This window comes from Nycticebus coucang, chromosome 9 (genome assembly GCF_027406575.1).
Source record: "Nycticebus coucang isolate mNycCou1 chromosome 9, mNycCou1.pri, whole genome shotgun sequence".
NCBI classification, from domain to species: Eukaryota; Metazoa; Chordata; class Mammalia; order Primates; family Lorisidae; genus Nycticebus; species Nycticebus coucang.
This window is the reverse complement of record NC_069788.1, coordinates 76,945,910-77,017,848: the sequence shown is the minus strand read 5'-3', so window position 1 is coordinate 77,017,848 and position 71,939 is coordinate 76,945,910. Positions and strand designations below refer to the sequence as shown.

The 71,939-nt window shown below is 43.8% G+C and overlaps 1 protein-coding gene and 4 pseudogenes across 1 annotated transcript; 1 reads left to right on the top strand and 4 right to left on the bottom strand.

The window, feature by feature from the left end:
- Window positions 1-37,781: 37,781 nt before the first annotated feature.
- Window positions 37,782-46,356, bottom strand: SERPINB1 (serpin family B member 1). Its single transcript, XM_053602682.1, has 7 exons — window positions 46,204-46,356; window positions 44,561-44,736; window positions 42,864-43,001; window positions 41,943-42,060; window positions 40,643-40,785; window positions 40,389-40,556; window positions 37,782-38,299 (listed from the first exon to the last, which is right to left on the bottom strand). The coding sequence occupies exons 2-7, from the start codon at window positions 44,726-44,728 to the stop codon at window positions 37,895-37,897; spliced, it is 1,140 nt and encodes a 379-aa protein (XP_053458657.1). The 5' UTR covers window positions 44,729-44,736; window positions 46,204-46,356; the 3' UTR covers window positions 37,782-37,894.
- Window positions 46,357-52,427: 6,071 nt separating this feature from the next.
- On the bottom strand, window positions 52,428-52,903 carry LOC128594619 (U1 small nuclear ribonucleoprotein C-like; annotated as a pseudogene).
- Window positions 52,904-53,021: 118 nt separating this feature from the next.
- On the bottom strand, window positions 53,022-53,638 carry LOC128594869 (ubiquitin-like protein 5; annotated as a pseudogene).
- A 1,421-nt stretch (window positions 53,639-55,059) lies between these two features.
- LOC128594751 (nuclear envelope phosphatase-regulatory subunit 1-like) lies at window positions 55,060-55,664 on the top strand (annotated as a pseudogene).
- A 9,628-nt stretch (window positions 55,665-65,292) lies between these two features.
- LOC128594608 (mRNA export factor-like) lies at window positions 65,293-70,589 on the bottom strand (annotated as a pseudogene).
- Between the last annotated feature and the right edge of the window lie 1,350 nt (window positions 70,590-71,939).

The following is a 71,939-nucleotide window of genomic DNA, read 5'->3' as shown; positions in this document are numbered from 1 at the left end:
GCCCAAGAGTTTGAGGTTGCTATGAGCTATGATGCCATGGCTCTCTACCCAGGGTGACATAGTAAGACTCTGTCTCAAAAAAGAAAAAAAAAAAAAAATACAAGCCATTTTCCCAAACAGGCTCTGTCTCAAATTTATTTTTATGTTTCTATCATGCTTGGCATATATAATGTGATCAGTACATATTTGTTGAATGACAAAATGAGTGGATAAATAAACTTTCCCTGAAATTTTTATGTAGATACCTTAAAATAGAAATCTGTCCCTTAATGTTTCTGCCACCAGGAGTCAGGCTTCAGCCAGGGTAGAATGAGCCAATATTTAAACTTTCTCTCCAGGACTTCCATCTGGGACAGGTGACCAAACTCAGGCCAAGATTGAGGTTCAGTGTTTGTCCTTAGCCTGACGCACCAGTAAATAGTTTTTAAATAGAGCTTATGTATTTGTCTGATTACAAAAGTAATATGTGAGTACTCTAGTTTCTTTTCAGATGGTATAAATCTTTCACCTTTTACAAAAGTAATATGGGACCATTGCAAAAAGGTACAGAAAGGGATGCAAAAAAAAAAAAAACCTACAAAGAAAAATATAATAAAAGTCAACTTTAATATTTCCTCTCAGGGATAACTACTATAAACATTTTAGTATACACCCTTTGGTGTTTTTCCAGTGAGAGAGAGAATGTGATAAAATTGGAAGCCTACATCACCTGTTCTGTAGCTAACGTTTTCTCACCTCCCCATGTGACTTCTTTCCATATCTGAATTAGCTCTTAGCATGAGCCTTTTCATTGCTTTGTGTGGAGCCACCAGAGGGCAGCACAGCTCATGTGCCGCATACTACCAGCCTACCATACTCCCAGGTTCGGATCCAGAGACACTTAAGAAATGGATTTTTGAAGAGAAATGGGAAGTCTCAACCCCTTCTCCCTGCCCTCCAACCCCCTTCCCCTGGGCTCTTTCAGCTCTTGGCCCAGGATTCTGCTGGGCTTCAAATCCTCTTTGTGCCACTTGTCCACTGCATGGCTTTGATCAGGTTTATTACCATCTTTGTTTTTCACTTTCCTCATCTCTAAAATGAGCACCAAAATACTACTTAATTGAAATGGAGATTACACAATTTAAAATATGGAATTTCTTAGACTAACGCCTGGCACATACTCGTGTCTCTCAGAGTTAGTTATTCCTATCAGACGTTCTTCCCATATCAGCTCAAGCATCATTTTCTTGGGGAAGCCTTCCCTGACCCCCAGGCTAGATCAGCTCCTACCCCAGCTGTGGACAGCCCCAGCCACTGTTGCTCACAGTTCAGTGAGCACTCAGAGAGGCATTCCAGGACCCCAGGAGGTTATTGAATAGACACGGTTCTCTCCCTCCAGACTCCCTCAGAGGCCAGCCTGCATCCTCATTCATGTCCTTCTCTGAGAGGGCAGGCTGGACTGAGAGTCTAGGCTGGGGACAGCGGAGACTTGTAGTCTTCCGTGCACATTTGATACTTCATGGTAGTTGGCATCAATAATTGCAAATATGTATACACTTCCTGCCATATGCTAGGAACCATGCAAAATGTTTTCCCTATGTGTTCTCAATATCCAGATGACTGTATCAGCCAATGCTGTTGTTATATCCATCATATATATAAGAGGAGCTCGTGACTTAGAATGGTTAAGTGACTTCCTAAGAGTCACACAGGTAAGACTGAGACCCACAAAGACTGATCTGCCCAGCCACCTTGCCAGTGGTTCTTAGATTCTTGTGGGCATCAGAGTCACCTAGAAGGCTTGTTAAAAATCCTTGAATGTCTGGGCGGCGCCTGTGGCTCAAGGAGTAGGGCGCCGGTCCCATATGCCAGAGGTGGCGGGTTCAAACCCAGCCCTGGCCAAAAAAAAAAAAAAACAAAAAAAAAAAAAAAAATCCTTGAATGTCTAATTCAGCCCATCTTTGATGTGGCCTAAGAATTTATGTTTCTATAATAATATAAATTCCCAAATGATACTGGTGTTGCTGGACCATGGGGATTTCACATTGAGAACTACTGCACTGTGCTGTGACACCTGCCATCAATACCCTGGAAAGAAACTTTTAGTGGCAAACAAGATTTTTTTTTTCAGACAGAGTCTCACTTTGTTGCCCTTAGTAGAGTGCTATGGCATCACAGCTCACAGCAACCTCAAACTTTTCATCTCAAGCAATTTTCTTGCCTCAGCCTCCTGAGTAGCTGGGACTACAGGTGCCCTCCACAACACCCAGTTACTTTTTTAGAGGTGTGGTCTCACTCTTGGTCAGGCCGGTCTGGAACTCCTGAGCTCAGGTGATCCACCCGCCTCAGCCTCCCAGAGTGCTAAGATTCCAGGTGTGAGCCACCGTACCTGGCTACAAACAAGATGTTTTCAGGCCCAGGGTAAAATTGCAAAAATTATCTCCCCGCTTCTTACTTCCTGCCTCCTACTAGTGTCTGTCACTTAGCTTTTCTTCCTTACTGGAAACACATTTGGTGACTTATGAAGACTTGAGACCTGTCCAAAAACCCCGGGCCACCTGGCCCTGCCTCCCTTCTCTCCCTTCCCAACCAGTCCCTTTTGCATGGCAGCTACAGCTTTTGTCCAGGTGCTTAAGTCACCCACAGGTGGAATTGCCTCATGAGTGGGCCAGGTAGTGCCCAGAGTGCCCTGGTGAGCAGGTGGAAACCCAGAGGCCAGGGCTTCTCTTTCTAAGTCTCACAAAGACTCCACATGGGCTAGCTGGTCTCTGAGGGAAGAGGGTTTTGAGCAAGTCAGTTTGTGCTTCTTGCCTAATTTGATTAACTTTAAGCTTCTGGTGAAAACACATCTTCTCACTCACTTGGCTCCTTACTGAGGAACAAAATACATGGACCTCATTCTGCAGCCTGCAGATTCCCTACCTGCCTTGCTGCTTCCTCACTGTTACAGTGGTTGAGACAAGTAGGGGAAACAAAGCCTATTCTTGGGCCAGAGAGCACAGGGAAGCTAGAACCAAACTGTGAATGCTGGAAGCTTGAGTCACAAGTGCACGCATGGGGGGGGTGTCTCGTCACCTGTCCTGGGTATGCTGTCGTTAAAGCCAGCTCTGAGGAAGCCAGAGTGCATGTGGCCATCTGCTTGAGCAACCTGCAAAGGCCTGGGTCTAGTATTTCTTTACTTTGCGTGGGAGTTACACAACTGGCATCTTTACAACTACTCAACTTTTTTCTGAAGCAGAAAATATTTGAGTTGGAATCACCTATCTCTTCCACTCTCCATTTCTTTTTTTTTTTTTTTTTTGAGACAGCCTCAAGCTGTTGCCCTGGGTAGAGTGCTGTGGCATCACAGCTCACAGCAACCTCCAACTCCTGGGCTCAGGTGATTCTCCTGTCTCTGCCTCCCAAGTAGCTGGGACTACAGGTGCCTGTCACAATGCCTGGCTATTTTTTGGTTGCAGCCGTCACCGTTGTTTGGTGGGCCTGGGCTGGATTCGAACCCGCCAGCTCAGGTGTATATGGCTGGCACCTTAGCCACTTGAGCCACAGGCGCCAAGCCCAACTCTTCATTTTTTTAAATCCTGCTCCAAGATCTATCAAAAATGTAAAGTCTTCACGTCACCATTCAGACAGAATAAGCTGCTCCTTCCTCTGCTCACATGACGCCTGGTGGCTAATGTTGCATAGGTTCTGCCTTTTTAGCTGGGGATTATAACCCTGCTGAGTTATAGTAGTAGTATCATAGTAGTAGTAGTCACGTATCATAGTAGTAGTAGTCACGTTTGGCTCCTAGATGGTTTTCAGGAAGCTTTTTCTTACCTGATTTTCCTTGTTAGAGATGATGGTGATCTTCAAGAACAGACATCGCCCTGTCTCAGAGAGTGCAGGTGCGAACTTTCCCTGCCTTGGGCCCTGGGTTAGTCTTGTCCTGAGCTCATCTTCTGGGCTCTGGCTTGCAGAGTGGACTGCCAGGTATATTTTAAGATATGATATGCATTTTCTACTTTTGCACTAAAAACAGGATCCACATCCTTTCTGCAATGTCATTGTTTAAGTAATAAAAATACAATTAACATGTTTAAGATCATAAATCATAAAACTGTTTTGGACAACTTTGGAATCATAACACATTATCCTCTCTAAGCCTCAGTTTCTTTATGTCTCTTTTTTTTGTGTGAGAGTCTCTCTATGTCACCCTCAGTAGAGTGCTGTGGCATCACAGCTCACAGCAACCTTAAACTCTTGGGCTTAAGCGATTCTTTTGCCTTAGCCTCCAAAGTAGCTGGGACTACAGGCACCTGCCACAATGCCTGGCTTTTTTTTTTGTTGCAGTTGTCATTGTTTAGCTGGCCCAGGCTGGGTTCGAACCTGCCAGGCTTGGTGTATGTGGCTGGCACCATAACCACTGTGTTCCAGGCACCGAGCCAGTTTCCTTATCTCTTAAAGGATTGACTACAGTTATTTCTGAAAACTCATATGCTTTAAAGATATATAGCTGTTATCATATGAACCACTTAAAGGAAATCCCTCAATTTGGTGATGACTCATTAAATTAAAATATCCATATTTTACATCCTTCCAGCAACCTTCAATGTTGAAGAAACTAGAGTTTGAGACAAGGCCCAACTTCTGGCAAGTCACTTAACTTCATTTAGGCCTCAGTTTTCCCAGCTTTAAAGTGGGGATAACAATGGCTGCTAGGTCCACTTTGTGGGGGAGAACCACTTTCATATTGTGAAAATCAATTAAGATGGGTGGAATTAAATTCTTATGAAAATCAAGTAAGATGGGTGGAATTAACTGTTAAGTGCTATACAAAAGTCAGGCACTGCCATTTTTTGACTACTTATGAAGGCTAAGAAATATGAGCAACTTGCAGAGGCCTGATGCTATAAAAGTCAGAATTTTTTCATTAGCTTGCTTGATATTAAAAGAGGAATGGAATGATGCCTGTGGCTCAGTGAGTAGGGTGCCATCCCCATATTCCCAGGGTGGCAGGTTCAAACCTGGTCCCGGCCAAACTGCAACAAAAAATAGCCGGGCGTTGTGGTGGGCGCCTGTAGTCCCAGCTACTTGGAAGGCTGAGGCAGGAGATTCACCTAAGCCCAAGAGCTGGAGGTTGCTGTGAGCTGTGTGACGCCACAGCACTCTGCTGAGGGCGACAAAATGAGACTGTCTCTAAAAATACAAAAACAGATGGCTCGGCACCTGTAGCTCAAGCAGCTAAGGCGCCAGCCACATACACCTGAGCTAGCGGAGCTGGCTGGTTCGAATCCAGCCTGGGCCCGCCTAACAACAATGACGGCTGCAACCAAAAAATAGCTGGGCGTTGTGGCAGGCGCCTGTAGTCCCAGCTACTTGGGAGGCAGAGGCAAGAGAATCAGTTGAGCCCAGAAGTTGGAGGTTGCTGTGAGCTGTGATGCCATGGCACTCTACCCAGGGCGACAGCTTGAGGCTCTGTCTCAAAAAAAAAAAAAAAAAAACATGAATGGAATGAATTCCAGTGGAAAGATGAAACATATTTCCTCTCCCACTTCTCTATCTCCTCTCTCCCTCCAACGTTGGCTCTTTCCTCCCTGGGCGGAGCAGCCCTGCGTGGCTGTGTCTGCGGGTGGACTTTCTGCTGTCTGTTATGGGAGCGGCTGTTGTGGGCTTCGGGAGACTTGGCACGATCCTTATTGCCAGTCTGCCTACTCTGCCTGCCCATTCCTGCGGTAGGAAGCAGGCTTGATAGAAAAGCTAAATTTAGGGATTTAGGGTCTTCCAAGAGCACTTCAGAACCCAGTGATGTGGGTAGCAGAGGAGATGAGCCTCAGGTCAGTTCCTATCAAGAACCTCTTTCCTCATTTCCTCAGACGTGTGGGTTGCTCACCAGGACACAGAAACAGGAAGAGAATAGAGGACATATCACAACATCCAGACTTATGAAATCTTTGTGAAAGTTTTCCCAAGTCGGACTTGAACCGGGAGTATTGTCTGACCACAGGCAGACAACACATCTACAATTCTGCGAGAAAACTGGCTCTGTCTTCTTGGCTGGTGCTGCTCAAGGAGTGGTTCCCAGAACAGCAGCGCCAGCAGCACGGGGGGCTCATGAGGAATGCAGAGCGTGAGGCCCACGCTCAGCCCAAAGTCAGAAATTCAATCAGAATATCTAAGGAAGCTGTGTGAACAAAAGCCTCAAGAGATTTTCGTGCCCCCTGAATTTTAAGAAACAATCTTCTAAGTTATTCTAAGACACTTCGGTGTCATGATGTCAGGGAAATGGATCTCGTAGTTCAGTAACAGATAATTATCAAACTAGCAGACCGTGCTCCCTAAATTCTTCTCTTTCTTCTCAGGTGCCTCACTGGAACTTTCCTTCTCTTGTATCTAGAAGCCAGAGACTTCTGGCTCCTCTTCCCACAGGTCCAGGAAGTTTGCAAGAAGGGGTGGAAGCAGGCTGCCTGCTTCCTCTGCCTGCCTCGTGCCCACTTCCACCTGCCAGCCCAAACTCTGCTCTCTAGAGAGTAAACCCAGTACCTCTCATCTCACCCCTATTCTTCAACTTTGAATTCTCTCCCTTAAGGAAATGTCCAGGGCACTTTGGGGCCGGTGTCCCTACACTGAAAAGATTCTTACTAAACAGAGTTGTCTATGTTCAAAGCCCACTGTGCTACTTACCTTCGGCCCACCCACTCCTGGATTTGGGGCCATATGTTAAGAAGAACCTGGTGGGAAAGCCCCACATGGTGGAGCCTGTGGGGGAGGGGGGTTGCTGTATCTGCAGGACCTAGGATTCAGGGGAACCCTGCTGGGAACCTGAGACCTCAGTAGAGAGGGAAGGCAGTGAGAGGAAGCTGGCTGTATGTTATCTAGGCTAGATGGCCAGAAAGCTCAACGCAGCCATTCCTGCAGCTTCCCAGACCTTCCACAACCCCTTCCATCCAGGACTTTAAATTCTGATTGGAAGAAGCCGCAAGACAAGCCCCACAGTGGTTTGGGAAGCCCAGGTGAGCACCGAGCATGAACGTGTCCTCAGCAGGCCTCTACAGCTGCCTGTCCCTCCCCTCTCCCGGGACAGGTGCAGGGCACACAAGCAGCCCTCTGTGGCACAGTTTCCAACACACAAAGCCCCTCAAGACAGCCAATTAGCAAGCCAGGGATCAGGAAGTCCCAGGAATTAACTCACATGAATTTATACTAACAGAGAAGTTGCCCATTTGAACACCAAGGTGCCTGATTTCACCTAAGGTGACATGTCTCCTTGTTCGAGTCCTCCAGGCTGCTTTGGGTGGCTTCAGAGAGGAGGAGAGAGCTGTTTTCGTCATTTTAAAATCAGACTCTACTGTGACTTTAAGCTTTCTCCAAATGAATTCCTCCTCACCGTCCAAATTTGTTTAAATGTCATAGTTTCTACTCTTTCTTTTTAGCATCAAAAAGATACTTTTAAATAAATAGTTGTTAAGATTGAAAAATATGCTTGTGATTATAACTTCAAAATAAAGAATATATTAAACATGAAATTCACATAAAGCCCCCCATAGGGTTTTGGTCCTTGCTTGTAACCTGTTGCCATAGGGATCACCACTGCTAAATCTCCATGTGACCCCGCTCTCTGGTAGTGGATGGAAATGCATTTGCAGAGATCCCCCTAGATAGCCACGGTGGGCACTAAGACCACGTGACAACAGCCCCTTTTCTTGGGGACATTCTGCTCCCTGTGCTCTTGGTGTGTGAAGTGAGGGCAGTTGTGTACTGCTTGAGAGTTAATCTGCCCAGCCCGGCCTGGGGAAGGTTGCTCCTCCCTTTGAAGCCCCTTCCATAGGCCTAGTCACTTGCAGTAAAAACAGGCTCTTGGCCCAAGCTCTTCCCTGGGACCACAGAGGGCAATCCTGATTCTTCTTCAGTCATGATGCTCCGGGATGTGGAAACATGTTTCCCACTATGTGAAGAAGTCTGTATGACAAGACAGGGCTGGCCCAGGGGAAAGAAAACAGCTAAGAGGAGGAGGCAGCCAGGCATATTTAAGGCCTTAGCAACAGATGTTCCTGGCACCAACCACACCCCTGCCTTTTATGTGGTAGCTTAAAGCTTCCAAAAAATCCTCCCTTTATTTCCTTTTAATCCAGTTGCAATCCAAGGTTCTGACTCATTTATAGCAAGGGCTGGAGTGAGAGAGGAGCCTAGGGAAGGTGGGACCCTGCCAGATAGGCGTGGTGACCCACTTCTGCCAGGAGTCAGCAGCTATTGCCAGTTGCGGGTAAAGGGGAGGGTGGAGGGGGGCTGGAGAAACTTCACACCTTTCAGGGCACCTCTGTGTATCAGAAACTGGGGAATTTGGGTTTCTATTTTTCAAAAAATGCTCCAAATTGGCCGGGCGCAGTAGCTCATGCCTATAATCCTAGCACTCTGAGAGGCCGAGGCGGGTGGATTGCCTGAGCTCATGGGTTCAAGGCCAGCCTGAGCCAGAGCGAGGCCTTGTCTCTAAAAGTAGCCGAGTGTTGTGGCAGGCACTTGTAGTTCCACTTACTCAGGAGGCTGAAGCAAGAGAATCATTTGAGCCCAAGATTTTGAGGTAGCTGTAAGGAGACAGCAAAGGAGACAAAGTGAGACTGTCTCAAAAAAAAAAAGAAAAAAAAACGCTCCAAATTTATTTTGAAGTGGGGGTAAGCAGAGGATTTGGGTCTATTAAGAATATGAAAGTCTGGCGGAGTGTCTTTCTGCTCTGTGCTTCTTCTGAGATCGCTGGCTGCTCTGCCCTACATCTGTCCCTCTCTTCCAGACCATCTGGGCATCCCTGCTCCGTCCACTGATGCCATACAACTTACCATGAGGGGTGGAGGCTGTGGAGAGAGCAGGGGCTTTGCACTCAAGCCTGTTTCCAATGGGGGCTCATTTTCATCCTTATTTGGAATCTCTATCTCTTCTTTTATAAAACTGAGAGAAGTCAAAATCATGATAATGCCTGGCACAGAGAATATGTTTTGTTACAGATCTTGGGATCACCCTGTGTAATAACACTTTCTAGTCAAAGTAAAGACTTTTCTCTCTGCTCCTGGGGATTTTAGGAGTGGTAGGCATCATTTTTTTGTGCTGGGACTTGGCCAGATGCAGTGGTTCTGTCAGCCTGAAAAGCCAGGTGTATCAAACATTCATTCTGGGAGGGTTGCTCCTGGGGGCCCTTTGCTTTGTGTTGTTAAAACATAATAAATAAATGGAGCAGGGTGGCAATCTTTGTTTCAGCCCTAAGACTAGATCATTTATAGATAATCAGTGTCACCTTGTATAACATAACTGAACTGGAAAGGAACTTCTGAGTCATTTAATCCAATGTCTACAGTAATTATGTGCTATCCACTGACAATGTGACAGAAACCCATGACTAGTGGGAAAAGAAAAGATCAAAATCACAGTTATTTTGAAAGATGTTTGATCATAACTTTTTCCATAAATGTAGCGAATAAATACCAACCCCTAATCTAATCAACTTGATCATATTTCTGCAATAGTTCCATAAAAACACAGTAACGGTAGGTTACACATAATTTAACTCGAGAGCCAACTCCTTTCAGGAAGGATGTGAGAAATAAACCAAGTTGTTATAACTTGTCTACTGGCTCTATGCACTTAATCAGCTCCCACAGTGTTCATCTCCTCAGAGTTTCTGTGGATATGCCAGGCTCTCTGGAGAAAGGTCTAGAAGGGTTTTGTGAAGTTTACCAACTAGTTTGAGTCTGGTGAGGCAGGACACACTCTTATCTGGTAAGTTCCATGAGAGGGTTTAATACTGGCAGATAGGCAGCGAGGGACAACTGAAGTCTAGGGACTGTGAGCTGATACCCTAAGGCTTAGGAAAGCTGCCCAGGTTGGGGGAGCCCCATCAGTGCCTTCTCCACTTGAAATGAGGTTGAGAGACCGGGGAAAGCCGCCTGCCCTGGCTGTTATACCCAGGGGCCCTGGACACACTGGGCCTCAGTGCTGAAGGATAGCATGTTTCTGGGGGCACTGGAGCAGAGCCAGGCTGTTCTAGACAGTCCCTTCCTATCTCAGGACGCACATTCCCAGCACATTCTATGGTTATTCTTGAGAACTAGAAGTGGGAAAGGGGGAAGAACTGGGTTGGCCTAAGGCCGCCGGGAGAACTGTCCTGCAGTGCACCCCTGGCCCAGGCATCCCCTTAGCAAACTTAGCCCATTTCTCAGGCCCTCTAACCTCCCCAGATCTGGAAGGCAGAAGTTTGTCTCCCCAGATCAAGGTACAGGTAGTTATCAAAGTTTGAGATACACAAAAATCAAGAAACATAAACGCCAGGCCTGGTGGCTCATACCTGTAATCCTAGCACTCTGGGAAGCCCAGGCAGGTGGATCGTCTGAGCTCATGAGTACGAGACCAGCCTGAGCTAGAGTGAGACCTTGTCTCTAAAAATAGCTGGGGGCTGTGGCCAGTGTCTGTAGTCCCAGCTATTCAGGAGGCCGAGGCAAGAGAATCACTTGAGCCTGAGGTTGCTGTGAGCTGTGATGCCACAGCACTCTACCAAGGACTCTGTCTAAAAAAAAAAAAAAAAAAATCAAGAAACATAAAATCCGCACGGATAGAAACAAATAAAGCCCTCCCAGCAACACGATTTGCTGAGTAAGTTGAAACTTGCACAGGTCAATCAGAAAGGCCGCTGTCAACTGTTTTTCTTAGATGTGAAATAATGGGCCATAATATTGTCTCAAAACTTTCATCGTGACCCACATAGCACCTTGACTGACACTGCTTCAGCACAACATGGTTGAGCAGAAGCCACACATGCTTCTCCCATTTGGGTACAAAAAAGTCTAAAGAGCAATTCTGTTGTCTAAAATAGGCTTCCAGGGTGAGACAAGGGGTGGGATATGGTTTGGATGTTCAGCCCCTCCAAATCTCATGTTGAAATCTGATCCCCATGGTTGGAGGTGGGTCCTGGTAGGAGGTGTTTGGGGAATGGGGGCAGAAGTCTCATGAGTGGCTAGGTGCCCTTTCTGACTTTCTGAGATAATGAATCCTCACTTTATTAGTTCACCAGAGCTGGTTGTTTAAAGAAGCCTGGGGCCACCTCCTCCCTGTCTCCCTCTTTCTCTAGCCATGTAACGCACCTGCTCCCCTTTGTCTTCAGCCTTGCTTGGAAGCTCCCTGAAGCCCTGCTTGCAGAATAAACTTCAGCCCTGGAGCTGAATAAACTTTTCTTTATTATCCTGCCCCAGGTATTCCTTTATAGCAACTCTAAATGGACTGAGACAAATGCTTTTATGTAGCTTTAGTGGGGTTTTGTGAGAGACTGAAATTATGATGTATGTACTCATTCAGCCATTTTAACTTGGAAGTTCTCCCATTAATGTTTGCTTCCCCAACACTTACACATCAAATCTTTGGTAAATGCGTGAGGGAGGAAATTAAGTAATTATGTTCTATGATGAAATAGGAATTTAGATTGGGATGTTGTGCTTTGATACTCTGGAATGACATGCTGACTCCCCACTTCTTTTTCCACACCCCAATAGAAACCTGCAGGATGGCTCTCCAGGTGGACTGGGACTGACGCGGTTCTCCCTCTTTCTCACTTGTAGTTCTCAAGATAACCACAGCATGTGCTGAGAATGCAGCATCCTGAGACAGAAAAGGAGGAATCGGAACAGCCCGGGCTGCTTCAGTCTTCCTCCCCAGCCCCTGGAAACAGGTGTAGCCCAGTGAGTCCTACGACTCCAGGGGATAAAACCCAGACACCTGCTTTTCAGGTGTCTCAGTGGCAAAGAAGTGGGGCAGGTACAGATGCCCCACTTCCAGGCAGCTGTCCTGAGCCTTGGGACACTAGCTCACCATGACCCCAGGCTTCTGTTGTTCCTTGCTGCCTATCTACAAGTGATAAACCCACTTTATGAGACTTGTCACGTGTGACTGTGACCTATCTCACCAGACCCAGAGAACTTGTCCCGGGAAAGTGCTTCACAGAATTGGCACAGTGAGGAGGTCTGCTCTGACCCCGCCCCCCCGCAAAGGGGGAGGGGTGGTGCCCCTGATACCTGGCCTGGGGTTGCCAGGGCTGGACATGGAGCTGGACATTGTATAGGGGAGGAAGGGTGGTAAGTGGGAGAGAAATCAGCCTGCAGATGTGAGTGAGCATGGACTGAGGTGGAGCGTGGGAGCGGAACGTGGCCTGCCATCCCCTGGTTGTTGGGCACCCATGTGAGCACTTACTCTTGGGCCGGAGAGCTCAGGAGTGGGTGCTCAGACGGCCCTGAGGCACCTGAGAGGGAGCCCACACCTGAAAGGCAGTCTTCACAAGGAGGGAGACATTATGTTTGGGACAGACATGGACGGGAAAGGACTTGTACTCTTGGCTCTCTGGGACAGTTGATGAGAGAGGACAGAAAGTTTTGCTGTCCCGCCCAAAATGGCTCAATAATGAGTGGAGCCAAGTTCTCCAGGCCCCCCACCCCAGAGGCCCATTGCCTTGTACTCCTGTGACGACAAAAGGGGGAAGGGGAAGAAAAATTAAACTGATGACGTCAGGAGGTTTGGGAACTGATATGGTGACCCATATTGCGCCTCTGCTATGGGTGGGACCCTTTAGGCCATTTCTGGCTCAGTGGCCCAGATTCCCACCTCTGAGGGCATTACAAGCATTGACATTTTAGCTGTTATGGCACAGAATGTAATCACCACCTGGGGGTGTGGCTGTCACAGCTGAGCACTGCAGCTGTGACGGTGGGCGTTTCACTCCTGTCTGTCGCCCAAGCTCCTCAAGTCCCATGACCTTGTTCAGCAAAAGCAGGACTGCATGCTAAATGGAGAACAGCATGTGATGTTAATTCAAATAAAAATGTCACAGACCACCCCTATTACATTGCGACAGCTGCTCAAAGAGACCTTCTGGGCATGGAGATTAACATGCCCAGACTATAACGGGCTGAATGCCAAGGAAATACCCAGCTACCATCAAGCACAAATTGTTGGCCCTAGAGGCATCTGCTAATAAAAAGAAGGCCCAGTGCCCAGTAGGCCTCTGTGGGTACTAGAGGCAGCAGGTACCCCCACCTTGTGTTCCAAGGGCTCAGCTTTGAACTGAACTCTTTGCCACGGCTGGCCCAGTGTGTCCTGGGCACTGCCTTTAAAACCTCCACAGCCTGGTCGCCCAATGGCACTATAGGTACCCACAATCCCCACACATGCTGATTGGAGTCTCTGGCAACAGGGATCTGCCACTGGGGTGCACCAGCCTTTTGGATTTTGGACCTGTAAGTTTCCTGAGACAGCTCAGGCTGATGAATGGTAGTTCCTTGCTTGCTGTTGGGCACAGGTAGAAACTGGGTGTCTTAGGTCTGTATTGCCACGTATGATGCTGTGACCTGAGCTGCCCATTCTCACTTGGGTGCTGACAAACCCCACCAGTAAAACTGACAGGGTCAACAGAGCTCAGCTGCTAAATGGAAAAGGTACGTTTAAGATTGGACCCAGCAAGGACCCCAGGAACATCAGTGGGTATGTCCCCTTCATGGCACTTTGTCCCTTCAGGTAAGTTAGCCAGATGGGTCCGCTGGGCTATGGCTGCAATCCAGCCAGTCGATTGCCATCTTCTGACTGAGACTGGACACAGACATTCCACTCAATGTGCTGGATGATATGACGGCGTCCATGCAGGCCACCCCTGCTACTGTGTCTTGTTATAGTCATGGGCCATGGCCAACAGCCCAGCCATCCATCCAGGAGAATAGGAACTGAGTGATTGGATTGTGAAAAGATCCTGTGTGGGGACAAGGACTACGAAGGGACACATGGATATCCACTCATGTGGATGCAGGGACCACCATGGCCACTCTTGAGGAGAACTTCTGTCATGTTTTTGGATCCCCAATGAGACTTCACTCTGCCCAAGCAGCAGGACAGTGGGTGCTCTCCCAGAACAGGGCAGGCTTTCTGTGCATGCCGGCATCTGCAGGCCCAGGGGGTACTGAATGACTGATGGAAAGCTACCCTGCAGCCTGCTAGTGGATGGCACTCCCCTCTGACTAGGGCAGTGTGGACACTCAGCACTGCACTCCAGTACGAGGGAAACCCAGCTCTGAGCTTATGAGTCTGCCCCTGGGAAGTCCCAGCGCCAGCCTTCCCAACCATTCTTCCTTTTTCCCTTTGGAGTGCTCATCCTGAAGGTGTCTGTGGCTCAAATCACCATGGTGCCCTAATGGGCCCCCTGACTCTAAGCTGGATGCAGTGCTTTCCCTGGGGGCTCCCCTCTATGGGATACAACAGATGTGGTGGTCGAGACCAAGGAATAAGTGCCCTTGGGAACATCTGACCCTTCCATCTGGGTGGGTGGCATCATCAGACATGTGAGAATGTTCATAGGTGACTATGGAACGCAATATGAAGGTTCCTCCAAAGCAGTATGAAGCATGAATTGACATAAAGCAAACCCATTTATATATTCAAAGGATATGAAATCAGGATCTTGAAGAGAGAAATCCCCATTTCATGAACACCCTGTATTCATTACAGCACCACTCACAATAGCCAAGGTACTGAAACAACCTAAGGGTCCACTGACAGATGAATGGATAGAACAATGTGGTGTGCATACAGCATGCTGCTCAGTTAAATAGTTAAATATTAATACAAAATTATACTATAGCCAAAGAAGGTAAGTGAAAATCAACTCCCTACAGATTTTGTTCAATTGAGCTTCCACTCATGAGCATGACTTTCCCTTCAAACCCGACTCCCATAAAAATCCCCCTTCCCCTATTCAGAGCTCTGTCTGTACCCAGGACTATTGGAAGACAAGCTGTCCAAGGCAATGTGTTTGTGGAGGACAACTTGGCCCAAGTTATGTCCACTCCTCTGTCTGGTCCCTGCCCCCCTTCTCACTGCACCCACCCCTCGCCAGTTTCTCGCCAGCACTCAGTCTCTCATCTTTCACCCCAGCCCAGTCTTACCGAGGGTTTGCAATCAGAAAGACCTGCTCCTCAACAGCCCTCCAAATCTTTCCATCTCACAGCTGCAGATAGTAACAACGGCAATACGGTCAAGCAGTGTCTCAAGTCTTTGGTTTTGTTTCCCTGTAATCCAGGAGACCCCTGGGAGAGAAAGCAGAAGAACTACCTGGTGCGAAGGGAGTGTATTAGTATTTGGAGTTATATATAATTGTCCCATAGTGCCTTGTAGGTAAAGGAGAGTCACAGAAGCTTTATGGTCAAAAAAGCAACCTGCTCAGATTAGAATTCTGCGCTGTGAACGGTGGCTGCAGTGTGCTACCCAGGGCTGGGCCAGAGAAGATGAGATGTCTCATGATGGGGGGTGGTGAGGACAGGGGAGAGGGGCATTGAGAGAACCTGTGGGCCTGCTGAATGTAGTAGTGAAGGGTGATGCAGGTGCCCAGCCTGGGGGAACAGGTGCTATTTACAAAAGAGTAATTGGAAAAGACGGAGGTGTGGTCAGGAAATTTCTGACCAAGGGTGTGGACGTGTCAATTCCTTTCCTTTAGTTTTTGCTAAGACAATCACAAAAGAGTTTGGAGGGTTTTTTTGAAAACAGGAGGACTCCCAAGAAGTATAGTGAGGATAATTCTGGGAAATGTAAGAACTCAAGGCCACAGTTGTATAAACTGACTCTCCTGCATGTTAGCTTTCCTTAACCTATGAAAAGGTGTCCCACTCAGATATGCAGAGACTATCTCACCATCATCATCATGATTTCTTTTTTTTTTTTACTGAATAGTTTTCCATTTTATGAATGTATCACATCATTTTATGAATGTATTTTTTTATTCATTTACCTAATGATTAACATTTTGGTTTTTTCCATTTTGAGGCTCATACAAATAAAAATGTTATGAACTTTTGCAGACAAATCTTTATATGGGAACATGCTTTCTAGTAAATACCTAGAAATGGAATGACTTAGTCATGTCTCAGGTATGTATTTAATTGTTTTTTTTTTTTTTTTTTTGGAAGCAGAGTGTCACTCTATGACCCTAGATAGAGTGCAGTGGTGCCATACAGGGGTCCTCAAACAGCCCGTGGGCCACATGCGGCGGTGTGATTGTATTTGTTCCCGTTTTGTTTTTCTGCTTCAAAATAAGATGTGCAGTATGCATAGGAATTTTGCGTATAGTTTTTTTAAACTATAGTTCGGCCCTCCACCGGTCTGAGGGATAGTGAACTGGCCTCCTATTTAAAAAGTTTGAGGACCCCTGACACTTGGGCTCAGGCAATCCTCTTGCCTCAACCTCTCCAGTAGCTGGGACTACAGGGCCTGGCCACCACGCCCAGCTGGTTAAAGTAATATACTAGTTTCCATTTCCACCAGCATCATGCATTTAGTGTGGTCAATCTTTTTAATTTTAACCATTCTAGTGGGCACTGTGGTTTCAATTTGCCTTTCTCTAATGACAACTACTGTTGAGTATCTTTTCATCTGTTTGTTTGCCATCTATATGTCTTCTTTGATGTAGTGTCTGTTCAAATCTTTTGCCAATTTTTTTTTTTATGAGACAGAGTCTCGGTATTACTATTTCACCCTCAGTAGAGTGCCATAGTGTCACAGCTCACAGCAACCTCAAACTCCTGGGCTTAAGCGATTCTCTTACCTTAGCCTCTCAAGTAGCTGAGAGTACAGGTGCCTGCCACAACACCCGGCTATTTTTTAGTTGTAGTTGTCATTGTTATTTGGCAGGCCCAGGCTGGGTTCGAACCTGCCAGCTCCAGTGTATGTGGCTGCGCCCTAGCCCTGAGCTCCTGGCGCAGAGCCTCTTTTGCCAATTTTAAAAAATTAGTCTGTTTGAATTCTTACCATGTAGTATGTTTCATGTAATCTAGATAAATGTTCTTTGTTAAATATTTTTCTTGCGAATGTTTTGTCCTGGTCTATGGCTTGGTCTAGAAGAGCAAAGAGATTTTTTAATATAAAAGCCAGTGCGTTAGGGCGGTGCCTGTGGCTCAAAGGAGTAGAGCACCAGCTCCATGTACCGGAGGTGGCGAGTTCAAACCCTGCCCCAGCCAAAAACTGCAAAAAAAAAAAAAAGGAAAGATAATTAAATTATGGGCGGCGCCTGTGGCTCAGTGAGCGGGGCGCCGGCCCCATATACCGAGGGTGGTGGGTTCAAACCCAGCCCGGGCCAAACTGCAACAACAACAACAAAAAAATAGCTGGGCGTTGTGGCGGGCACCTGTAGTCCCAGCTACTCGGGAGGCTGAGGCAGGAGAATCGCCTAAGCCCAGGAGTTGGAGGTTGCTGTGAGCTGTGTGACACCATGGCACTCTACTGAGGGCAATAAAGTGAAACTCTGTCTCTACAAAAAAAAAAAAAAGCCAGTGCATTGTTTTTTCCTTTATAGTTTGATCTTTTTATGCCATATTGAAGATATCTTTTTTTTCTGTCATAGGCATTTGATATTATTAATTTCCCTCCAAGCACTATTTTGGCTGCATTACTACAAATATTTGTTTTTACTTTTTAAAAATTTTCAGATTAAGCTCAGTGCCTGTAGCTCAGCAGCTAGGGCACCAGCCACATACAACGGAGCTGGGAGGTTCGGACCCAGCCTGGGCCTGCCAAACAACAGTGGCAACACAACCAAAAAATAGCTGGCCATTGTGGTGGGTGCCTATAGTCCCAGCAATTTGGGAGGCTGAGGTAAGAGAATTGCTTAAGTCCAAGAGCTTGAAGTTGCTGTGAGCTATGACGCCATGGCACTCTACCCAGGGTGACATAGTGAGACTCTGTCTCAAAAAAAAAAGGCGGGGAGGCATAAGACTCCAGGCATCTCTGGCTGGTGGGATCTGCCTATAGTCATCCCTTTGAGGATACAGGGAGTCAGCAAGGGACTTCTGGACCCCAAGAGGAGGACAAAAATAATGGAAAACTGGCAAGTGGTTGCGTGTGTTCGATTGACCTAATCCCGCTGGCAACCGTAAGTACAAGCAGCAGTGAGATTGCAAACCAGAAAGGCCTTACCTGTGAACTGTTTTGGTGTTTTTGAACTTGGCATTCAGTTGAATTGCCTTGAGGAGAGCTTGAGCAGGAGTACAGAGAACTTTGGGCATTGTCTAGGGCCCCAGACTGAGCCGCTGAGCCGGACGGAGCTAATAGTATTCGGCTGTAGGCCACAGGGAGCCATTGTGAGAGAACTGCCCCAGCAAGCTCCACCCTCAGGGTCGCAGAGCAAGGATCGGACAGGAGCTAGTAATCTAGTGGCTGAGCAGCCTAAAGGCGGGGACTGAGCTGCCTTACAGCCTTAACACTTAGAGGCAGAGTGAGACCAGGTTTGGCACACTGGAGCCTCAGGCTGTTGCCCTGGGTGGAGTGCTGTGGCATCACAGCTCATAGCAACCTCAAACTCCTGGGCTTGGCACTGCCCGAACCTCCATAAGAGCTGTGCCGAGACCCCCGACCCTCGACCCACACCCACCAGGCCTCCGCATGCCCTGACCAGGAACTGCAGGAGCTGCACAGCCTCGTGTCCTCCCTCCGGTACCCTCCCTGCCTCCACACCGGCCCACTAGTCTGGCCAGAGACACTGGTAGCCGCGTGCCCTCTGGAACCCTCCCTGCCTCTGTGCGGAGCCCTTCTGCCCAGAGAATGCTGGAGCCTTGGGATCTCTGTGTCAAAGTCACTGGGCGCCAGGCACTCCCACAACCATCCACACCACCTCCTGTCCTGTTGCTGGATCCGGGTGTGTCACACGCCAGAGCGGCTTCCACAACAAGAACTCCCTAGCGGGGGCAGCCCCAGAGTAACTACACAGGGTCATTCACTACAAAGATCCAGCAATGATAGTGTGATCCCACTGGGGTCTCATCTTGGAGAGACACCTCCCCAATCTGAGGACAGCCAGAGGCAACAGTGAAATTCAATTATGAGACGAAATCAACAGAAACACTCTGGCAATATGAATAATCAGAGTAGATCAACTCCCCCAAGGATCAATAGGGCAGACACAGCACAAGATCCCATGCACAAACAAATAGCTGAGATGTCAGAAATCGAATTCAGAATCTGGGTAGCAAATAAGATCGAATTAGAATCCCAAGCAGCAACCCAAAAGATATCTCAAGAATTCAACGAATTCAAAGACCAAATGACCAAAGATTTTGACACATTGAGACAAGAAGTTTGCAGCCCTCAAAGATCTGAGAAACACAGTAGAATCCCTCAGTAACAGAATGGAGCAAGCAGAGGAAAGGATTTCTGACATTGAAGACAAAGCTTTCAAACGCTCCCAAACTCTCAAAGAGGAAGAGAAATGGAGGGAAAAAACAGATCACTCTCTTAGAGAGCTCTGGGATAATTCAAAGAAAACCAATATTCATCTTATAGGGATCCCCAAAAGTGATGAAGTGACTTCACAAGGAACAGAGTCTCTTCTCCATGAGATTATGAATGAAAACTTTCCAGACATGCCAAAAGATTCTGAAATTCAGATAGCAGACAGTTTCAGAACTCCAGCATGACTCAACCTGAATAAGACATCCCCCCCCACATCATAAACAATTTCACTAAAGTTAATATGAAGGAGAAAATTCTGAAAGCAGCCAGACGAAAGAAAACCATCACCTACAAGGGGAAGAATATTAGAATAACTGCACATCACTCTGCTGAAACCTTTCAAGCTAGAAGAGGATGGTCATCAACTTTTAATCTCCTAAAACAAAATAACTTTCAACCCAGGATCCTGTACCCAGATGAATTGAGTTTCATTTATGACGGAGAAACTAAATTCTTCAATGACATTCATATGTTGAAGAAATTTGCCATAACTAAACCAGCTCTCCAGTACATTCTCAGACCTATCCTCCATAAAGACCAGCGTAATCCTCCACCACAAAAGTGATCCCACCCAAGAAATTTTGATCAAATTCCAACTTCCACAGTCACAAAAGGATTAAAAATGTCCACTGGACTCTCGAAAGGCTTATCAATATTCTCAATTAATGTGAATGGTTTGAACTGCCCTCTAAAGAGGCACAGGTTGGCTGACTGGATACAAAAACTCAAGCCAGATATCTGCTGCATACAAGAATCGCATCTTACATTAAAAGACAGATATAGACTCAAGGTAAAGGGATGGTCATCTATATTCCAGGCAAATGGAAAGCAGAAAAAAGCAGGCGTTGCAATCCTATTTGCAGACGCAATGGGCTTTAATAAGGAAGGATAAGAATGGACACTTCATATTTGTTAAAGGTAATACTCAATATGATGAGATCTCAATTATTAATATTTATGCACCCAACCAGAACGCAATGGGCTTTAATAAGGAAGGATAAGAATGGACACTTCATATTTGTTAAAGGTAATACTCAATATGATGAGATCTCAATTATTAATATTTATGCACCCAACCAGAACGCACCTCACTTTATAAGAGAAACTCTAACAGACATGAGCAACTTGATTTCCTCCAGTTCCATAGTAGTTGGAGATTTTAACACCCTTTTAGCAGTGCTGGATAGATCCTCCAAAAAGAAGCTAAGCAAAGAAATTTTAGATTTAAACTCAACCATTCAACATCTGGACTTAACAGACATCTACAGAACATTTCATCCCAACAAAACTGAATACACATTTTTCTCATCAGCCCATGAAACAACTCCAAAATCAACCACATCCTAGGCCACAAATCTAACCTTAGCAAATTCAAAAAAAAAAATGGAAATTATTCCTTGCATCTTCTCAGATCACCATGGAATAAAAGTTGAACTCAATAACAACAGGAACCTGCCTACCCATACAAAAACAAGGAAGCTAAACAACCTTATGCTGAATGATAGATGGGTTATAGATGAGATTAAGAAGGAAATCACCAAATTTTTGGAACAAAACAACAATCAAGACATGAACTATCAGAACCTCTGTGATACTGCAAAGGCAGTCATAAGAGGGAAATTTATAACACTGCAAGCCTTCCTCAAGAAAACGGAAAGAGAGGAAGTTAATAACTTAATGGGATATCTCAAGCAACTGGAGAATGAAGAACACTCCAACACCAAACCCAGCAGAAGAAAAGAAATAACCAAAATCAGAGCAGAATTAAATGAAATTGAAAACAAAAGAATTATACAATAGATCAATAAATCCAAAAGTTGGTTTTTTGAAATGATCAATAAAATAGACAAACCTTTGGCCAACCAAACCAGGAAAAAAAGAGTAAAATCTCTAATTTCATCAATCAGAAATGGTAACGATGAAATAACAACAGACCCCTCAGAAATTCAAAAAAATCCTTAACGAATACTACAAGAAACTCTACTCTCAGAAATATGAAAATCTGAAAGAAATCGACCAATACCTGGAAGTACGCCACCTACCAAGACTTAGCCAGAATTAAGTGGAAATGTTGAACAGGCCTATATCAAGTTCTGAAATAGCATAAACTATACAAAATCTCCCTAAAAAGAAAAGCCCAGGACCAGATGGCTTTACATCAGAATTCTACTAAACCTTTAAAGAAGAACTAAGTACCTATATTACTAAACCTCTTCCAAAATACAGAAAAGGAAGGAATATTATCCAACACATTCTACAAAGCAAACATCACCTTGATCCCTAAACCAGGGAAAGACCCAACAAGAAAAGAAAATTATAGACCAATATCACCAATGAATATTGATGCTAAAATACTCAATAAGATCTTAACAAGCAGAATCCAACAACACATCAAAAAAACTATACACCATGACCAAGTGGGATTTATCCCAGGGTCTCAAGGCTGGTTCAATATACGTAAATCTATAAATGTAATTCAGCACATAAACAAACTAAAAAATAAGGACCATATGATTCTTTCAATTGATGCAGAAAAAGCTTTTGATAATATCCAGCTTCCTTCATGTTCAGAACACTTAAGTGGTATAGAAGGGACATTTCTTAAACTAATAGAGGCCATCGACAGCAAACCCACAGCCAATATCGTATTGAAAGGAGTTAAATTGAAATCATTTCCACTTAGATCAGGAACCAGGCAAGGTTGCCCATTGTCTCCACTGCTCTTTAATATTGTCATGGAAGTTTTAGCCATTGCAATTAGGGAAGAAAAGGCAATCAAGGGTATCCACAGAGGGTCAGAAGAGATCAAACTTTCACTCTTTGCAGATTATATGATCATGTATCTGGAAAACACTAGGGATTCTACTACAAAACTTTGAGAAGTGATCAAGGAATACAGCAATGTCTCAGGCTACAAAATCAACACCCATAAATCTGTAGCCTTTATATATACCAACAATAACCAAGCCAAAAAATCAGTCAAGGACTCTATTCCTTTCACAGTAGTGCCAAAGAAGATGAAATATTTGGGAGTATACCTAACAAAGGATGTGAAAGATCTCTACAAAGAGAACTATGAAACTTTCAGAAAAGAAATAGCTGAAGATGTTAACAAATGGAAAAACATACCATGCTCATGGTTCGGAAGAATCAACATTGTTAAAATGTCTATACTACCCAAAGCAATATATAATTTTAATGCAATTCCTATTAAAGCTCCGTTGTCATATTTTAAAGATCTTGAAAAAATAATACTTCGTTTTATATGGAATCAGAAAAAACCTCGAATAGCCAAAACATTACTCAGCAATAAAAACAAAGCAGGAGGAATCACGCTACCAGACCTGAGACTGTACTATAAATCGATAGTGATCAAAACAGCATGGTACTGGCACAAAAACAGAGAAGTAGATGTCTGGAACAGAATAGAGAACCAAGAGATGGATACAGCTACTTACCATTATTTGATCTTTGACAAGCCAATTAAAAACATTCAGTGGGGAAAAGATTCCCTATTTAACAAATGGTGCTGGGTGAACTGGCTGGCAACCTGCAGAAGACTAAAACTGGACCCACACCTTTCACCATTAACTAAGATAGACTCTCACTGGATTAAAGATTTAAACTTAAGACATAAAACTATAAAAATACTTGAAGAAAGTGCAGGGAAAACTCTTGAAGGAATCGGCCTGGGTGAATATTTTATGAGGAGGACTCCCCAGGCAATTGAAGCAGTATCAAAAATACACTACTGGGACCTGATCAAACTAAAAAGCTTCTGCACAGCCAAGAACATAGTAAGTAAAGCAAGCAGACAGCCCTCAGAATGGGAGAAAATATTTGCAGGTTATACCTCCGATAAAGTTCTAATAACCAGAATCCACAGAGAACTCAAATGTATTAGCAAGAAAAGAACACATGACCCCATCTCAGGGTGGGCAAGGGACTTGAAGAGAAACTTCTCTAAAGAAGACAGACGCACAATCTACAAACACATGAAAAAAAGCTCATCATCCTTAATCATCAAAGAAATGCAAATCAAAACTACTTTGAGATATCACCTAACCCCAGTAAGAGTAGCCCACATAACAAAATCCCAAAACCAGAGATGTTGGCGTGCATGTTGAGAAAAGGGCACACTTCTACACTGCTGGTGGGAATGCACACTAATACATTCCTTCTGGAAGGATGTTTGGAGAATACTTAGAGACCTAAAAATAGACTTGCCATTTGATCCTATAATTCCTTTACTAGGTTTTTACCCAGAAGACCAAAAATCACAATATAACAAAGACATCTGTACCAGAACGTTTATTGCAGCCCAATTCATAATTGCTAAGTCATGGAAGAAGCCCAAGTGCCCATTGACCCACAAATGGACTAGCAAATTGTGGTACATGTATACCACGGAATATTATGCAGCCTTAAAGAAAGATGGAGACTTTACCTCTTTCATGTTCACATGGATGGAGCTGGAACATATTCTTCTTAGCAAAGTATCTCAGGAATGGAAGAAAAAGTATCCAATGTACTCAGCTCTACTATAATGCTAAATTATAGCTTTCACACGAAGGCTATAACCCAACTATATCACAAGACTATGGCGAAAGGGCCATGGAAGGGGAAGGGAGAGGGGAGGTTAGAGTGGAGGGAGGTTAATAGGTGGGGCCACACCTACGGTGCATCTTAGAATAGGTACAGGGGAAACTTACTAAATGCAGAATACAAATGTCTACATACAATAACTAAGAAAATGCCATGAAGGCTACGTTGAACAGTTTGATGAGAATATTTCAGATTGTATATGAAACCAGCACATAGTACCCTTTGATTGCACTAATGTACACAGCCATGATTTAACAATAAAAAAAAATAATTTATAAAAAAAAAATAGTCAGGCATTGTGGTGGATGCCTATAGTCCCAGCTATTTGGGAGGCTGAGGCAAGAGAATCGCTTAAGGCCAAGAGTTTGAGGTTGCTGTGAGCTGTGATGCCATGGCACTCTACCAAGGGCAACATAGTGAGACTCCGTCTCAAAAAAAAATTTTTTTTCAGATTAATGTAAGAGTATATATTGTATAGTACAAATTTTAATATGTCATTTTTTCATTTTCAAAATTCAGTTCAATTCAAAGTGCTTTTGAAATTGTCTTTTTTTTTCCCTTTTTCTCATAGGCTCCTTCTGCATTGATAAATTATCTTTTCATTTACTCTTTGACCTATGGGTTGCTTTGAAGTGCATTGTTTAGTTTTTAAATATTTGGTGATTTTTTTCCCCCAGATATCTTTCTGTTTGTTACTGATTTTTTTTTTTTTTCTTTTTTGAGACAGAGTCTCACTATGTCATCCTTGGTAGAGTGCTGTGGTGTGACAGATCACAGCAACCTTAAACTCTTGGGCTTAAGTAATTCTCTTTTCTCAGCCTCCCAGGTAGCTGGGACTACAGGCGCCCACCACATTGACCAGCTATTTTTGTTGTGATTGTTGCAGTTGTCATCATTGTTTAACAGGCCCGGGCTGGGCTCAAACCTGCCAGCCTCAGTATATATGGCCGACCCCCTACTCACTGAGCTATGGGCCCCAAGCCATCTGTTACTTCATTTCTAATGTGATGTGTGTGTGTGTGTGTGTGTGTGTGTGTGTGTGGTTAGAGAAAAAAAACTTCATATGATTTTTATTATTTTATATGTATTAAGATTTGTTTTTGTGGCCCAAAATATAGTCTGTCTTGGCCAGGGTTCCATGGGCCTCAGGAAGAATGTGTATTCTGCTGTTGTTGGGGGAGAGGATGTTCTATAAATGTCAGTTAGGTCAATTTGGATGATAGTGTTGCCCATTTCTTCTGTAGCTTTACTGATTTCCTGACTTCTTATTCTGTCACTTACAGGGAGAGGCATATTATAGTCTCTACCTATAATAGTGGTTTCTCTGTTTCTCCTTTCAGTTCTATTGGTTTTTGATCAATGTATTTTGATCTCCAGTTATGTACATAAACCAGAATAGAGGGTTTGGAGTGGGGGTGGAGGGGAGAGAAATCTATAATTCTTTACAGCCCTGTGGTTAGTAGGGGTGGGAGTGCTGGTAAGGGAGAAGGAAGAATCGAAATAAGTCTATATTTGCCTGGTCTCAGTGGATATTTATTTATGTGAGTCACTGGACAGCAACAGTGCCCAAGTGAGGACCAGTCTCAGGCCAGCGTTTTCTTCAAAGGCTGTGCTTAGGACCCATGATTTTGTCATTTTCTCCAGATCCCAGAGCACTCAAGATCTCTCTCAAGAGATCCTTCATTCCTATAAACATACACAGAAAAATGACTAATCTTCACTGAGATGTAAAGGATAGCTACAGGTTGATTCCTGTAATAAGGGTTTTTATTTTAAAGAGGACTTAAATTTTCAAGGTAACGGTGCAGCTTAGCGATGGGATTTCAGGCATTTAGTCAGAGGATAAGCAAGCTCTCTGGGGGTGGAGGACCCAGACTCCTCTGGGAGCAGCTGTAACACTCAGCATTTCTTCTTGGCTTAAAGCAACCTGATTTCAGGTACAATAATCGCTTAGTGTCCCCAAGTTTGAATCACTATTATTTAAGAATCCTCCAATATGCCATGATCACCTTCAAAGTACTCCCCTTGGCCATTTAGTGACCATAATGGTATTCAGCAATGAGGAATGTAGCATTTTTTCTGGGATGAGTTTATGAACTTAATCATCAGACTTCATACAGTGACAGTGCTGATGGGCATTCCAGAAAAAGAGTTCCAAAATTGCTTTTTTTTTTTTTTTATTGTTGGGGATTCATTGAGGGTACAGTAGGCCAGGTTACACTGATTGCAATTGTTGGGTAAAGTCCCTCTTGCAATCATGTCTGGGGCCAAAATTGCTTTGAAGGATGGAGCCGTGCCTAACTTCCTAAGGGGAGTACTTTGAAGGTTACCATAGTGATGTTTAGCAATGAGGTGTGTAGCACTTTTTCTAGTATGATTTCATGAACTTAATTGTCTGATGTCATAGATACCTATGTGTACATACGTATGTCTGTGTGTGTGTTTGTGTGTGTGTGTGTGTGTGGAGAGAGAGAAGTTCTTCTATAGAGTATGAGTTCAAAGTTAAAATAGATGACTTTTTCATTTAAGAAGAAAAAATGTCAAAGACAGATGAATGACAAAGAAAAATGTCAAATGTCAAAACATAGAGATCACTGTTTTGCACAATTAGTGCTTATATTTTCACCTTATCTCTAACTGATCTTATTTTCCATGCTAATTTAATTAATAAACTGTAATTAAAAAGTAAAGTTTTTTTATGCCAAAAAAAAAAAAAGAATCCTCCAATAATTTTGCCACTAGGAAAAGGAAACTCACCTAGCTGCTTTGTGTTGAAAACTCAAGGGTTGGCTCGGTGCCTGTAGCTCAGTGGCTAGGGCGCCCTCTGCATACACTGGAACTGGCGGGTTCGAATCTAGCTGGGCCTGCCAAACAACGACAACTACAACCAAAAATTAACTGGGCATTGTGGAGGGCTCCTGTAGTCCCAGCTACTTGTGAGGCTGAGGCAAGAGAATTGCTTAAGCCCAAGAGTTTGAGGTTGCTGTGAGTTGTCACGCCATGGCACTCTACTGAGGGCGACATAATGAGACTCTGTCTCAAAAAAAAAAAAAAAAAAGAAAGAAAGAAAAAAGAAAACTCAAGAGTTACTGTACCATTCCTGCTCTCCAGGAAATCCAGTGCTGATAAAATCACTTACAGCACATGAACCTGAACCCTGAAATTTCATCATCTGCTTTCTCTCAGTATAACTGTATGCTGTGCCAGAGGCCTCATGGGTGCTATTTTCAAAGTAGGAATTTTAACCTATAATGGCTCAAACTCAAACCAGGGTCAAGACTGCAGTAACAGCAGTAAAACATCCAGCCTCTTACCTTATTATTAAGCCTCACAAAATCTCTCAATTTACTTCTGCCACTTGGTAATTTAGAAATGCAAAGGGAATTCATTAATATTTTGTGTGGCAGGGAACAGAATAGGGATAGGTTTGCTGAAGTTACAGAAACAATGATAAGAGGACAAAATCAACAAGGAAATTGTTGCCAGGCAACGTGCTTGGTTGTCAAAGAGACAGAGCAGCCTTCAATAATAGCCTATGAGCAATCTTTGATAAATCTCCAAGTTAGAAGATATCTATGTTGTGAGTGGGTTAGGGCCAATACTCTTGAAAGAAACAAAGCATCCGACTCTCCCATTCCATTCCATAAAAATGGACCTTGCTTCTTGTACATAGCAGGCTCCCAGGTTCTACACATTTGAAGACTATCATCTCCTTGCTAGCAGGGACATTCTGTAGCTTTTTGTTTTTATGATGTTACCCTGGCTAGATGTAATATTTTTACCCAGCATAATGAACTGCAATCACATAATGCATCCAGTTGAACCAGATATCTTGTTTTGCCAGCCTGGCAAAAGCGTTCCAGGCTTGATCACCAACATTTGGCCTGTGAAACTCACCCATGAGCAGGACCCTGGGGAGGACTGCAGGATGTTAGAGTTTGAAGGGATCTTACAGTACCTCAAACCCACATTCTTCATTTTCTCAGATGGAGAATATGACTGATATGGTAATGACTATCTTTTTTTTTTTTTTTTTTTTTAGAGAAAGAGTCTCACTTTGTCACCCCAGGTAGAGTGCTGTGGTGTCACAGCCTACAGCAATCTCAGCTCTTGGGCTTAGGCGATTCTCTTGCCTCAGCCTCCCGAGTGGCTAGGACTATAGGCACCCACCACAGCACCCGGCTATTTTTTTGTTGCAGTTTGGCCGGGGCCAGGTTTGAACCCGCCACCCTGGGTATATGGGGCTGGCGCCCTACTCACTGAGCCACAGGCGCCACCCCCATGTAACGACCATCTCTTTTTGCTCTTCCAGTCGACTGTTCCAAATGGAAGCTGGTGTTTATGATCTGAGTCCTGTGCAGATGAGCTCGCCCTGTCCCGCCTTCTTCCTCTGTTAAAGGACACCTCACCAGCAAGGACTCTTTTATACGCCTTCCTGGTCTGCAGGCACCAGCCTGGTTTCCAGCATTCAAAACATTAACATACAGCTCTGAAAATGATCTTCAGGGTATGTCATAAAGCTTGGTTTGCCAGCGACCGTCTTGAACACATTGGGAAGTGTTGCTCCTCCATCCCTGTATTATGCTGGGGGCTGGGCCGTGGTTAAGAGCACAGACTTTGGAGCCAGACTGTCTAGGCTGAACCCTGGCACTTTGTGACCATTGGCAACTTGCCTAACATCTGTGTGTCTCAGCTCCATCATCCATAAAGAGAGGACACCGGTCATACCCAACTCATCAGATTGTCAAGAGGATTAAATAAGTTCCTACGGCTTAGAAAACTCCCTGTCACATCAGCAGCGTGTAGTGTGAGATGTTATCTTCCATTCAGAGTCCTGTCTATGCCAATGTCATCATTAATCATGTCAAAGCAAAATCTCTCCAGAGTGATAGACTGAACTTGGAAGCTCTGTGCTCAAAACTGAAGCCAGAGTAAACGGGCAGGGAGCAGGACAGGGGAGGGTGGGAGGAAGACAACCGGCACCTTTCCTTTTCTTTGGAGTTTTTACTTTCCTTCCATGATCTACTTGATTGTTGGGCTGGGGATTCTTAGCAATGTAAGTTAAGCAATCATTTGGCTTTTCTTTGCAGGGATTTTCCAGGTCAGTGCTGATGTTGACCCTTAATAGAAGTAAACCTTTATTGTTTTCTAAAATGTAGCAGGCAAAGACGGCTGATTCATCCCCTGAGTCTGATTCATCATCGAAACAAAACTGTGGTTGAACTGCTCAGGAAGAGAACGGTTTCCTGCTTAACTGATGACAGGATTGCTCATTTCTAGAACTGGGTTTCTTAATATCCAAGAGAGAAGGGCAGGCCAGGGAAAGGAAAACCAAAGAAGAGTCCGTGATGACTTTGCATGTATATAAAAGCCAAACATAGTCCTTCAGTCCTAAAGGGCATTGTGTTCAAAATGAATTGATCACAGGCCCCATGCGTATGTACAAACAAAATGTGACATTAAGTAAATTAAGACAGTAGGTGGACAGAACTTCTCTATGGCTTTTGAAAGAGGGTTGTGATCTCTGGGATGCTAGAAGTTTATTTCTTCATCTGGGTACTGAATACATGGGTTTGTTCATCTTTTCATTTTTTGTAAAGAGCTTTATAAGCTTTGTAAAGTCAAATAAAGGTAACCCCTAGTTAAGAAAATGGATAGTTGCAATAATTAAATAAAACAAACAAGCTATGTGGTAACGTAGGGAGCTCGGTTCTGGGATTACTGACCGGCCAAGGGCAGAGTGGGTCACTTCTCCCTTTGTGCTGCAGACTCTGCCCCTGTCTTGCCTGCTTATGCTGCATCCTGGCATTTTCAAATTTAATCTCCAGCATCTAGCATGATGACAGGCATATGCCAAGTGTGCGTTATCCATGTGTCCAGTGGATGGGTGGACAGAGAACTTCCCATTTGGGTCCGTCCTCGTGAGGGAGCTTCCTGGAATCATAGGACCACAGGGACAATCTGAGAGGTTATTCACCCAATCTTCTGTCCCTGATGCCGGATACGGTGAGTGCTTTCCCTGGAACATGTCTTAGGGATATTATGCCTTAGTTATAAATGATGCCAACATTTTCAGCTGGTAGTAGAAAATATTTATGGAATCAAATCTATAAATTTCTACATTATGGCTAAATTTCTACTTTCTGGATCTTCTGTCTTGCTTAAGAAGTTCTTTCTCAGTCAAGAATTTAAAAAAAAAAGGATTTTAAATACATTCTACAATATTGTATCCGACTACTTTTATAGCTTTATCTTTTAAATTTATCACTTTTTTTTTTAAGTTTAGGCACATCTATTTGAAATTTGGTCCCGGTAAAAAGCGGACCTATTTCTTCCCAAAGAACAGCCATTTGGGCTTGGTGCTTGTAGTCAGCAGTGAGGTCACCAGCCACATACACCAGGGCTGGCGGGTTTGAATCTGACCCGGGCTTGCCAAACAACAATAACAACTACAACAAAAAAGTAGCCAGGCACTGTGGCAGGCTCCTGTAGTCCCAGCTACTTGGGTGGCTGAGGCAATAAAATCGCTTAAGCCCCAGAGTTTGAGGTTGCTGTGAGCCATAGCACTCTACCCTGGGTGACTTAGTGAGACTCTGACTCAAAATAAATAAACAAATGAATGAAGAACAGCCAATTGCCTCAACACCCACTTAGTCTATCCTTTCCCTAATGGGAGGTGCCATCTGTGAATTATATTCTCACAGATTTATTTCCTCTCTCCTTTTCACTCTGTTGCTTTGTTTCTGAGCCAGAACCACAGTGTTTTACTGCAGGGCTAATCCTCTCTCATTTTCCCACTCTTTGCAAAAATATTTTTTCTGTTTTCCTCGTTTATTCTTCTAGGAAAACCTTAGAATCGCTTTGTCAAATTGAGATTTTGGTTGGGATCACACTGGAATTATGAATTAATTTGGGGAAATTGGTGTCTTTGCCATATTGAGTTTGTCTTCTGAAAATGTGGTGCTAAAGGTCATCATCTTTGATGTCTTTCACTAAAGTTTCATGGTTTTCTTTCTATTCTCACTCTTCTATTAAATTTTAGATTATTTTGTTGATAGGGTAAATCGGCTTTTTATTGTAATTTTTAATTCATCCTTTCTCTTATAGAGGGAAGCTACTAATTTTTAAATATTTACCTTGAAACTTGCTATCCTATTGTTCTCCTTTATTAGTTTTAGTGACTTATCAACTGATTCTCTAATTTCCTAGCTGTTTTTTTCTCTATCTCTAGGTCATGATGATCTGAGGTCATACTTTAATTGACTTTATTGATTCATTTCACTGTCTATAATATCCAGAAAAATGTATTGCTGTTGGTGATAGCAGGTATCCTTGAATACAGGTCTTGACTTTAATAGAAGTGCTTATATTTCACCACCAAATGTGATGTTTCAGATTTCTCACAGAACTTTATCAAGCTAGGATAGTAAATGTTTCCAAATGCTTTTATGAATTTTTTCTTCTTGGAATTCTTGTTTTTTTTGTAGAGACAGAGTCTCACTTTATCACCCTCGGTAGAGTGCCATGACATCACACGGCTCACAGCAACCTCCAGCTCTTGGGCTTACGCGATTCTCTTGCCTCAGCCTCCCAAGCAGCTGGGACTACAGGCGCCCGCCACAACACCCGGCTATATTTTTGCAGTTTGGCCGGGGCCGGGTTTGAACCCGCTACCCTCAGTATATGGGGCCGGCGCCCTACCCACTGAGCCACAGATGCCGCCCCTTCTTGGAATTCTTTTAGGTTATTTTTTACATGTTTCTTCCTGTATCATTTTATTTTTTACCATATTTTTTCTTATATCGTTTTCCTTCTTACTTGATTGTCTAATGCTGAATTTTCTTGTTTTCATGGCATGGAGCCAATTCAATTATATCCATTAAAAAATAAGTGGAAATTAAGTTGATGTATATATCTAAATGCTGTGGTCTGGCCTAGCTCATTAGCACTCTGTAATCCTAGCACTCTGGGAGGCCGAGGCAGGAGGATCACTTGAACTCAGGAGTTGTAGACCAGCCTGAACAAGAGTGAGACCTCATCACTACTAAAAACAGAAAAATGAGCCAGGCATTGTGGTGGGCACCGGTAGTCCCAGCTACTCCAGAGGATAAGGCAGGAAGATTGCTTGAACCCAGGAGTTTAAGTTTGCTGTGTGCTAGGCGATACCACAGCACTCTAGCCTGGACAATGGATTGAAACTTTGTCAATAAACAAATAAATACTATGGTCTCAATGTTTATGCTCCCCTAAAATTTATATGTTGAAACCTAATCCTTAAGTTGATAATATTAGGTGTCGGGGCCTTTGGGTAGTGATTATCTTGCAAAGATGGAGTGTTCAGGAATGGGATTAGTGTCCTTATAAAAGGGATCCCAGAGAACTGCCTTCCCACTTCCACCATGTGAGGACACAGCAAGAAGACACCAGCTATGAATCAGGAAGCAGGTGCTCACCGCATGCTGAATGTGCCTGCAGCTTGATCTTGGACTTCCCAGCCTCTAGAACTGTGAGCAATAAATCCTTGCTGTTTATAAGCCATCCAGTCTATGGTTCTTGGTTATAGCAGCCTGAATGGACCGAAACAGAGTAACAACTACTTGTAATTGAAAAGGAATGAACTGGCCAGGAGCAGTGGCTCACACCTGTAATCCTAATACTCTGGGAGGCCAAGGCAAGTGGATTGTCTGAGCTTATAGGTTTAAGACCAGCCTGAGCAAGAACAAGACCTCATCTCTAAAAATAGTTGGGCATTTTGGCAGGAGCCTGTAGTCCCAGCTACTGGGGAGGCTGAGGCAAGACAATCGCTTAAGCCCAGGAGTTTGAGGTTGCTGTAAGGTACGATGCCACAGCATTGTACAGAGGGGGACAAAGTGAGACTCTATCTCAAAAAAGAAAAAAGGAATGAATTGACACCTGACACATGTAACAATATTGATGAACCTCAGAAACATGCTGAGTAGAAGAAATCAAACACAGAAAGTACATATGTATGATTACATTCTATGAAATTCTGAAACAAAGTAACCTATAGTGATATTTAAAAATCACTGTACACCTGGAGTAACAGTGTTCTATATGTTAATTGGGGCACTGAATTCATAGGGATGTATGCTTCTCAAAGCTCCTTGAACTTTATCCTTAAAACACATGATTAAATGTAAACTAGGCCTCAAGATTAAGAAGAAAAAAAATATTTCCTATTGCAGCCAAAATTGTGCTATTTCACGTTGGCTTCTGTTCTCACCACTCTGAATACATTTCCCACAGTCACCTCCATGTTCCTAACACAGAAAGACCACTTCGGTTCTCACATCACGTGAGCTTCCTGTAGAAGGTGATGAAGCTTATCCACTGACTCCTCTCTCTGTGGTTCTTTTCCATCTCCTGGGCCACTTCTCTTTGGCCTTGTTGGGCATCCTCACTTGCTGGCTGGCCCTGAATGTTGGATACCTCTGATTGTCTTGAAGTTCCCTCTTCACAGGCTTCACCTTCTTGGCCAGGCAATCTCATTCACCCCAGTGGTGTCCACACCAAATTCACACCTTCTCCCAGACCTCGTTTCTCATCTCCAGATCCCCACACCCAACCACCAAGATGGCATCTCCTGGAAGACCCAGGTGTCCATAACCGCACTCTCAACCTTCTCACCAGAACTGCTCTTCCCTGGGCCTCCCATAGTATGTCCATTTGCCCAGTTGCTAGAAAGCTGCAGGAAACCTAGGGAATGCATTTTCTTTCACCCTCTACAACTTACCAACTGCAAGGTCCTGCTTCCAAGTAGGTCTCAAATCTATCTCTTTACGTCCACCTCCTCCGGCCCCTGCTTGAAGCTACCTGCTGGCCCCTAAGTGAACCTGCAGCTCCCACTCCTTGACACCTGAGATAATCAATTCTTCATGTGGCAGGCAGACTTTTTAATCTGAATTTGTGTATGTCATTGTCTGCCATTAAACACGTCAGTAGCCACAAGGACATGGCTTTTTGACTTCAACTGCTGTATCTTCGGTACCTACAAAACAGTGTGTGAGACACAGCAGGATGAATGCAGTGACTGCACTGGAGAGGAAATCCTCGAACCCCCTTGCCTGTGTATGCCTCACGACCCAGTGAGGGACCCTCACCTCCCCCGATTCCCTAGCCACATCCTGCTTGCTTTTCTCTGTACTTATTAATCTTTAGTCGCACCCTCCATGTTCTGATGTCTTAACTCCATGCCTTTGCATGTATTCTTCCCTCTATTGCAATGCAGAGGGAGTACCCAACTGCTCTTGGGTTATTTATGCCTTGGGGATCTACAGCTCTATTTTATCAGTACACAAAGGGTAAGTATACCCAAGAAAGGGGCATAGATCTGATAATGAGATTACTAGAAACCAGCTCATCACCCAGAATGCTTATTTACTAAATAATGGAGAGTGTCCTTTCCATCTTCCGGAATGTTAGCCCTCAGTGTTGAAGACAGCTCTTGGCCATTCTTAAGACAGCAGCTACCAAATTGGTGTCATTGCTAACCAAGGGTGCCAGTTAAGCTAATTAGTTATTAGAGAGCTGTTTTATGAACTAGACATAAACTACCCAGGAACAAATATCTTGCTTGGTGTTTGTGGGGTCTGGTACAGAGCTTAGCATGTAATATATAGTAAATAAATATTAATTAAACAAATGAATGAATTTGAAATTACAACAAGGAGGAACAATTGTTATTGGAACAATCTTAAGAGATAATTCATTCATATTGACATGATTCAGTGGCAGATTGCTTACCTTGAATATGAAGGACCGTGCCTGTTCTAGTTTTATAGTACTTCTGGAAACATGTAAGTTTCCTTAAAATGAGAAAAGTTTTACCTAATTTCCTAAATATTTCAAGTAATGTATCAAAATTTGTATGAAAAAGTAAAACTTGTGATGCATGTTTATTCTTTTAAAATTGACTTTTGGGCGGCGCCTGTGGCTCAGTGAGCAGGGTGCCGGCCCCATATACCGATAGTGGTGGGTTCAAACCCGGCCCTGGCCAAACTGCAAAAAAAAAAGAAAAAAATAGCCAGGCGTTGTGGCAGGCGCCTGTAATCCCAGCTACTGGGAAGGCTGAGGCAAGAGAATTGCCTAAACCCAGGAGTTGGAGGTTGCTGTGAGCTGTGATGTCATAGCACTCTACCAAGGGTGATAAAGTGAGACTCTGTCTCTAAAAAAATTTGACTTCTTAAAGTATTGCACAGTGATAAAAGATTTACATTTTCAATTCACAGGAAAACTCTTCTTTATCTACTGAAATGAAATCTCAACAGGATTTGTTGTAATGGCACATACAAAATGAAGTAAGGGCTGATGCAAGACTTTTTTGAAAACCTCTTTCAGTAACATCCGATTGCTCCTGACATATGCATGACTTTTAAAATTTTTTTAAATCGTCTTTTGTGAGTACTAAATACTTTTTGTTCCATGAAATATATAGGTTGCCACACTTCATTCATTCATTCCAAACCCCTTTACACAGTCATAGCAAACTAGTCATAGCAACTGCTTTTCAGATCAGAAAGTCTCCCTGGCATAGTGATTATAATTAAATATGTGATTAGAGAGCATCCCCAGCTCAGTGGTTAGGATGCTCTCCACATGCACCAGGGCTGGTGGGTTCAAACCCAGCATGGGCCTGCTAAACAAAAAAATAATAGCCAGGCATTGTGGCGGGCACCTATAGTCTTAACTACTAGGGAGGCTGAGGCAAGAGAATCTCTTGATCCCAGGAGTTTAAGGTTGCTGTGAACCATGATGCTACAGCTCTCTACAGAGGGCAACAAAGTAAGATGCCGTATCAATAAAAAAATAAAAATAAAATAAATAAATTTATGTGATTAGAGCCCTAAGAGTCCAGTTGAAGAAATGATTTTATACTTTATAATCTGCAACTCTGGACATGATTGCAAGAGGGACTTTACCTAACAATTGCAATCAGTGTAACCTGGCTTATTGTACCCTCAATGAATCCCCAACAATAAAAAAAAAACTGCAACTCTGTTTTATCAGTAGAAATCTGATAGAGATTTACAGGCCATCACCCTCTCCAAGGTTGAAGTATAACAGATCCTTCTGTAATCCAAATTTGTTTTTAAAAAGATTTGTCCTCTAGTAATAATATTTCTTATCCCCAACCAGATGTACATTTTTTGTAGTGATCTCAGCTCTTATCAATGATGTTGAGGGGGACTATGCTGCTGAATTCGTGTCATGGAAAGAACAATAATTCAGCAGGTTCTGCTGAAGAGCTATTTACCTTCTGTATCCAAGCAATTCCAGGTCTGCCTTCTCAAGAACAGTCTGTTGAAGACTGAAATTATCAAAGGTTTCATTTTGACTGGCTGAGATTCACAGCAGGAGGCAAGAGCATAATATTCACATTGAAGTGCATGACCTCTTAGAATAGCTTAAAAGTATTTCTCATCCCTCTGGATGAGATTTTATAGTGAAATTCAGAGTTCAGCTCAAGATGAGTCAGGATGCTTTCTATCCTTGAGAGCTTTGAGATGCAAGTAGATCTTTTTTTCTTTTTTTTAATTTTTAAAATTTTCTGCAACATGGCCAGGCTGGATTTGAACCCGCCTGTTTCCTAATGTATAATTTGAACAGGGTCTCTTGGGCTCCTGCAAATCAGTTTCTACATGCATGATTGGCTCTAAATCACACAGTGGATTTTAAGATGAGGAGCCAAGGGGAGAGTTACAGAAGGCAGTGACTACTGCTTTCCATTTTTCCCTGTAGCTAAGAAAACCTGCAACATGGTAGGTGCTAGTAAGTATCTTAATGTTAAAAAAAAGACAAAAAGGAAAGCTTCCAGTGAGAGATTTGCTAAAAATATTTTTTTTAATCTGTGGAGTTCCTCACTACCTACCATTAGTACTATCAGGCCAAGAACCCCCTTTTGTAGTCTTGGTTTCTCTGAGGACAGGGAGAAACAAGAGGCCTGAGATCAGTCTGGCTTACAGAATCTTAGGAAACTTTATTAACTCACAATGCCCACTAGCCTTGCAGGAACAAGAAAACAGCATTTCAAGCCCCATTCAAAGAAGTACATTGGACAAAGTCAAAAAGCCCCCAACCATATCCCACAACCTTTCACAAAGCCATCCCATCGCCATGACAACATGCATCCATGAGAGAAGGCAAGAGCCTTAACCAGAAAACACACAAGAAGACAGTTAACAACGAAATATTGGCACCCTGCTTTTGCTCAGCAGTTTCTCCTACTAAAAAGGGAATACAGGTCATGACCAGGTGGCCTCTTAATTGAACAGTTTAAAAACTACAGGGCTGGTGGCTCAACGGAGTAAGGCGCGAGCCCCATATGCTGGAGGTGGCGGGTTCAAACCCAGCCCCAGCCAAAACTGCAAAACAAACAAACAAACAAAAAAAAAAACTACAGGGCTGTAATAGACTACTAATCCTGCAGAGCAAAAGGACAGAGACGTTGGGCAGGGCAAGTTTGTCTTTATAATCTAGGTCCTTAATTGGGGCACTCTCCTATATTGAATATCTTTTTTAAAATTCTGCCTTCAACAATCAGGGTGTCTTACCAAAATTCTAGCTGTAAAATGAATGATCATTTTGTCAGGTTTTCCCATGGCTATCAGGAGAGTATAGCAATTTCATACAGTACTACATTGTCAAGAATCTAAACATCTGATTTATTCTTAAAAAAAAAAAAACCTGATACGGAGCAGTGCCTGTGGCTCAAAGGAGTAAGGCGCCGGCCCCATATGCCAGAGGTGCCGGGTTCAAACCCAGCCCCGGCCAGGAAAAAAAAAAAAAAAAAATCTGATACATTCAAAAGTCATCACTGGTTTTTTTCAATGTACAAAAAAGAAAAATAAGTATCTGTGCCAAAATTCATAGGTTCAAAAAGCCAAGAGGGCTGAACTTACAAAGAACATTCAAGATTTGTTTCTGCAAAGTAGTTTTATTGGTAAAAAGATATAGGAAAATCATCACCATGAAAAACCAAGGTAATAAAACTCTAAGCTTAATCTTGTGTTGACACAGTCTCTTTTTTCTATGGAGAAGAATATCTGCCCATGAACAGGATGCTGGCTGAGGGATTGTGCCGAATAAAGAAAAGGAATGGACGGTCAGCAAGAAAAGTTTCCTCTGGCATCAGCATACAGAAGGCAACAATCCCTGCTGTTGCAGCTGCTGCCTCTGTACCCTTTTCATTCACTTCCACAAAGGACTTGTGGACAATTTTTGATATAAAAATATCTCTGGATTCTGACATGCCAGACAGATCAGCCTTGCTGCTATTAAAGAGGTCCTCCACACCCAGGCGGGCAAGGTGGGTGTTGAGGACGTAGCTGTCTTCCAATTTGAACCGGGGCAAGCCAACTTTGACTTGAGTGATTTCCAACTGCTCAGGTTTGGTCCACTCATGCAGTTTTTCCAAAGTCAGTTGCTCCTCAATCTGAAATTAGAATGAGGAAGAAAAGAAGAGGTGAAATCAATTTTATATAAATAAGGTAAAAAGGCCTTATTTAAATGAATGGGCCCATAATATTAGTTGCTAGTTTCCTTCATGCTTTGTGCTAAAACAAATTCATTTCTTTCTCCAACTGGGGAAATAGACACAGCTGTGGTTTAAGTTATCCAGGGTCCAAACGTAGAGACTTTGCACATGAGGTACATCATCCACCCTCCCCACCCATCCACTCATCCATCCATCCACCCATCCATCTACCCATCTATCCATCCACTCATCTGCCCACCCATTCATCCACCCATCTATCCATCCACCTAGGACCTGCTAAATCTCTACTATGATGGGCTACGATAGCTATTATTACCCTAATTGGTTAAGTGGTGCTATGGGAAATTCAAAAGCCTTCTTCTATTTATTCCAAATTCCAGCAAGCTGAGGTAATCTGTGAACCTCCCCGGAGCTGAGTCTAATAACTTTAGCTCTTAGGTACAAATTAAAAAGGCAGATGATGTACTCATTCTGGCTCCTGGTCTAAAATACAAATAATAATTTCACCAACCTTACAGCATAGTTGTGAGCATTAAATGAGTTGATAAACATAAAGTGCTTGGTACATAGTAAATGCTAAACAAATGTTAGCTATTATCAGTATTATTATTGTTATTGTTATTATTACTACTGCACTGGAACAGAACCATCATTCCACTTGTTCTACTAATGCTGATCATCCCTTTCATGAGGCTAGAGATTTTCACTTTGTAATTAAAGACTAATGCAGCTTGGAACCTGTAGCTCAAGCGGCTAGGGTGTCAGCCACATACACTGGAGCTGGCAGGTTCGAATCCAGCCCGGGTCCACCAAACAACAATGACAACTACAACCAAAAAATAGCCGGGCATTGTGGCAGGTGCCTGTAGTCCCAGCTACTTGGGAGGCAGAGGCAAGAGAATCGTTTAAGCCCAAGAGTTTAAGGTTGCTGTGAGCTGTGACATCATAGCACTCTACCCAGGGCAGCAGCTTAAAACTCTGTCTCAAAAAAAAAAGAAAAAAATTAAAGACTAATACAAACATACAACGGAAGAAGGACCACACTGATTTTTTTTGTTGTTGTTGTTGCCCTCGGTAGAGTGCTGTAGCATCACAGCTCACAGCAACCTCCAGCTCTTGGGCTTAGGTGATTCTCTTGCCTCAGCCTCCCAAGTAGCTGGGATTACAGGTGCCCGCCACAACACCCAGCTATTTTCTTGTTGTTCTTGCAGTTTGGCCAGGGCTGGGTTTGAACCTGCCACCCTCGGTATATGGGGCCGGCGCCCTACTCACTGAGCCACAGGCGCCGCCCAGGACCACACTGATTTTAACACCTGCTCTCTACATGCACATGACTACTAGTAGATCCCTTCCTGATAGCAAGCTTAGTTGAGAAGCAGGCAAAGAAAAACCACTGAGCAGGCTAGGGTCACTGAAGGAAAACTGTAATCCCCACAGTTCTGCCTGTGCTAACCCTGGAAAGAAATGCAACATCCTTGAAATGACATATAATGGATGCCTCATCAGAGTTCATTTTAGGAAATAACCCTAACATGTCACATGAGTCTTTTTCTCTATCCTGTACCTATTGGAAATTTAATCTATATATGAATTGTGGTGTGAATGAACAGTGTAACGATAGGATGTTAGAGTACATGATGAACTATAGACTACAATGTTCGGGTTTTTAGGTGTCTCTCCTCAGTAAAATAATCCTTATCTGACTGCACTTTCCTCTAATGTAAATTCAAGAGCCTTTCCTCCAGCTGCTGCTCTGCGACATTACATTTAGTATAGATCTTTAAGTGACCCCATGACAACTGACCACTGAACAGAAGTAGCTGGACAGCTGTCTTAAAACTTTAAACTTTGGGTGCAAGAGCAGTAAATGTTGAGGGGTGACATTTACAAAGGAATAACAAAGGATTGGCAAGGAAATGTCAAGTCACATCAGTGAACACCTAACAGGCACCCACAATGCGACACGCATGCAGGAAGAAGCAATATATCAACAGGAAACACAAAGCCTGAGACTCAGAAGCGTGACCTTCTTCAGACCCATGGAGTCATCCTCGATGTCGTCGGGCAGCAGAATGAGCATGCTCAGCTCCTTGCCCTGGTAATGCAGTTCCAGCACATGGCTCTTAAGCTCCTCGATGTAGCCAAATGGAAATTTGCTCTCCTGATACATCATTTTCACTGTTTTTGTGTCTTTCTGAACAATAAAAAAAAAAAATCACTGAAATTATTCTCTCTATTCTTCAAGAGCAAAGAATGATTTTGGACAGTTACTGTACTCACCTTATTCAATCTGAATGGTGCATCGGCCGTGGCTTCTTTCCTGAATTGATTCTGCCAGTCTCCCTTGAAATAGATGGCATTCACTAACACAAGTTTAGTCATGCTATCAACCACACCTTCAGCCAACAGTTCTGGAATTTTCCCTAAAAAATAAAGTAAGCTTTTTTTAAAAATCCACACTGAAATTCCAAATTTGAACAGACAACTTATTAGCCCTGAAATGCAATTCAAAGGCATACTTTCTATCTAATTTTTTTTTGTTTGTTTGTTTTGTTTTTTTTGGCCGGGGCTGGGTTTGAACCCACCACCTCCGGCATATGGGACTGGCGCCCTACTCCTTGAGCCACCTTTCTATCTAATTTTTATTTAACATGATATTAAGTTAAGAAAGCCCTACTGGTAGGTCTCTACAAGTAAACCCTCTTGTGAGACAGACCATGACAATGCACAAACTACCCGCAAGGAACTAATACTTTAAACAAGCCAAAGATATTAAAATAAAAAAAAAGAATAAGCCAAATATGCAAAAAGACTAAAGACAGAAAAATTCCCCTTTTCTAAATTCGATGATAAACAGTGAGGCTTATTTTGAAAATTCTTTTTCAGAAAAAGAAGTACATAACAAAAATGTTTTTAGTTGCTAGTACATAATTTCTTTAAATCTGATGAGGGGATGCTTGCTCTCACAAAAAAAGATTTTAACAAACATCCAAAAGGTAGGACAATTACTCCTCTGAAACAAAGGCCCACAAGCAAGGCCAGAAAACAATTTCTGTAATGGAAGCCCCGCCTTCTGGTGTGGTGACTCCTACAGGGACCACCTATGAGGAAGAGAGGCAGTCAGTGAACACAGAGCCCTGAGAGGGAGTCAGTCCCCACCCACCATGCCTGATTTACAAGATGTTGGCAAGACATATTTATGGCCACAGCAGTTTAGGAATACTGATTTCACTTATTCTACAAAATTCTATGCCATTTCTTTCCATATGTGTAATATGGAAATATTCTCCTCAAGATTTTTATTTCTCTTATTCTACTTTTGATGTTAGTTTTAACTTTAAAATACAGTTTTGGGGAGCTTATGGAGGAAAAGGTACTCATTTGCTTCAGTTAATTTGTTTCTGTAACAAGTGAAAGCTGTCCAGCAGGGGGCAGGGCAGACCTCACATCCAGGGAGCACCACCTGACTGCAAACGCGCCTGGGTGAGACTAGGTGGGGAGAATAAGATGCAGGTAGAGACCGTGGACAAAAGAAAGGAATGAGCCACACGCAAGATTCCACTCTGCCCAGTATCTCTACCTTCTGTCTGCCCTTTGACCCACTGGTTTATGGTTTTCCTTGCATCTTCAGAGGCATGCTGAAAATCTACACTGGCCAGTTCAGCACCATACATTTTCTGAGTCGAATCCAAGAACTCCTATTAAAAAAAAAAAAAAAAAGAGTTTGCATGAATCACTCCTACCACACACAGAAATGGTTTTCTAAAATCCCTAAAAGCCCTGTAGTCCCAGCTACTCAGGAGGCTGAGGCAAGAGGATTGCTTGAGCCCAAGAGTTTGAGGTTGCTGTGAGCTATGATGCTCCAGCACTCTACCCAGGGCAACTGAGTGAGATTCTATCTCAATAAATAAATAAATGAATGAATAAATAAATAAATAAAATCCCTAAAAGCAACAGAAATCATCCTGAAATGCAACAGTTCATTTTTGTAACACAAAAATCCCAACCCTTATACCTTTTTAATTGTGGTAAAAAACACTTAACATTAAATTTACTATCTTCCCTAATTGTTCTAATTTTTTTAACCTCTACTTTTAGTGAGCCAATATCTTAACTATTTTTAAGCATGCATTTCAGCAGTGGTAAATTAAATCTAACCCTCATACTTTGGTGTCATATAAAATTTACCAATTCTTTTATAAACTTTGACTAACATTTTCATAAAATCAGCAAATACTGCTTGTACTTGGAAGTGAATCACGGGATTCATTCTTGCTTTATTAAAACCTCTGGGAGTAATCTCTGCAGTATAAAGACTGGATAACAAAACCACCACATCAATTAGTGGGAGTACTGCCTGTCCAGTGTTGAACTTGACCCCAGGGCTACACTGTCTTTCTGAATGGTTTTAAGGACTAAAACTTCTTCTGTGACTTGACTGTGCTGTCAAATATCTCCACTGTCCAGTACAGTTTTAGAATATGAAGGGTAAAGTACTTACAGTGAGGAAATTATAGGTTTTCTCTCCATATAATCTATTAGCAAGTTTCAGAATATAGGGTGCTCCACTTTTGTTGATATCAGCATTCAGACTCTGAAATCTTGAATGAATCTCCTCAACCATATTGAAATGGAAAGTCTAAAATAAAGAAAACATTCCTTCTACAATCATTTATTTTGAAATTGTAAAGTCATTCCTTGTTTTATCAAATTAATTAATTTTTATTCAATACTGATTACCAAGGGTCTTCAGCCCAATTCTTTATTTATTTGTTATTGAAGAACAATAGGAAACCCAAAATTTATAGCTTTGTGAGTCATAACAGTTACACCAACAACTGCTTTTACGTCATTACTTTTTTGTTATAATTATAGTCTATATAGTTACATAATTCCACAAATGTGACTAGTTAATGCACTAAATATTTACATGTCTGTTTATCTATTAGCACCAGGAACTCACTTAAAAATAACTTCCTTAAGCTTAACATTCTGGCAAAAGATTAATTTCTCATTTATTAGCTACACATTAAGAGGACCTTTATGGTTTTATGAGGCCTGGGCTGGTTCCTTGTTATTAAGACACAAAGAACAAAACTATGCATTACTCACAGAGATATGGAATGTTTGCATTGTTACTATAATCCCTCTGCTTTAAAGGAAATGGGAAGGGGATACTTAAAACTATTCTTTGCTGAGGTTATAAAGTCCCTGGGAAGTCTCAGAAAAGGAGTTGATACAACCCTGCAAGAAGCAACTAAAAATTAGTATCAGTGGTTTAAAAAAAAAGCAAAGTAAAAAAAAAGTTTTAAGATGCTTTCTTATCTACTGTGATGAGTAATGGAATGTTTGCAGTCTCTTGAACTTGACCCCAGGGCTACACCTTCTTGAGGAACAGGTGCAGGATAATTTGTGGCAGGTGAGTTAGAAGAACCTCCACTTTTACCACTACTTTCCACTGGGCTTCAAAAGAAACCTAGAGTTCCCCTCTCAGAATTAAAAAGCACCAAGCACAGTGGTCCCTTCCATGCCCATTAAGGATGGGAGGGAAGGCTGGGCACAAGAGTACTGCCCCACATGGCTAGGGGCTGGGTCCTTCTCCTGAAGCTACTGGGCCTCCCTGTGCCTTCCCCTGCAGGGTCTGCCTGCACTGCCAGATCCCATGGAGCCATGTGCAGTGCCAGGCACAGGGTCGGAAAAGGCAATACCACCACCATCATCTTCTAGTGCAGCGGTTCTCAACCTGTGGGTCATGACCCACAGGAATTGTATTAAAGTGTTGCGGCATTAGGAAGGTTGAGAACCACTGCTCTAGTGCATACCCTCTGTCTCATTACTCTCATTCTGCTCAAAGGCAACATTACATGATAGGCATTATGGGTGAGTCACAGATCAAAAACTGCAAACTACTAGCTCAGGACAAGGTGTGGTAGCTTACAGAAAGCTGTCAGATCCATTCGCTGGAAAGGAAGCATCATCCTGAAGGGATTTTTTTACTGGTCTTGTTCACTGCTGTATCCTCAGCAAAACAAAAAACAGTGCCTGGCACATAGCAGATGCTCAGTAAAGACCTGAAGATGAATGGAAAGCCTGCACACACATGGATTATTCTGGGGCCTGTTCTGAAAATCCGACCTCAGAATGTATAAGCAGGAAGACAGCAGGGAAAGTAGACCTCTTTTGTTTGTTTCTGCTGACCTTGGATAGTTGTGCTGCAGTGTTGCCTCTGGTCCCTAGAAAGATCATGCCCATCGCTGATGAAATGCTGAAGGGAGAGACGAAGATGTTTCCAGTCGGATTGTCTTCAGTCAAGGCATGGAACAGGTCTAAGGCAAAGTGGTTGTTTGCTGTGCTCAGCTTCTCCATGGTGAAGGCTACAACACAGGACAGAGGTCACTGTTGCCCACTGCTCATGCCAGCAAAATAGACAGCACCATTTCCCCCAAATCTCCCTCCACTTGTGCCCATGACTCTGGAACACCCTGCAACTTGTACTTCCTTCTCTCTCTTTTTTCCCCAGTAGGAACAGAACACTTTCCCAAGCACACGAATGTGGGACCAAGCTGATCAATGATTCAGCAGTAACACAGGATCAGGACGCAGGGTTGTCATAAAGGGCTCTGACCTTGCGGACTGGTGCGTCTGAGAACAGGGCCAGGCCACCCAATCCTGGGTCCCTCCACCCTACTGAGTCTGTAAGCATGCACAATTTCTGACCTTTGGTTCAAGTCTCTGAGTGATTTGGACAATGAATCCAATGCCTACTTTAGCCTGAGATAAGAACATTTCTATCAGGTCATAGCTACCCATACATTAAAACAAACTCCAGCAAAGATATAATTATAATTGATGATCTTATTTTCGAGGTTCATTCAGTAATGTATAAGAGGTCCAGTTTTCAATGTCTCAGAGCGGGCATAGGAGGTGTGTGTCTGATTGTTATTTATTATTATTATTATTTTTTTTTTTGGTAGAGACAGAGTCTCACTTTATTGCCCTCAGTAAAGTTCAGTGACATCACAGCTCACAGCAACCCCCAACTCTTGGGCTTAGACGATTGTCTTGCCTCAGCCTCCCAAGTAGCTGAGACTACAGGCGCCCACCACAACGCCCGGCTATTTTTTGTTGCAGTTTGGCCGGGGTCGGGTTCGAACCCCACCACCTTCCGAACCCACCACCTTCCGTATATGGGGCCGGCACCCTCCTCACTAAGCCACAGGCTCCGGCCAGAGGTGAGTATTTGAAAACCCAACACAGCCCAGCACTGGGAAAGCCCGCTGGGTACGGAGATGGGGACAAGTATCCCCTGTCACTGCGGAATCTCAGCTTGGCCACCCACTATCCCTTCTCAAACTCTACTCTCAGAACCTTAGTTTCCCAAGAACAGGCAAATTAAGAATAGTTGAGCTGCCTGCTCAGCGTGTTTAAGTACAAATTTGAATTCTCTTGTTGATAATCTCTAAGTCAGCACCGGCCTGCTCTCTGCCTATCCTGTCGCCAGAAGTGGCTCGCCCTAGGGCTGCCTGGAAATGGCCGCAGCTGAGAGGAGGGGAATTCAGGAAGAAAAGCGTTCCGCTCTCCGCCAGTCTCCATGGAGCCTTCCGCCCGCACCCTCCGACCTCCCCGCCGCCTTAGCAGGGCTGGCCTTGCTTCCTGGTAGCGGCCAGCGGGAATCCGGGGTCGCGGTCTCAGGCGGGTCTCAGGGCGGTGGCTGCGCTGGCAGATGTCTGGGCTGTGGGGCAGCGCCTGGGGCCGTGCAGGGGCTGTGTAGGGAGGGGGCCGGGCCTCTCCGCCTTCCGCACCACCTCCCTGCAGGACCCTGAGACCCTGCCGAGCCTTACCCGCTGCGGACAGGTGGACTCGGTGGGCCGGGTGGAGTGCGAAGTCTGCGGAAACGCCGAGTGTCCGCAGGCCTTTTAGCTTTGCAGAAGCGGGAAGTGGCGTGTCGCCCGGGCAGGCAGGGAGGGGCGGGTGGGGCGGAGGCCCAAGGCCCCTTCCCTTGCGATTGCGTAAGAGACTGTCCTGCTGGGCTGGCTACGTAAAAGCAAAGGGGAGCATGGACTCCACCCAGTGCCCTCCCAGGGAATGGGCACCTGTGTCGGTTCTCACCATTTTCTCTAATCTCTGGCAAGGACCTGGTGGCTATTATTTATTGAGGCGTGAATGACTGACTAATGACTGAGGTGACACATTGTGTACCGGTCTTAGAAGGCAACTGATTCTCTTGTTATTGAGTTTGTTGGAGTTCGTTTGTTATTGAGTTTTGTTGCCCAGGCTGTACTCAAACTCCTGGGCTCAACTGATCCTCCCTCTTCAGGCCTCTGGAGTAGCTGGGACTACGGGTGCACCCACAGCAGCTTATTATCCCTTTTACATACTTCAAACTCTAGGGAGGTCTTTCCCACCCCCTGCCCCCTGAGGAAGGAAAATTACAGGTTAAGGAAAAAGATCTGTGGACCTCCAGGATTAGAGAAAACTATCAGTTCCAAGCTGTGTGTGGTGGCTCACCCCTGTAATTCTTGCATTCTGTGGGAGGATCACTTGAGGTCAGGAACTGGAGACCAGCCTGAGCAAAGCGAGATCGTCTACTAAAAATAAAAAGTCTGGCACGGTGGTAGGTGCCTGTAGTCCCAACTGTAACTGGAGACCAGAGCTAGGTGCAAGAATCAAACACTCAGGTGGGTTAAAGTTGTACTTTATTTACCAAGATTCAGAATCCCAAGAAGATGGAGATCGAAATTCTCAAAGCTTGCCTTACTTTGAGAGAGTTTTATAGAGTTCTTATCTGCCTCCCACCAAGTTATTATCTTTAGCTATACATCATCCAGCCCTCTGACCTCTAGTTGAAGGATTCAGTGTTTGTTACTTTCCCAGACTACACACCTAATGTTATTTTTTCCCTTTGTCTAGCTCAGAGTAGTGATGGGCTTCAAGACCACTAGGGGAGGTGGATGTGACTTGTCTGATAGATCACTAAGCAATTTTTACAGCCTAAGTTTGTGTGTGGTGGGGAGGATGAGCTATTTTTCCTCTTACATAGCTACTAGGGAGGCTGAGGCAGGAGGATCGCTTGAACCCAGGAGTTCGAGGTTGCTGTGAGCTAGAATGATGCCATGGCACTCTAGCCTGAGCAAGAAAAACAAAACACAAAAACTCTCAGTTCCAAATACCTTTGTTTTGCTTTCAAGATGGCTTCTTGCTCCTGTTGCTTCTGTGAGAAGCCTCTTTCCTAAGGGCCTTAATACCATTCTCCAGGGACGTGACCCAAAGGTTCTACTTCCTAATGCTGTCATTGTATTGGTGCTTATCTTAACAGGAATTTTGGAGGGGCACCAACATTCAAATCATAGAATTCTGCCCCTCGGCCCCCAGAATTTATGTCCTTCTCACATACAAAATACATAAATTCCATGCTAATATCCCCAAAAGTCTGAACTAGTTCTGGCATCAACTGCAAAGTCTAGGTCAAAGTTTCACCCAAATATCATCTAAATCAGACATGGGTGACATTCAAGGTAAGTTTCATCCTGAGGCCAATTCTCCTCCAGCTGAGGGACTGTAAAGTCACACATCATGTACTTCCAAAATACAGTGGTGGGGTGGGCATCTCCAGCAGAGGCATCACCATTCTAAAAGGAGAAATAGGAAAGAAGAAAGCAGTAGCAGGTCCCAAGTAAGTCCTATGCCTAACAAGGCAAGTGACATTAAATCTCGAAGCTTGAGAACAATCTTATCTGATGTCATGTCTCGCCTTCTGGACACCCGGAATGAAGGATCCAGACCCCCGACTACCATGGATTAGGCAGGCACAGCACACCCAAAGCTGTCACAGGTTGGAGTCCAGTGTCTGTGTCTCTCCCAGACTGGCATTGTATTTTGATGGCGCTGTAGCTGTGGGGTCTTTGGGCTGCCCTGCCTCACAGTTCCTCTAGATCTTACTATAGTGGAGGCTCTCAGCAGCAGCCCCACCCCAACCCTGTGGCAGTTCCCTGAGACATCCTTGGAAATCTAGATGGGGAAGGCCATGCCTCCACAGCTCATGCACTCTGGTAGTTTTGGCATAGACACTGGCAAGGTTTATGGGAAGGGTAACCAGAGCCACATATGGGCCTGTGTGACCCAAGGACCACTGCACCAGAAAGTGGGATCGGAGACTTAAGGGTGGCCCTGGGCAGCAAGCCCCAAGGTTCCATGGTGTCCCGGGTCATTCCCTAAAAACTGTTCTGCCCTCAAGGGCCTGGCACTCTAGGCTGTGATGACAGTGGCAGCCTGGATAATCCCTGAAAATGCCTTTAGGGCCTATGGTCTTAATGAATAACATTTGGCTTACTTCTATCCACACTAATCTCTTTATCAAATGTTAACTTGGCCATACCCTAGTTATCTCCCAAATACACCTTTTCATTCTTTACATGGCCAGACTGAGAATTTTCTAAATCTTTAAGTTCTGCTTTTTTTTTAAATTATGAATTCCATCTTTAATTCATTCTCTCATCTCACCCTTTACTCTAAGCAGTCAGGAAAAGTCATGCTGCACCCTCAACACTGTGCTCAGAGATTTCTTCCACCAAATATCCCAGTTCATTGCTCTAAAGTTCTGTCGTCCACTAAGCTCTAGGACACAAACACAATTCAGCCAAGTTCTTGGCCACTTTACAACAAGGATGGACTTCCCTCCAGTTTCTAGCACCTTGCTCCATTTCCGTCTATAATCTCATCAGAATTGTCTTAAGCACCTATACGTATTCTCTTCATGACCACTCACATGGCCATGAAGTAATCTCTAAGAAAATTTAGGGTCTCCCTACAGCTCTACGTTTCTTCTGGGCCCTTTTCCAGAATTACCCCGAATGCTTCATTTACAGCAGTCTAGGTCCTGCAAACTCTTTCAGCCCCCACTCATTACTAAATTCCAAAGGTACTCCCATATTTTAAGTATTTGTTACAGCAATACCCCGTTTCTCCCTACCAATTTTTGTCATTGTCCATTTGTATTGCCATAACTATATGCTTGAGACTGAATAATTTATTAAAAAACAGAAATTTATTGCTCACAGTTCTGGAGGCTGGGAAGTCCAAGTGTCTGGCGAAGGTGCCTTCTTGTGGCATCTTCATGTGGTAGAAAAGGCAGAGGGCACCCGTGCTGTGTCCTCATGTGGCAGAAGAGATGTGCTATGGTCTGTGTGCCCTCAAAATTCATGTCTTGAAGCTTTATCACTATTGTGATAGTATTGAGAAGTAGAACCTTTAAAATGATTAAATCAGGCTGAGTGCCCTGGCTCACATCTATAATCCTAGCACTCTGGGAGGCCCAGGCAGGAATGCTGATAGATTCAGCATCTGGTGAGGGCTGATCTCTGCTTCATAGAGGCTGCCTTGTTGCTGAATCTGAAGGAGACAAACCCTGTGTCCTCACATGGCAGAAGGGATGGAAAGGAACAAACCCACCCCTTAAGCCTATATATATGGGTTTTTTTTTTTTTTTTTTTTTGACCGAGCCTCAAGTTGTCTCCTGGGTAGAGTGCTGTGGCATCACAGCTCACAGCAACCTCCAACTCCTGACTTAAGTGATTCTCTTGCCTCAGCCTCCCAAGTACCTGGGACTACAGACGCTACCACAATGCCTGGCTATTTTTTCGTTGTAGTTGTCATTGTTGTTTGGCGGGCCTGGGCTGGATTTGAACCCACCTGCTTCGGTGTATGTGGCTGTCACCCTAGCCACTTGAGCTACAGGTGCTGAGCCAACCCTTTTTATATATTATAAGGGCCTAATCCCACTCATGAGGGCTCTACCCTCATGATTTGATCATTTTAATTTTTTATTCTTATTTTTTAAGTGTTTTATTTATTTTTATTTTTACTTATTTATTTATTTTGAGACAGAGTCTCACTCTGTCACCCTGGGTAGAGTGCCAAGTGCCGTGGTGTCATAGCTCACAGAACCCTCAAACTCTTGGACTTGAGCAATCCTCTTGCCTCAGCCTCCTGAGTAGCTGGGACTACAGACATGCACCATAACACCCCAGCTAGTTTTTCTATTTTTAGAAAGGTGGAGTCTTGTTCTTGCTCAGACTGGTCTTGAACTCCTGTGCTCAGGTGATCGTCCTCCCTGGGCCTCCCAGAGTGCTAGGATTATAGATGTGAGCCATGGTGCCCAGCCTGATTTAATCTTTTTTTTTTTTTTTTTTGCACCAGAATGTTTATTTCAGCCCAATTCATAATTGCTAAGTCATGGAAGAATCCCAAGTGCCCATTGACCCAGGAATGGATTACTAAATTGTGGTATATGTACACCATGGAATATTATGCAGCCTTAAAAAAGATGAGGACTTTGCCTCTTTCATGTTTACATGGATGGAGCTGGAACATATTCTTCTTAGCAAAGTATCTCAAGAATGGAAGAAAAAGTATCCAATGTACTCAGCCCTACTATGAAACCAATTTATAAGCACCCACACTTTCATATGAAAGCTATAACCCAACTATAGCCCAAGAAGAAGGGTAAAGAGGAGAGGGAGGGGATCGGGGAGGGTAGTGGAGGGAAGGTAATTTGTGGGACCACACCTACGGTGCATTTTATTAGGGTACAAGTTAAATCTACTAAGTGTGGAATATAAATGTCTTAACATAATAACTAAGAAAATGTGGTGAAGGCTATGTTAACCAATTGGATGAAAGTATTTTAAATTGTATATAAAACCAGCACATTGTACCCCATAATTGCATTAATGTACACAGCTATGATTTAATAAAAAAAGAAAAAAACTGTCTTTTCCTATATCATCTCTTTAAATGAAACATAAAAAATGTTCACTACAATAATCTCTCTGACTACTTTCTTTTTTTTTTTTTTGTAGAGACAGAGTCTCACCTTATTGCCTCGGTAGAGTGCCGTGGCCTCACACAGCTCACAGCAACCTCCAACTCATGGGCTTAAGCGATTCTCTTGCCTCAGCCTCCCAAGTAGCTGGGACTACAGGCGCCCGCCACAATGCCCAGCTATTTTTTTTGGTTGCAGTTTGGCCGGGGCCGGGTTTGAACCCGCCACCCTAGGTATATGGGGCCCGTGCCTTACCGACTGAGCCACAGGCGCCGCCCTCTCTGACTACTTTCATACAAAAACTTCAGAATACATAAAGCAAGTATTTCGTCTTTCAAAGATGCCATTTAGATTCCACATATTAAACAGCTACAGCATAGCTCACAATGGCACAAATATGCCTAACACATGAACACTATTAATATTTCATCCTTTGTTAATAGTCAGAAAGAACTATGTGGTTTGAAAGGTGCTTTAACTTACGTATGGTCATTAAAACTCAACAAGTAATTCAAGTCTGGTCATATAAAGGCAGGCAATTAATCCAATATCACTATAAAAATCAAAGCCATGAAAATAAAGGCAGAAAACCTGTTTTCTCTACCTTTCATTACATAGATGGATATCAGGACCTTACTGTAGAAAATGTAACAATTCTTACATATGGTTTCCCTAGAACATAATGGAGTTTCAGAAACCACAAAAGATGTCAAAATCCATAGTTGGCTTCTTCAAATGCTTTTCTTGCCTGTTTCAATTCTGCATAGTAAGCAAGTCTTTAACCCTAGCAAACATCCCAGGGTCCTTTTGAATCAAGATGATATCTTCAACTTGTACTCTACCTTGTCTGCCAATAGACATGGCCTTGTGAGTCATTTCAGTAATGAACTCTATGAAGATTCTGGTCATCTCCAAAGCCACACATCACACATCTCAATTCTCTCCACAGGTTTCAGTACTTCTGCAGCCTCACTTCTGGTGACTTCCACGTTAAAGTGAGTTTTTATTTTATTTTTTAACTAAAATAGTTAACAGTTTCATTTTCACATTTCACAATACAAATGAAAACTGCCCCTTCTTTGAGTTCACTTCTTCTCTTCAAAACTATCCTCTCTTTGAGAGGAAGGAAGAGCAAGTCTTCCTTACCAGGCTGTTAAGAAAACACCCAGAGTCACAGCACGAAGATCTCCTGGTGAAACAGAACAAGTAATATGAAACTGACATAAAGAAAACTCCCCTCTACCCTTATCTGTCTGGTCAAGTCATTCCAGGACCAGTGGGCACCAACATGGGACCAGCAGGAGGTCTCATCATTGGGGGCCCAGGCATCACGGGCATGTGACCTCCCATGAGTGGCCTCATTCCAGGAGAAGTCCCCCTGGCATCATCCCAGGAGGAAGAGGACCCATCATCGGCATCACGGGAGGGCCCCACCTATGGGGTGCTGGCTTCATACCAGGATGAGGAGGACCTGGAAGATTGGGGGGAGGTGGAATCATCGCCCCTGCAGGAGGAGGAGCAGAGAATGGAGTAGGAGGTATTTTTCCTTGTTGAAATGCAGCTGTTGTTTTGTCAGTCGGGCTCTGGGCCTGCTCTTCCAGCCATTTCTGACATTCCCTCACCTTCTCTCTGTGCTGCCTCCCACTGCAGTGCGTCTTGCTCACAGGTGGAGAGTCATGGGTGAGATACGTATCATAGTAGTGACAATAACACTTGGACATATTCCCTCCTGGCCATTGGCGACTCCTTTCTCTTGTGAGTTTTTAAAAACAAGCATCCATCCACCATCCCATCCAGTGTGGGAGGAAAGAATGGTAGAGCAGGGGAAGGAAGTCTGCTCTATTGATAATAAAGCTCCAAGTTCATCCCATCATGGATTTCACAGTCCCCTAGAGACACATGGTCCTTAAAAACCATCTACCACTTCTTAAGGACAATCTTGTTCCAACGGGTGCCAGTGTTGGCTGCAATCAGCTTCTTCGGGTCCCCAATGCTGTCATTGGTGTTGGATTTATTGTGGACCTTCTTCCCCACATGGTCGTTGCAAACAACCTCGATCACCCCGGCTGGAGCTCCACACTCAAACCTGCAAATGCCACAACCTCCAGCCTTAAGTGCCCCGATGCATGAGATTTTAAAAACCATGAGAGATTTTTTTGCAATCTCTACACATTTGAAAACCACTGAAAGGCACGTCCAATCTCTACTTCAGCCTTTCAGAGCAACACTGATTTAATCATTTTTAAAGGCTCTACTGCTCCAAACTATCACAGTGGAGATAAAGCTTCAACACATGAATTTTGAGGGCACACAGTCAGACCACAGCACATCTCTTCTGCCACATGAGGACACAGCACGGGTGCCCTCTGCCTTTTCTACCATGTGAAGATGCCACAAAAAGGCGCCCTCACCAGACACTAAATGTGATGATGCAGATTCAGCCCGCTGATGTTGGACTTCCCAGCCTCCAGAGCTGTGATAAATAAATGTCTATTATTGGGCGGCGCCTGTGGCTCAAGGAGTAGGGCGCCGGTCTCATATGCCAGAGGTGGTGGGTTCAAACCCAGCCTCGGCCAAAAAAAAAAAAAAAAAAAGTGTCTATTATTTATAAGGTATTTTGTCACAGCAGTAGGGACAGACTAAGACTGGGGCTTTTTTTGAGAACGCAACTTTGTCTTTATCCCTCTTGCATGGGAGAATGTATAAGTGCTGTCACTTACTTCCCCTGTCTTGTTCTACAGTAATAAGGAAAGTGTCAGTCCTCTAAGGGTTTCCTTACTCTCCTCCACCTTCAGTTAGTCCTCCTGCCCTCAGCCCCTGAAGGTAGAAGTGATTTACTCTTAGATTTTGTGTCAATCTTCAGACAAGCTGCTATTGATCACCCAGAACCTCACAAACATCTTGAGGGTTTTTATTTTTTTCACTCTCCAAAACTCATTTTGAATAATTTTGTTTTCTTGTTCAGTTTAAGAAAATGCTATTCAGGGTGGTGCCTGTGGCTCAGTCAGTAAGGCGCCAGCCCCATATACCGAGGGTGGCGGGTTCAAACCTGGCCCCATCCAAACTGCAACCAAAAAATAGCTGGGTGTTGTGGCGGGCACCTGTAGTCCCAGCTACTCGGGAGGTTGAGGCAGGAGAATCGCTTAAGCCCATGAGTTGGAGGTTGCTGTGAGCTGTGTGAGGCCACAGCACTCTACCGAGGGCCATAAAGTGAAACTCTGTCTCTACAAAAAAAAAGAAAATGCTATTCAGTAAACTGTGACATTTTCAACCAACATGGAGCTTGGTGGAGTTATAAGTCTCACAATAGTATTTTGCAAATATGTTAAACGTGATTTTTACAAGTGAATTGTTTTCCAGCTTTTTCTCCACACAATAACTTACTTTATTTTAGGTAGTCAATTTCTCAAAACATAAAATTTATAATAATCAACAGCAGTTCAGCAATTGGAAATGCTTTAAACTGAAAAAATAATTTTTTTCTTGAGACAAAGTGTCACTACATCACCCTCGGTAGAGTACTGTGGCGTCACAGCTCGCAGCAACCTCCAACTCTTGGGCTTATGCAATTCTCTTGCCTCAGCCTCCCAAGTAGCTAGACTACAGGCACCCGCCACAATGCCCAGCTATTTTTTTGTTATAGTTGTCATTGTTATTTAGCAGGCCCGGGCTGGGTTCACACCTGCCAGCCCCGGTGTATGTTGCCGGCGCCCTGACCACTAAGCCATGGGTGCCAAGCCTGAAAAAATAATTTTTGTGTGCCATGGCCTATGTTTACTATAATAAAATAGTAACATAAAAGTAGTTGATATTGGTTGGCGCTGCGGAGCGGACGGGGGCCGCGGAAGCTGAGATGTGGAGGTGCCCGTGGCGGTGACCCGAACTGCCGCCGGACAGGAACTCGCTGGAGCAGGCGGAAGATCTCAAGGCTTTTGAAAGGAGACTTACTGAATATATTCATTGTTTGCAACCTGCCACTGGACGTTGGAGAATGCTTCTTATTGTGGTATCTGTACAGCTACTGGTGCTTGGAACTGGTTAATAGATCCTGAGACACAAAAGGTTTCCTTCTTCACGTCATGATGGAATCATCCATTTTTCACCATTAGCTGTATAACTCTAATAGGCTTGTTCTTTGCTGGAATACACAAGAGGGTAGTTGCACCATCAGTTATAGCTGCTCAATGTCCAACAGTAGCAGAGTACAATATGTCTTGTGATGATACAGGAAAACCAATTTGGAAACCTAGGCCTCATGTTCAATGACAATCTGCACTCATTGTTATGGGACCTAAAACAGCCTTTCTTCAAATAAGTGATACAGCAAAAAGCCATAAAGGACTCCTTTGCAGTTGGATATGTGAAGGTCGTAGCAGCAACTGACAAGTGTGCAATATTACCCGGATTATCTTGATGATAATAACTCACGTTATCAGTGCTTTGGTACCTTTGATTACCTGTGTTTCAGTATTAGTGTCACTTTAGTACTTCAGATCCTGCGAAGATTTTTGCAGATGAAGTATGTATGTATATTACTAAGTTCAACTTAGAAACAGAACCTCATTCAGTTTTTATAATGTATTTTTGCAAACTACTGTAAATAGTAAATCAATGCCAATGTTAAGGAGGAAAATGTTGTATGGACTTTGTTCTCCTGCACCAGTATTTCAGGAACATCCGCTTGCCATCCCACAACTCTTTAGGACTGGCTATTATGTGTGCCTTTCATTCCTACACTTCTCTATTAATCATACTGCAGGACAAACGCTGGATTCATGAGGAAAACTCATCTCCATTATGTTTTAAGAAATTACAGATGTTTTGAGAAACACTTTTAGTTAAACTAGATATTGAACTCCAGCAACTATTGTGGTTACATTTTTCAGTTTATTGTTTTCATTTAATACTAAATACCCTTTATATTTTTTTAAATAATTTTAAGAACACCCCCAAAGGTTTGTGAATATGTGAGTTTAGTTGTAAATTATGTGTTGTCTGGGAATTTTATAGTCACTGTTTTACAAAACTGGATTTCATGCTGTGGTAGACATGCTGTTACACTGGTATTGCACAGGCGTAACTGAGCATCCTGCCCCATCACCAGGATAACACGGGAGCCGAACCACAAACTAGTCTACAGTTCTCACTGTTCAGAGAGTGTTAATGACATACTGTGTATGCATAATAGCCACATGTACTATAATAGCTATTAAAGTTAAACTATTGGGATTGTTGTAAATATTTTAAGTACTGGAGGTGCCTTTTATCTGTTTATTAAAAGATTTTGAAAAGGTTTAAATTTAAAAAAAGTAGTTGATATTTACCTAAGTAACTGTTAATAACTGATTTTTGACTTGTTAAAATAACTAGAATAATAATGCAAAAACCATGCCGTATGTACTGTTTTCCTATAATGGTCTATTATATGGGGGGAGTTTAATTTTATGACAATGAATAATTTTGGGTCCTGGGCTGGGATTGTAAGTAACAAGTCATGTCTTAGGAAAGTCTAAAATAATTTACATCTTCCTATGTTGGGCAGCTTAAGTGATTGAAATCAAAGAAATGGAAGACTTCTTTACATACTTTTAATTTTCTGCCAAATGGAACAAACTTCGTGTTACAATTTCAGCCGTGCAATATAGCTTCGTCCTCCAGAGGGCAGACTCTCATTGTTTATAAAATAAGAATCAGAGAGGTCTACATGCCAGAACATGCATGTAATTTTTCCTCTTTAATCAAGCTCATTTCCCCTCCTAAGCGAGCTGAAATTTCTATAATTTAATTTTCTCTTGCAGATATCATTGTAAACAGTCTATTGGGGTTTTCCTTCTGACCTGCCTCCTCTGCCTCATTCCATAGGGTTTCTTTCAGTATCTCCATTAGAGGGCTTGGTCCCACCATGGCCTCATCCTAGAGGACAACCCTGTCTTCTCATTCTGGTCTCTGTTCAGTGCTGCCTCTTCCCTGAGACCTTCTCTGGCTGCCAGATCTCTGTTGTCATCCCCTGTTACTTTCTGTTTGCTTTGTAGCATTGGTCACCATCAGAGACTGGTTGTCTTCCTCCTTCAATGGAACAGAACATCAGGAGAAAAGAACTTTGGCCCAGTTGTTGACAGTGCCTAAAACGACACCTGGCGATACCTAAAACAACATAATAGACATTGAATACATTTTGTTGACTAAATGAATGAAGGTTATAACCCAAAACAAACTGTGCCATGTGGACAATGTGGCTTTGCTCAGTTAAGTTTCTTAAGGAAAGATTAGTGGATGAGAGGCCTTTTCAAGCTGGAAGGAGAGAATAACACTAACTGAAAGTGGAACCCAAACAAGGCGTTCAGGTTCCAGTATAACTAACATGATACATGAAACAAAAGACCTGGCAGAAAATGACACATGTAGTATAAGCATAGTGGAAAATATCTGTCCCCAGAATTCTTATTGGGACAGGCACAGTGGCACACACAATCCTAGCATTCTGGGAGGCGAAGGTGGGAGGATCACTTGGGCTCAGGAGTTCGAGGCCAGCCTGAGCAAGGGCAAGACTTCATTTCTACTAAAAATAAAAAAAATTATTCAGGCATTGTGGCAGGCGCTTGTAGTCCCAGCTACTCGGGACCTAGGAGTTGAGGTTGTTGTGAGCTAGGCTGACACACAACACTCTAGCTCAGGCAACAGAGTAAGAATCTGTCTCAAAAAAAAAAAGGCACTTATTAAAGCCTCTTCTTATTATTCTGAGGACAAGATAAATAAGGGCAAGATGATATTAGAGTATCAACTGGTTATAGCAATGACCTCAATTGTGGCTCACGTGGGAGGGAAGTCACTCAAGGTGTGCCACAGGGCTCTGCCTTTGGCGCGGTCCTGTCTCATCCTCTCACAAACAACTTGGATGGAGGCATAAAAGGCCATAAAGGAGAAATTTGCAAATGGCACAGACCTGCTGGAGTATTGCAGTGAGTGACAGAATCAAGATTCAAAAGGAGGCTCAGAGGCCTGTAGCACAATGGTTGCGGCGCCAGCCACATACACAAAGGTGGCAGGTTCAAGCCCGGAGAGGGCCAGCTAACCAACAATGACAACTGCAACAAAAAATAGCTGGCTGTTGTGGCAGGCACCTGTAGTCTCAGCTGCTTGGGAGGCTGAGACAAGAGAATTGCTTAAGACCAAGAGTTTGAGGTTGCTGTGAGCTGTGACACCACAGCACTCTACTGAGGGTGATGTAGTGACACTCTGTCTTAAAAAAAAGGAAAGAAAAGGGCAGCGCCTGTAGCTCAAAGGGGTAGAGCGCCGCTCCCATACACCGAAGGTGGCGGATTCGGACCCAGCCCCGGCCAAAAAAAGGAAAGAAAAAAAGATTCAATAGGAACTCCACTAGCAGAAATGTCATAAAGTATAAATGTTTTAAATTTAGATTCTTTTTTAAAAATCAATTTTGCAAATACCAGAAATGGAAGGCCTGTTTTTAATAGCAGTTTACAGGAAAAAATTTCTAAAATTTTAACTGATCACAAACTCAATATTCACCAATATGCTTATGAAGATTATTTTGTCTCGTTTTGGTTTTTTTGAGACAGAGTCTTCCTCCATTGCCCTGGCTATAGAGTGCCGTGGCATCAGCTCACAGCAACCTCAGTCTCTTGGGCTCAAGCAGTCTTTTTGCCTCAACTTCCCCAGTAGCTGGGACTACAGGCACCTACCATGACACCTGGCTAGTTTTTCTATTTTTAGTAGAGACAGGTCTTGCTCTTGCTCAGGCTGGTCTTGAACTTGTGACCTCAGCAATCCAAGCACCTTGGCCTCCAAGATTGTTAAGATTATAGCGTGAGCCATGGCGCCCGGCCCTTATGAAGGTCTTAGTATTGATCTGAGCATTGCATCCCCAGTGAGGCGGGGGAGAGGTTTCCCCACCCCATGCTCTGGCCTGACGTGTTTAGAGATAGACTTCAAATGTGAGTACCACGGATAGTGAGATTGAGATGAGAATCATGTTCTTCCAGGAATTTTGGAAGGAATTGGATTTGCTTAATTCAAAGAGAAGACCCTGAAATAGATCTGAACCATTCAGTACAGGAATTCAGTGGACACCTCCATGCAAGAGGGCCTGAGCCTGAACCCCAGTGCTGCTCCTTGCTGGCTGCTCTTGAGGCAGATTTTTCATATTCTCAGGCTTCCAGCTGCCAATCATCTATAAATTGCAGGGGATAGGCTCGGTGCCCGTAGCACGGTAGTTATGGGGCCTGCCACATACACCCAGGCTGGAGGGTTCGAACCCAGCCCAGGCCAGCTAAACAACAGTGACAACTGCAACAAAAAAATAGCTGGGCATTGTGGAAGGTGCCTATAGTTCCAGCTACTTGGGAGGCTGAGGCAAGAGAGTTGCTTAAGCCCAAGAGTTTGAGGTTGCTGTGAGCTGTGACACCACAGCACTCTACTGAGGGTCACGTAGTAAGACTCTGTCTCAAAATAAACAAATAAATAATAAAAGAAATTAATAAATTGGGGGTGATAATAGCAATCTCCGAAGGTTTTTGGATTAAAAAAGACACCTCTAAATGTTAGAGTCGATCTAGATACAGACCAGAAGGTGCTTAGAGCACCAACATACAGTACACACACAATAACTTGTTTCTGCTGGGAGTTTGGACCTCAGGCTGACTAGGTGAGTTTTAGTGATAGGAAGCTTAACACAAATGAGATTCCATGTCCCAGAAACTGCAACCTCTAACCCCACCTGCTACTGACATGTAGGACAATTAATGACGCAAGCAGACCTGTGAGCCTCTGCCACTGTGGATGAGCAACCGGAAGTTTTCATTCCAGCACTGCCCGGGCGGGAGTGTGTGTGTTGATGGGTGGCTCCTATTCCATTCCCACGACAAGGAGTACTGTCACTTGGGATGTGGTCGCCTGGACAGCAGGCGCCTTCTACGTAGCTCCGGGGACTAATGGACTGATGTGACAGGATCAGTGCAATATTAGGAGCTCTCTCGTCCACAACCAAAAAGCCCTTCAGGGAAACACAATGCTCATTTCAGTCACTAAGTCCAACTTGATCATCTCTTCAGGGATGCCAAAGAGGAAATTTCTACTTGGAACTAAAGTATGACTAAATTAAAATCAAAATACTCCTTCTTGTTCTTAATTCTAAATAGTCTGTGAAATCAGCAACTCAGGCTATGTTCTAAAAAACCCTGCAACCACCTCCCACTCTGGGCAGAAGCAAGGCATTCTGCTTTTTAAAAGCATCCAGGAACCAGAATACTCTGTGTTACCCAGTGTAACAGCTGCATTGGAGGGGATGGACTAGACCTGAGCCCAACATCAGGACTCCTGTTCCCACCGCAAGTGTTGACCTTGCAACTGGCCAGGGAGACGGGCCTTGGGAACTTTTCTCCATCCATTCTGATATTTCCCTCACAGGAAAAGTAGAGCAGAATAGTAACTCTTTTCATTTCCTTCAGCACTTTCTCCTCAGTACATTTTTATATTTTCTGACCATACACAGAAAGATATTGTTTTAAATGTTTTCAGATCCCCGTCATACAAAGTAGTAAATGTAAAAAGCCCTACTTGCTCGTTTCTGCTTGCCAACATAATTTCACCAAGTCCCTAACTCTGTAACTCCCAGGAAAGATGCTTTGAAGACAAACTAGTTTAGAGCACCCGGTCCTCCAAGTCTCTTGCCTGAGCCACTATCTGCCTTAATAGATAATGACCCCAGCCTAGCCTCTTCCTGCATAGTAGCCAACATCTAAAAAGTGATTCTGCTTTGATAATCTACGAACAGATGTATTCTTCCACTCAAACCTTGATGTGATCCTGCTTTAATATAACTTCTGAACAAATGTGATGTGATTTTCCACATACTAAACTGTCCCCTATGTAAACTGTGAGTTAAAATATTATTTTGCCTCAATCTGATAGAACCTCTCTCTAAAGGACTGTTCCCCAGGTGTGGGCCTCTGTCTCTGGTCCTCACTAAGACATGTAAATGAAACTAACTTTAACTCTTTAATAGTTTAATTTTTTTTCTCTAGTAGACAATCATGGCAACCGCAAAGGACTCCAAGTAGACTGCCCATGATCGTGAGGAAGATTGTCTACCCAGTGCCTCAGTGGCACAGGTCCTTTGAGCCGTGCAGACAACTGGGGGCGTCTCTCCAGGATCTCAGATCCCCCCCTGGGTTGGTGGTTCTGAGTTTTATTCAGCTAGCTGCTCTCACTCTTTGACAAAGGCGTAAGTTCTTCCTTGAGACTTTTTTCTCAAGACAGGGGAATTCCTCCTACTTAAATGATACTAGGAAAGAATAGATATGCGAGGCCATCTGATTGACTAGGTTGTGCTGACACTTCCCCTTTCAATTTGACTCATACTAAGAAAGAAATCACCCCAAACTGGAACAATAGGGTGATTCAACCTCCAGTCTGCACTCTGGCACACACCGAGCAACATACCTGCAAGTACCTCCCTACTGAAAGGCATTTACAAAAGTGGATTTGACACTTAAAGGGCCAAAAATGAGATTGTCAGGCTCTCTGAGGCTCCAGCCAACTATATTATAGCCTTTTCTTGTAACCAAACTGATGGGCTAATTGCATTTAAAAGATTTCAGAGCTCAAATGATCATTATTCAAAAAACCTGCAACTATAGAGTTAACATATAGAATCTTCTAAATTCTCTTTTTCCTGCCTACTTTAAATCTGACTTGTCTACTGATAATTGAGATAAAATCCTCCCCGTATGATATTACTAATTCAAGCCCACTTGGAGATCTTATTTTTCTTATACGATTCAGCCAGTTTTAGCTGAAATGTAAACATTAAAAACTTAATACTAAACACATGTAAAAGTTCAAAAAGAGATAAAAGAGATTTAAATAATCAAACCGCCATGAAAACTGCTTCACCCAAAATTTCCGTTCACACCCTACATTACATTATCCATTGGGACAAATAAAACTCAGCCATGAGAACAGGATTAAATTCAATCTCCAGCCCCCTCCCTTGGGCAGATTCAGGGGTGGGGCTGAGCTTTCTGACCCTCTAATCACAGGCTTGGTTTCACAGGCATGTTTAGTCCCTCCCAGGAAAGGGTTACCATGAGTCATCTCATTAGCACAGGCTCAAGGTCAAAAGGACTGTTTATAACCAAAGACATTCTTTTTTTTTTTTTTTTGGTAGAGACAGAGTCTCACTTTGTTGCCCTCGATGGAGTGCCATGGCATTACCCTGCTCACAGCAACCTCCAGCTCCTGGGCTTAGGTGATTCTCACTTGCCACAACTTTGGCCTGGCTATTTTTTTGTTGTTGTTGTTGCAGTTTGGCCAGGGCTGGGTTTGAACCCGCCACCCTCAGTATATGGGGCTGGCACCCTACTCACTGAGCCACAGGCGCTGCCCTAACCAAAGACATTCTTATCACTCAGGAAATTCCAAGAGTTTTGAGAGCTCTGTCAGGAAACGGGAACAAGACCATATATATGTTTTATGATACCACGCCTGGGCTTAGGAATTAACACAGCTCTTGGTCACTAGTTGTCCTGGATCAGACTGGTGCCCTCTGCCAGAGAAGCTGAGAACTCAAGGAACGGACTCCAAATGGGAACATCTCAGAATTTCAGAACTCTTTAGCCATCTTGCATTTTAGCTCATTTCATTTGACAGACATCAAGTGAACAGAGACATGTAGAGATTCTTGCCCACGATTGCCCAACTGGCTAATAACATAGCGTAGAAACTCTCTCTGTGATAAATCTTCATACTCAGGCAAAACTTCCTTGACAACACTATTCCCAGGAGCCTGCCATTTGCTAAGCGTGGGCTGTGTGCTGACAGTATCCAGAGTGCTTTTGTAACTTACCTCAAGTAATCTTTTAAGTAACACTGGGAGGTTGGTAGACCCTTTGTTGAGTTATTTGGGGTAGGAGTGGGGCAAAGCCACCCAAGGGCACACTCAAGTAGCAGCAGGGGTGCTACCCTCCTTTTGGAAGGGGCTGGTCCTATCAGCTGAAGGACAGCCTATTCTGCCGACCCTTAGGTGGGCATGCCACATGAGGAAGTCAGATGTGCTGGGCTGAGCTGCCTTGCATGATGGAGCAGTGGAGAGTGGAAGGTAGAAGGGCAAAAATGTTACCGAAAGTCCAGCACTTGTTTCCGAAGCTGCATCAGAAGAACAAGGACAAGTGATTTGAGGAGAAGGAAAGAAAAGTTTATTAATTTGCCAGGAAATGAGGAGACCATCAGACTCACATCTCAAAGTATACCAGCATCCTCCTGAGCAGAAGCACGGAGCATTTAAAGGTTCTGATCAATGTATTACAATCCCAGCTTGGGCTAAAACAATCTTGGGACCTCTACTTGGATTCCGCCCATCTCCTGTGGCACAAAGAACAAAAGGGTGTCCCCTACCCCTCCTGATCACTGGTCTGAGGAGGATGTAGGTTTTAGTTCTCAAAAAAGGAGAGGGCAGCGCCTGTGGCTCAGTGAGTAGGGTGCAGGCCCCATATACCAAGGGTTGTGGGTTCAAACCCAGCCCCTGCCAAACTGCAACAAAAAAATAGCCGGGCATTCTGGCAGGCACCTATAGTCCCAGCTACTCGGGAGGCTGAGGCAAGAGAATTGCCTAAGCCCCAGAGCTGGAGGTTGCAGGAGCTATGACACCATGGCCCTCTACCAAGGGCAACAAAGTGAGACTCTGTCTCTAAAAAAAAAAAAAAAAAAGGTTAAGGGAATTTTGAAGAGACAGAAAATATTTTTACCCTTTTTTCCCCCAGACCATTCTCTCCATTACAAAAGAGAGTACAGAAAAGAGAAGAGGAACTGAAGGGGCTAGGATCTGCCCAGGGAAGAGAAGGGCTGAAACCAAACAAGACAACTGCTGGTGTGGCCCCAGGGGGTAAAAGTCAGGGCCAACTGAGTTGGGAGTTCAAGTTGTTGCCTGTGGGTGTGTCCTCAGACCTTTTCCTGAAGCCTCCTCCCCATCATCTGACATTTTTCTCATCATGAGACGGGGTTATGGGTTTGAGGGAAGGGCCACAAATCTAACATCATATCAAGGGTACATGCCGTCAACTTGACTCATCAGTGTTGATGTTGACCTTGGTGAAGTGGCTGAGATAAGAGTAACCTGGTTCAAAAAAAACAAAAAACAAAAAAAAGAGTTTCTCAGATTTTTGCACTTGAACTGTGCCTTTCCACCCTAACAGTGAAAACCTGTTCTTAGCATCCAATATCTTTTTTTTTTTTTTCTTTTTAGAGACAGAGTCTCATTTTATCACCTTTGGTAGAGTGCTGTGGTGTCACACAGCTCACAGCAACCTCCAACTCCTGGGCTTAGGCAATTCTCTTGCCTCAGCCTCCCGAGTAGGGACTACAGGCACCTGCCACAATGCCCGGCTATTTTTGTTATTGTTGTTGCTGTTTGGCCAGGGCTGGGTTTGAACCCACCACCCTCGGTATATGGGGCCGGCACCCTACTCACGGAGCCACAGGCACTGCCCCCATTTTTCTTCTTTTTTTTTTTTTGAGACAAGGTCTCACTCTGTCACTAAGGCTAGGGTATAGTGGCACAATTATAGCTCGCTGTATACCTGAAATTCTGGGCTCAAGTGACCCTTCTGTCTCTGCCTCCCAAGTAAAGCTGAGGCTACAGGCACATGCCACCACTCCTACCTAATTTTTTTTAGAGATAGGATTTTGGTGGTTTTTTTTTGGCCGGGGCTAGGTTTGAACCCGCCACCTCCGGCATATGGGACCGGTGCCCTACTCCTTGAGCCACAGGCGCCGCCTAGAGATAGGATTTTTTTTATGTTGCCCAGGCTGGTCTTGAACTCCTGGGCTCAAGCGATCCACCTGCCTTGGCCTCCCAAAGTGTTGACACTACAGGCCCAAACCAGCAAGCCTGGTCTACCATCCATTTTTTAATTGGTCAGTTATTAATACCACTTTTTTTCTTTCTTTTTTTTCTTTTGCAGTTTTTTGGCCAGGACTGGGCTTGAACCCACCACCTCTGGTATATGGGACCAGCACCCTACTCCTTGAGCCACAGGCATTGCCCCATTTAATATCACTTTTTTTTGCAGTTTTTGGCCGGGGCTGGATTTGAACCCACCACCTCTGGCATATGCGGTCGGTGCCCTACCCCTTTGAGTTACAGGTGCCGCCCTTAATAACACTTTTTAATCAAGAGAGGCATACCAGAGAATCTATACTAGGATACCAGGTAAGAATTGTGGTCTAGTCATAATTCCGCAAGTGAAACCCCCTCATACATCCCACAGTTTCATTTCCTTATCTTCAATTGACCTAACTACTATGACTAAAAGCTTGACACTTGTCCATGAGGCCGCATCCGAAGAATGGGGGCACTTTTCACAAATGGTGCCAAAGGAAAAGAAGGAAACTCCTATTCCTCCCAAAGCCAAAGCCAAGCAAAGGTATTGAAGGCCAAGAAAACAGTGCTAAAAGGTCTCCATAGCCACAAAAAAGTGAAGATCCATACATCACCCACCTTCTAGCAGCCAAAGACACTGCAGCTCCAGAGGCAGCCCAAATATCCTCAGAACGCCCCCAGGACAAACAAGCTTGACCACTATGCCATCATCCAGTTCCCCCTGACCACCAAGTCTGCCATGAGGAAGACAGAAGACAACAATACACTGTGTTTATTGTGGATGTCACAGCCAGAAAGCACCACACCAAACAGGCTGTAAAGAAGCTTTATGACCTGGATGTGGCCATGGTCAACACCTTGATCAGGCCTGATGGAGAGAAGACAACATATGTTGGACTGGCTCCTGATTACAGTGTTTTAGATGTTGCCACCAAAATTGGGATCATCTAAACCAAGTCCAGCAAGCTAATTCTAAATATATAACTTTTCACTGTAAAAATAAAAAGAATGGTGGGGCCAGTGGTTAAAGAGAAAAACAGAGAAATGTATTACTGTCCCAGTAAAGGAGGAAAATGTCAGACTAGCCTCTCAAAGTCCAAATTCCTCGCTCAGGAATTTTCAGAAGTACAGAGCTTTTAAAAGTTCTGATCAATCCCATCTTCAGCTAAGATAATCTCATGACCTCTGCTGGATTCATTCCATCTCCTGTGGCACAAAGAACAAAGGTTGCTCCCCTGTTCCTCCTGACTGTTGCCTGAGACGGGGATATAGGTTTTAGTTCTCAAAAAACTAAGGAGGGGTTGAAGAGCCAGAAAACATTTTCTACCCCCTTTTCAGGCCATTTTCTCTGTTCCACTATTGAAGTTACTTTGTAACCTAGGGAGTGAGAATACTCCTAATGTTAGGGAACTTGGAAAGTTTGTGTGAAATGCCAACATTCTTTTTGGCATTTCCAGAAAATTTCTTGTTTAGTTATGAAAGTGAATCTGAACCTTACTTTACAGAAATTAAACTTCTCCCTTCCCTGGATAAAATTAACTCTGTGACTTCATCTTAAAACCTATAGTCTTTTGTGATCTCCAAACTATCTAAAATTTTTGTTCCTTATTTTAAGCAGTGTTCAGAGATCCTGTCCTTAAGAAGAACCAGAACTGTTAACCAAACCAGAAGTCGTTTTCTTTTCTTTTTTTTTTTTGTTTGAGACTAAGTCTCAAGCTGTTGCCCTGGGTAGAGTGCCATAACGTCAGAGCTCACAGCAACCTCCAACTCAGGCTTAAGCAATCCTATTTTTTTTTTTTTCACTAATTTTCTGAACTGACCATTTTTTTTTTTATTAAATCATAACTGTGTACATTGAAGCCTTTATGGGGCTCAGTGTATATACAATGTGAAATGCTTACATTGAGCCAAGTAACACATCCATCACAATTACACTCTTTTCTTAATAATTTTGAAATGTACCATTGCATCATGCACATTAGGGGAGGTCCCCCCAAATATACTCCCTCCCTCCACAATCTCATGACCACCACTGGATTCATTCCATCTCCTGTGGCACAAAGAACAAAGGGTGTCCCCTGCTCCTCCCACATCCCCCCTGTCCTACTCCCTCTCCCCTCTTCCCTTGTACTCTCTGGACTATAGTTATGTTTTACCATTCATATGAATGTGTAGGTGATTATATATTGATTTCATAATAGTGTTGAGTACGCTGGATACTTTTTTTTTTCCATTCTTGAGATAAGAATCTTCTTTTTACTAAGAAGAATATGTTCCAGCTCCATCCAGGTAAACATAAAAGATGTGAAGTCTCCATCTTTTTATGGCTGCATAGTATTCCATATTGTACATATACCACAATTTGTTAATCCATTCATGGGTTGATGGGCACTTAGGCTGTTTCCATGTCTTGGCAATTATGAATTGGGTTGCAATAAACATTCTGGTGCAAATGTCTTTGTTGTAAAATAATTTTTGATAATCTGGGTATATACCTAGTAGAGGAATTGTATGATCTAATGGTAGGTCTACTTTTAGTTCCTTCAGTATTCTCCAAACTTCTTTCCAAAAAGGTCATACTAGCTTGCATTCCCATCAGCAGTGTAGAATTGTTCCCTTCTCTCCACATCCACACCAACATCTGTAGTTTGGGGGTTTTGTGATGTGAGCTAATCTTTCTGGAGTTTCATGACATCTGAAAGTGGTTTTGATTTGCAATTCTCTGATGATTAAGGATGATGAGCATTTTTTCATGAGTTCATAGGCCACATGTCTATCTTCATCAGAGAAGTTTCTGTTCAAGTCTCTTGCCCACACAGAAATGGGGATGTGATTCTCTTGCCTCAGTTTTTTTCTATTTTTTTTTCCAATCTTCAAAATATTTTACTACAAAATACAGTACAGAGTTCACAGATGGTTTCCAATTTTCTCTAATACAGACATTGCTGAATGAAGCACTGCAAAATACCTGGAAAAATCTAACTTCTATAATAATTTCAATCCCCTTAGAGTTATAGAAAAACTCTGCAACAGGCAATGGAATGGAGAGGCAGCAAGTTGCCAAGGATGGCTGGGCTGTCCACTGCTGAACAATGACATCATTTTCTCCAAGGGTTGAAATCCATGTCCATGGTTGCCAACCTGCCAAAGCTAGGACCCAAATTCCTACAGAAACGAGTCAAAGTGGAGAGAAAGCAACTCCAGACAACCTAGAAGTCTCAGGCCACTACTTCTTATTTCTCGGTTTTAGCTCTTTTGCTGCATTACGCAGGAAAATGTAATTTTTCTTTTGGGGATTATAAAACTCATGTTCCTTTGACCAGTCACAGCTGGAAGCATATGCAAATATGTTTCCATTGTCATTGAAGCAGCAGGCTGATATCGGTTGATCCAACTGTTCTGAAGATTTTAGTTTTGTTCTGGCATCTTTGTCCTAGAAGCTGAATCTACCATCAGATCCCACAGTCGCAAGGGTGCCATGAACAGGATGGAATGTAGTTCCAATTACCACATAGATGTCTTGAGGAGCTGAAGTGTTGGTTCCATCAGATGGATGACATTTAAAGGTAAAGTTATCTTTGGCAGGATTTGGGGGGTTGATGTAGTGAATAGCAACTCTTCCCTCAGTACTTCCCAGGGCAAAACCAGTTGGCTTATTCTGTTTGTCTTTAAAAACAGCTACACATCGATGCTGATGTTTCAGCGGAGATTCTATCCTCCTGAACTCAGAAGGTTGATTCTCTAATTGGTACGCAATTAGGCCCTCTCTGCAGTTGCCACCACAGCCATAGGGTATATCACATCAGCACAGTTAACACCTTTCAGGGAGTTGCAAAACCATCCTAGGATTTGATATAGAGTATCCCAAAACTTTAAAGTCTTATCCCAGCTCCCAGTCATCGCACAGCTGTTGTTTGGAGCTTTGATCCAATGTATGGTTTTAACAGGAGCATCATGCTGTGCAATCCGTTTTGCTTGATTACTGTTGAGAACTCACATTTTAGTAGTTGTATCACATGATGCTGTACATAGTTTGCTCCCACCGTCACTCCAGCAGACATCCAGCACAAGCCCTGTGTGCATCTGCTGGGCTTTTGGAGTAGTTCGTCCTGAACTTCTTAGCAGCGAACATCATTAGCCCAGGAGCCTGCCGTAAGTTTCCCTGCAAGGTTGGCGGGCTAAAAGACAGCCAGCCAATGCTACCATCAGGAGATGTTACTTCAATATCCTTCATAGGGTTGTGGTTACCTGTGGTTGTGCTGCCAAACATGCTGGTCCCACCAGTTCCAAAACCTGAGGTTGTTCCAAACAGACTCATTTTGACCGTGTGAGTCGCACCCGGGCGGGAAGCGGCTGCAGGGAGCGGAGAGCACTGCGGGGCCTGCGGAGCTGCTCCAGCGCGGAGAAGACCGGTGGCGCCAGCAGGGATCCCGGGGGTCGGAGGTGCCTTCACTCCAGCGGCGGAAACTCCAGGGGACGCTGCGCGTGGGGCCCCAAGCCACTTCCGGCATCGCCCGGAAAGCCAGTTTCTTTCTATTTTTAGTACAGAAGAGGCGGGGGGGGGGGGTCTCACTTTTGCTCGGGCTGGTCTTGAACTCATGAGCTCAAGCAATCCACCTCCTCGGCCTCCCGGAATGCTAGGACTATAGGAGTGAGCCACTGTGCCTGGCCGCAAGCAGAAGTCTTGGCTAAGCACTTCCCTCCTGGGAATGCAGCCGTGACATAACCGCACTGCGGGGCAGGCTGGCAAATGCGGACACGCTACAACCTCTCCGGAGAGGACGAGCGCGGCCCAGCCGTGTAGCTGTGGTTGAGGAGCTCTCACTGCTCTCTCTTAGCTGAGGGCGTGTTTCTTTTCCCACGTCATCTCTTTCGCTCCTTTTCTCCTGCTGCCAAAATGTTTCAAACACATTTGAACAAGAGGCATCCTTATCTGGGATTTTTATCCACAGAGCAGAAGACAGGAAGTTGTCACTACCGGGATGAAGCAGTGCGTGGTTTGACCCCCGGAGGACTTGGTAAGGGTCCTGCTGTGAGCAAGTGAGGCACATCATGGGGACTGGATGCGTTTCAACACAGCAATCACGGAGATCACAGCGGCTGCTTAAGTATCTTCCTAATTGACCCCACAAAGGACTGGCATCCAAACTTGAATGGGGACAGCTGTCTCTCTTGGATAATATTCTGAAAAATCAGTCTTGGCTTTGCCAAAGGTATCAGTAATTTCCCAACCGCTAAGTAATTTCCCACCTGCTAAGAAGAAAACTGTAGTTTTCTTCTGGCTTGAATCTGGAAAGGGAGACCTCCACATCTCTTGTCCACTGCTCCTGGCTAAGCTCGTCTTTCACCTGGAAGAAATGAGATGAGAATAGAGCCTCAGGGTAGCAGTGGTGGGCAAGAACGAGGCCTGCTCTGCCTCCCCACCATGCCCACCTAGGACCAATGCATCAAAGTCCCCTCTCTATGAGGTAGGGCTCCATAGAGGTTCATGTAGGCCCAGGGCATGACGATTTTTTGAGTCTCCTGGTTTAATAAAGAAAATGAAGAAATGCCAAGCATTGTTGTATGCTTCAAAATTTTATGCTAACATGGATGCTTTTTTAAAAAATGCAACGCAATCTACAGTAGAACCTTTATAAGTTGACCACCCAAGGGTAACAAACTGGTCAACAGGCAGAAGTGGTCAACATAAGCAGCTAGGGCTGCTGTACGGATATGTACATCCAGTGCTTGTCTGGTCTATGAAAATTATGTCAACTTAGGAGGTGGTCAGTGTAGGGAGGTGGCCAACTATGGAGGTTCCACTGTAATTGTGCTATTGCCAAGTTAACAACAGGATTTAGAAAATGTTGTTATATAGTATTTTTTATGGAACAAGAGCTTAAGTTATATAGTTAAAGTATTTTCTGTCCATCTTTTCAGTGAATCTATCTCGGTGACTCTACACATAATAAGCTCACTAGGGGGAGGCGCCTGTGGCTCAGTAGGTAAGGCGCCAGCCCCATATACCGAGAGTGGCGGGTTCAAACCCGGCCCTGGCCAAACTGCAACCAAAAAATAGCCGGGTGTTGTGGCAGGCGCCTGTAGTCCCAGCTACTCGGGAGGCTGAGGCAAGAGAATCGCTTAAGCCCAGGAGTTGGAGGTTGCTGTGAGCTGTGTGACGCCACGGCACTCTACCGAGGGCCGTAAAAAGTGAGACTCTGTCTCTACAAAAAAAAAAAATAAATAAATAAGCTCACTAGGAAATAATTTCAATGATTTAACCTGAAGCCATTTGCATAGCCCACAAAAAGTCCCACACACCCTCACCTGTAACTGTGGGCTCCACTTCTTGGTATCTCGAGGCCTGGCCCCTGTACTGACACACTCTGACACAGGTCCCATCAATAAGGCCCTTAGGGGAGTATGTGTTGCAGCATAAGCCACAAGTCAAGAGGGAGCTACCCTCAAGAATATTCATGTTTCCTGTGCCTCACAAGTGGTTTAGGATGAGGATCAAGTTGACTTCAAACAATTAGTTACTACTTGGTAATTGGTAGCATTTTTATACATCGTCAGCCACTGTGCAACTACTCTTGTGTTGCTCATCAGCCAACAGTAAAGAGACTCTCTTCTTTTTTTTTTTTTTTGTAGAGACAGAGTTTCACTTTATTGCCCTTGGTAGAGTACTGTGGCGTCACATAGTTCACAGCAACCTCCAACTCCTGGGCTTAAACGATTCTCTTGCCTCAGCCTCCTAAGTAGCTGGGACCACAGGTGCCCGCCACAACACCCGGCTATTTTTTTGTTGCAGTTCGGCCAGGGCCGGGTTTGAACCCGCCACCATCGGTATATGGGCCCAGCGCCTTACCGACTGAGCC

Excerpts from the sequence above, each read along its gene's own strand:
- SERPINB1 (XM_053602682.1), bottom strand. The coding sequence starts at position 44,728 with ATGGAGAAGCTGAGCACAGCAAACAACCACTTTGCCTTAGACCTGTTC. Across the intron at positions 42,061-42,863 it reads AAACCTATAATTTCCTCACT|GAGTTCTTGGATTCGACTCA; the intron begins GTAAGTACTTTA and ends TTTTTTTAATAG. Across the intron at positions 40,786-41,942 it reads GGTCAAAGGGCAGACAGAAG|GGAAAATTCCAGAACTGTTG; the intron begins GTAGAGATACTG and ends TTTATTTTTTAG.